Source organism: Varanus komodoensis, unplaced genomic scaffold (genome assembly GCF_004798865.1).
Source record: "Varanus komodoensis strain SLA01 unplaced genomic scaffold, ASM479886v1 scaffold8, whole genome shotgun sequence".
Lineage (NCBI taxonomy): Eukaryota > Metazoa > Chordata > Lepidosauria > Squamata > Varanidae > Varanus > Varanus komodoensis.
This window is the reverse complement of record NW_025336481.1, coordinates 709,907-777,977: the sequence shown is the minus strand read 5'-3', so window position 1 is coordinate 777,977 and position 68,071 is coordinate 709,907. Positions and strand designations below refer to the sequence as shown.

Below are 68,071 nucleotides of genomic sequence, written 5' to 3'. Positions count from 1 at the left end.
GGCAAATTTTCTATTCTGAAAAGATCTCTGTGGCTCTGTTACATATGTCAATATGTGTGTACACAACCTGAGAGTTCACAGCTTGTCCTGTTTCCCCGGTAGCTTGCCTTTCACTTTGATTGGAAATCTTCTTCCTTGACTGCTGCCTTTTATGGGTTCCTGGGCAATCTGTTGACCAGAACACCCAAATGGCAACACGCTCAGCTGTCAGATATGCAAATGTACTTTAAAAGCTACATGGGGCAAAATAACAAACTTACTTAGAATGCACATTACAGTAGTCACGTGTGATTTGAAGACTCATTTTGTCATGGCAGGATGAGGCTCATTTCTTTGTATTTAATGAAATGTGAACTTCCGCTTCCACATGTGCGTCTCTTAATATGGCCTTAAGGAATACATCTTATGTGACATGAAGTGACCGCTGAGAAGGGGGCAGTTCTGAGGGCATGGGCAACTTGGACTGGAAAAATGGGGGCAAGGGCTGTTAGCTTCTCTTAGTGCAGCATCTCTGGTCAAAATCACAGGAGCCCCCATCCACCCATTTCCCATGTCACATCTTGTTTCTCCTGACATTTAAAACGAATTTCCTTAACCTGTACTTCTACTGCCTGCCAGGGAAAGCTCATACTTTGACTTCCTTGAGTTTAACTTTCATTTTAATGCATTATGTTTCTAGAATCCTTCTCTGTGTGTGTAGGTAGTATGATGATTGGCTTTCCTCCTCTGTTGTAGCAGTGTTCCTCCTGTGTGTATTCCCTTTCTGGGTCTTTACATTTGTTGCAATCTGCTAAATTCTTTTCAGTGCCATGAACTTTGTTTCTACAAGTTCCTGCTCATGTCCAGCTCAAGTTTCAGAAGGAACCCCTTTCTGAACTTGCGTTAACAAATCCTGTGCGCTTGTCTTTGGAACATCTGTTCCTTGAGGCCTGAGTAAGAGTGTTTCTCCTTTGTGTTCATTATGTACAATCTCTCCTCAGATAATTCCTGTGGACAAATTAGTGAAAGGAAAATTCCAGGATAATTTTGAATTCGTTCAGTGGTTCAAAAAATTCTTTGACGCAAACTACGACGGGAAAGACTACGACCCTGTGGCAGCGCGGCAGGGTCAGGAGACAGCGCCAGCTCCCGCTCTTGTTGTTCCGCTGCTGAATAAGCCTAAGAAGAACCTTGGTTCTGGTGGCACAGGTGCGTGGGAGCATGTGGCGCGTGCGCTGAGGCCGGGCGGCCGGCCGTGGACGTGCGCTGGGAGTGGGGTTGTGCTGGGCCAGAGCCTGTGCCCGGCTGCGCCAGCAGTCCAGGTGAACGTGCCGGAGCAGTGGGAGGTGCAGCTCACTTTGCAGGTGCTTCCTGGCCCAGGAGGCAGAGGCATGCAGTGCTGCACATTCTCTGTGCCAGCCTAAATGGTGTGAGCCTCCGTGGGCCGTCCCTGTCCATGCCTGGCGTTCAGCTCGGCATCACAAGGGGGTGCAGGTGCCAAGAGGGGTGCACATCTGTTGCGCCTTGCGTGTTCCTTGGGGCCAGGCGCTGGCGCTGCTGCTCCGGCGGCATGTTGGGTCAGTGCATAACAGCTAGAAACACTCTCCTTTTGTAGATAACAGTAAGATGCAGGCCTCAGAACTGAAGTCTGTGAGAACAGGCTCGGTGGCTTCCTTAAAGAGAACTGTCATGATCGGTACTAAGCGCCTTGCCCGGAGAGGGCTTGCTCGGGCTGTCCTCGGACTGCGGGCACCTCCTGCTGCGGTGCACGGGGCTCCCCTCGCGGACGTCCTTCGCCGGGGCTGCTGGTGCAGGAGCACGGGCGGCCCCTGCCGCCTTGGTCACCTGCGGCTCACACCCTTCTGTGTTGCAGCTCCGGTGAGGCCCATGGTCGCACAGAGAACGGTGGCGAATAAAACTGGGCCCGGCATGGTTAAAAAGGCTCCCGCGGGGATCGGGGAAGACGAGTCTGCTGAACTGATCCAGCAGGTAGGTGCCTCGCAGGACGCGTTGCCTAGTGGAGGGGAGTGGCATGCCCCGCCCTGTGGTACCACAGGCATGTGAGAGCTGAAGCTCAGTCCTGGGGCTTCCTGGCCCATTACTCTGCGAGCGGCGGACGTGCACAGACGAGCTGTACTGGGGGCGGTCTGCATTCATGCCCTGTGATACGAAAGGTGTCTGAGTGGGAGGAGTGATCGTCCGCTGTGTTTCGCGAGAGGTCTCAAGCAGAAGAATGCGAACGCGCTGTTTCAGGACCCATGTAGCTCCTTCCTGCAGAAAGGGGGACATTCTTCCATGCTGCCAAATGAATTGGACTGAAAACCGCTGCTGCCCAGCCCTTACATGGCACCCAGAGGAACTAGGGAAGGCAGTGTTGCTTAAATTTGCCCACGTTTACTAATAATAGTACAAAGTTTTGACAGAAGTGGGACCCCAGGAGCTGTATTGAACTGGGACCCTGGGTTCTGGTCCCTACTTGCTCGTGAAGCATACCGGGTGACTTAGGGCTAGTCACGGACTCTCAGCCTGGCCTGCATCATGGGGGGGGGGGGGGGGGAGGTTGTGAGGAGAAAAACTGAGTTATGTAAGCTGCTTTGGGTTCCTCTTGAAAGGGAAACAGGTGAGAATTCAAGCAAATCTTTGTAAAGAAAGGTTGCCTGTATGCGTTGCCTTGTGAGATAAACTCAGACCTGCAGTGTCCCTGCACCGCTTGCCTAGAAAGGGCCGGAATATCCCCGGAGCTGTTTTAGTATTCATCTCTTCCTTTAAGAGACTGAGACTTGCTGGGCTGCTGCATGTAGCTGCACCGTCAAGCGTGTTGCACTGTTCGCTTCAGTCAGCCGCCAGTACCCGCACCCGAGGCCTCTTACGATTCATGTGCTTTTCTTTCAGCCTTATCAATACCCTGTATTCACAGATAATTACTGTACCATTATGTCATGTCCCCTCTGCCGTTTTATCACATTGTTTTGATCATGTACCCATTCTTTTCTCATCACTTGCCCTGTTCCTGGTACTTGGCTAGAAACCTATAAAACACTCTGTATATGTTCTGGAAACTTGTAGCTGGTTTGTGCACCTCTACCTGGCAGTGCTGTTGCAGGTTTGTCTCTGCAGAGGGGTTTTTCCTGGATGTTCTCCTATAAAACTCTTGAGGTTCATAACCTGGGGGTCTCCCTGTGGATCTGAGTATACATTCCCACAGGCTGTGAAACCGGGATTCCCTGTCACCGGAGCCTTGGTTTGCTTTGGGTGCTAGGAGAGCGGAGATGGCTCGTCTACCCCTTGAAAGGATGCGTTGCCCCCTCGCTTGAGCCTGTGCGTGCTTAGCAGAAAGTCTGAGAGGATGAAGACAGGTGTTTTATGTGAGCATGTCATCAGTTCAGATGTAAGCGGATGGTGTAGCGGTGGATTGGTCAGCACTGCTTCTTCCGTCGTTGCTTCTCATCTACTCCTACCTTGCAGTGTTGGCTCAGTGGAGGATTTGGGCGTTTTTGCAGTTCAGTCATCTTTCTTGGTGTTGGTTGTGTCTTCATCTGGGCACCAGCTGTTCTTTATGAAGGGGGAGAGAGGAAGTCCTGAATTTCTTGAGAAGATTTAGCCATTTAAATGATCCCGTGCATCTGTGTAATTGAAAGAACTGGTTAGGACTTGGTCTTAATGAGCAAGCTACCACTTCTCAGAAGGAAAAGCTGCTGTTTCTATTCCTTGGCAGTGTAAATACTCACGATTCACTTTGCATGGCAACTCGGATGCCTGTTTAGCAAATAACAAGGCAATTTGTATAGTTCCTTGACGATTATAAGAATCTCAAAAGAAATTTGCCCCTTAGCTCTTCTGCCACACGAAAGGCAGGTTGTGTGCTGTAACTGCTGTTCGCCAAGTGGTCATCTGTGCATTCCCACATGCAGCATTTTGCGCCTGTGCAGGGCCTGTTGTCAGGAAGCTTCTATAACTAAGCGTGACACACGCATTGGTCACTTCCCACTTGGATTACTGTAACGCGCGCTGCATGGGGCTGCCCTTGAAGACAGTCTGGATGCTTCAGATGGTGCAAAACAGAGCTGCCACGATGCTGTCGGAGACTGGGCGTTATTCTCACATAACCCCAGTCCTCTTATCAGCTCCACTGGCTTCCCATTGAAGTCCGGGCTCAATTCAAGGAGCTGGTTATTACCTATAAAGCCCTAAACAGCTTGGGACGAGGATACCTAAAAGAACGCCTTTTTCCATAATTGCCCTCCCGCCCCCTGAGATTGGCAACAGAAGCCCTCCTCCGGGAACCCTCTTCGAAAGAGGTCAGGAGACAGAGTACTCGGAGCAGGGCCTTCTCTGCGGTGGCACCCCAACTATGGAATGTGCTCCCCAGAGAGGTCCGCCTGGCACCGTCATTATATGTTTTTCAGCGCCAGGTCAATACTTTTTTATTTGGCCAATATTTTACTACATAATTTTAATTTTGATATGACTTATTTATATTCTAAATGATGCTCAGCGTGGAATAGTTAATTTATGTTATTTTGAAATAATGCTGTAAGCCGTCCAGAGATGACAATAATGGACGGCATACATTTTTTAAATAAATAAATAAATTTTGGATGGATGCCCCCCCTTCTTGTTCTCAGAAAGCAGGGGGAAGGGCTCCTGCCCATCCCCTCAGTTCCTCTGGAGACTGCCGTGGATCTGCAGGCTGAGGGGAAGGAGAAGAGCCAGCGTGGTGTCGTGGTTAAGAGCCTGGGACTATCTGGTTCTAGTCCCTGCTTGGCCATGGAGCCCACTGGGTGACCTTGGGCCAGTCACAGACTCTCAGCCCAACCTGCCTCACAGGGCTGTTGTTGTGGGGATAAGATGGAAGAGGAGATGTAAGCTGCCTTGAGCCCTTTGTAGGAAAAAGGCAGGAGATAAATATATACAGGGCTTTTTTTGTCATAGAATGCATCGGAACAGTGTTCCGGCACCTTTTTTTCCAATGGATTTTACAAAGTGATTTTGAATCGTAGCAGATCAGCAGCAAACGTCATGAACATAGTGCCAGCGGGGGGGCTGCTTTTGTGTCTGCTAACTGCTGTCTGATAGTGAGGGCGCTGCTCTCGGCTTGGGACGCTGCTCTGCTGCTCGGCTTGGGATTGGTGTGTGGGGTCGCGCGCTTACTGCTGGCGATGTGAGTTCTGGCGCTTTTTTTTTTTTTAAACAAAAAAAGCACTATATATATGAAGGACGGACGGACGGACGGACGGAGGTTCCAGTCTGGTCTGGCTCTGAGCGTCCATGGAGAGCAAGGGAGAATCTTTTGGAAGGGCAGCAGCAAGTGGGGCCAGGGGGTGGGTTGTGTGAGCGCGCAGATGGCCACTCGAAGAATGGCAGTTAACAGGGAAGCGACAGGCCTGTCTTCTTTGTGGTCCCTGTGCATCACACGTGTGGGCAGCTTGCTCACTCGTGGTGTGAAGGGGGGAGGGTGCCGTCTTCACCGTGGGACGGAGGAGCGGTCTGTCCTCACCTGGACACCCCGTCGGTGGCCCCAGGTGAATGTTGAGCGAGGAGACCATGTGGCAGCTTTGCTGCCATCCTGCCAGGTGATCCCGGCAAGGGCGGCTGCAGCTGTGGCTGGGGCTGGGGCGCATACGGAGTGGGCCTGGGCGGCATGGTGCGCTGAAGGGCTGCCATCGCATGTGCCAGGCTGATGGCGCTGGAGACGGGTCTTCCTTTTTCTCACTGCTGCAGCAGTAGAACAGCCAGAATGAGCAGCGGAAGGTCTCAGTCCTAGGTTTGTAGAAGGCAAGGGCCCTCTGACCCTCGAGCAGGTGCAGGGTAGTTGCCACCGGAGGAGATGGAGCTGTGAAGAAGGCAGGGAGGACAAAGCTGAGGTGGGATGGCGAAATGACCTCGACTGGGGGCACTGGGTCCCTTGGCAGGTGCTGAACTTGCTGTGGCACAAGCCAGTGTTCCGGAAGCCTCTGCGGAGGCTTGCTTGGGCCGTCCTGAGAGCCCCCGGAGAGCAACGCGTCCACCTGCGACAGTGGCGCCAGGGGTGGGGGAGGCGGGCCGGGCATCCAGCTCAGTCCCGCAGCTCCTTTCCATGATGGGCATGCGCACAAGTCTGCTGCTGCTGCTCCTGTGGGGAGGAATTGGGCCGGGTACATGTCAAAGTCGGTGTGAGGGGGAGGGGGTGGCAGCAGCCGCCTGTAGGGACCCTCAGCACCAGCACTTGGTCCCCTCTGGGTGCTCCTGTGCCTGCCTAGAGCAAGCTGGGCACTCGCGTCTTTTCTCATGAGGGCGGTCAGCATAGGGGGCGAAAGAGGTCCTGGGCCAGCCTCCAGTCCCAGGTCTGTGTGGTGCGGCCCCTCCTCCGGGGGGGGGGGGGGTGCTGGGCTCTGGCTGAGGGTCCTGATGGGCGCAATGAGACCACTGACTCTGAGATGCAGAGGTGTTCACGGCCACCTGTGCTGGGGAGTGTTGCTGGTCCAGCTCCGTGGAGCAGTGTGGGTCCAGAACCGAAGGCTGGTGTTTGCTGTCGAGGGGTTGCTTTGGCCTGGGGTCAGCTTGGCACTGAGGCCTGGCGATGGCTTGGCGCCAGAGCCCTGGATGGGCTGGTGGTTGGTTCGTCGTGTTGGCCAGACCTGGAAGGATGGCGGCCGGTGGAGGGCCAACTCTCGTGTGTCTCTGGTGCCAGGGAGGGCGGGCGGTGGGTGCAGCCCTGGCATCAGCACTGATAGTCTCAGTACTGGACCTTGGTACCAGCTTGGCATCCGGGTTCGTGGTCGTCCTCATTGGAATTGTTGGCCCTGGCTTTGGACTGGAAGGATTCTGGGATCAGTGCAGGCGACAGTCCAGGTGGTCGCGAGGAGAGCAGGGGCGGGCCTGGCGGCCGGGCTTGGCGCAGAGGCTGGTGTCATGGGGTGCTCCAGAGCTGAGCCGCTTTCCAGGGACGGCTTTGTCGGCCTCGAGGCGGTGCTTGGGGAACATCTCGGCGAGTCAGGTGCAGAGTCAGTTCTCAGGAGCATGATCCTGTCGGAGCAGAGGCTGGGGGGCTGGCAGTCTGTGCGCATGGCCGGCCAGTCTCCCGAGTCTCCTCCCTGCGCAGCAGTGGGGGCCCGTCTCTGCTCTGGTGAGCTGGAATGCTTGGCGTGGGCGCTCAGCAGGGGCTCACACAGCCTTTTCTCAAGGTGTGCGGCCATCTTTGGATTCCACACCGCAGGGTTGTCCTCTGAGCTGGAAGGGCGGTCCGGCCTTCCTCCCCAACTCCGCCTTAAGCCGATCCGCCCAGGCTTTCTTCTTTGTTTTGTGGAGACCTTGTAGCGTGTGTCCCTTGCCCGGGCAGAGAAGGCAGTGGGAGAGCCTGTTGGGTGGGGGCAACTGGCTGCCACAGGGGGCACATCTCCTAAAAGCTGTTGCTTGACACCACAGCCCAGGTGGGAAAGGTGTAGAAAAGAAGGTAGGATAATCACAGGCAGCTTGGGAAAGCACGAGGAGCAATAGATAGGAAAGCAGATAGGAATATATATTTTTGTAGGGAAGGTTTTTGAGAAAAAGAGTGAAAAGGGGTTGTCGCAGAGAGAGGAATAAAGGGGGGACTCTTTAGGAAATGAAAGAACTATAGAAAACAGGGAGTACCTAAGGTGGAAAAGAGCAGAGCGATTCATTCCCAGGCTAGGCCTGATGGTGGTTGAAAAGGAAGTCCCTCCCCGTGCCTCTTGGTAATAGGAAGGGGAGGGGTTTTCTTCCCAAAATGAACACTTAGCAATAGAAACTTCCAGGCCATAGGCTCCATGCAGGCGCTAAAGCCCATATGTGCGATGCACGGAGATCACAGAGAAGAACGAATCATCCTACAGTTTTGACTGGCTGCATGTTGTTATTTGACTAAGGGAACGGTCCTATCCAGAGGCGTTCAAGCCTGCAGACTCGGGAGCAGTGCTCATCTAGCACCGAGCAGGAGAAGTGGCACTGACTTTCTGCGGGGTCACTAAATGGCTGTTCTCAGCCTCCCAGCAGCAGTGCTGCGGGGAGTGAAGGAGGCAGAAGCTGCACTCCAGGGTACCGTGTGTGCTGGCTGTCCTGCCCCAACCCCCCCCCCCCCCCCGTAAATGCCTGCTTTAATCCATCTGCGAGGTTGCTTTTCTGACCTTGGGAAGCAGCTGGTGCGATTCTTTCCATGCCAGCTGCAGTGGGGCAGGGGAGGGGTATCTGGGATCGGATTCCCAGATTGAGGTCAGAGCACTGTCTGGCCTTGGGGAAAGGAGTCTGAGCTCTCCTGCAGCCCCTTGGACCATGTCTGGTGACTGCAGCGTCGTCATTACATAATAACACAAATCTGTGCATGCCGGTTCAGGAGCAAACCCCACTGAATGCCATCAGTCTTACTCCCAGATGTTGATAAACTGCCTTGTTGGGCCTCTTCTTTTGGGCAGAGGATCCTCCCTAGGGAAAAGTATGTTGATCAACTGTTCTGCTTGCTAGATCAACGTATTAAAGATGACTGTCGAAGATTTGGAAAAGGAAAGAGACTTCTACTTTGGGAAACTGAGAAACATTGAGCTGATTTGCCAGGAGAACGAAGGGGAAAGCGACCCGGTTCTGCAAAGGATTGTGGAGATCCTTTACGCAACGGATGTAAGTCTGCGTGCACATTCGGACACCCCGGGCAGCGCCTCGAGAGCAGGGCCCGCTGCTCGGTCCCTTGGGCAGGCCCCTTGCGGGAGCCCCCTGAAATGGGCCGCAGCTGTGCGGTGGCCTGGGAGAGCTCCTGCGGTTCCCGCAGCGTTCACGTTGGAGCTCTTCCCAGCTGGCTACCAGAGTGACTGAAGTGCGGCTACCAAATTTCAGGACCTCCCTCTCTGGCTGGTGGCAAAGTGGGATGTCAGGCAGCGGCTGCTGAATGATCCCTTCTGTGCATCTGTCACTTCAAACGGACGGCGCTTGCAGCTGCTCTGCACACGCCCCTCTGCCTGCATGTGCCGCTGCTGCCACTTGAAGAGGGCTGCCTCTTGCTGGAAGAATGTCCGCTCGCTTGATGTGCCGAGCTGGAGTGCCGCACCTCCAGTATCTCACATGACCCAGCCCCCCTCATATTGTGGGTTTTATATGCCATTTTCTTATCAAATGGTCTTCAAAGTGGCTTATAACCAACTTTGTAAACAGCTGACATAGAGAGTGTTTTCATCTACTTTGTGTTCTTGGCAAGGCCAGCAGCAAAATCCTGTGTGCGTTTACTTAGAAGCCTTACTTGGTTCCGCAGAGATGTGCATAGAATTGAAGTCTTGAGAACACTTGGAAACGTGGAGCTGCGTGTGCATTTTTCCTGAGCCCCACATCTTCAGTAGTTTTCCTAACTGGGAAGGCTGAGAGTATTGCCAAAAGAAAGCGGAGAGTTTGGATTCTCATAGGCTTCTCAAGGCCACTGCTTCCGTGTGCCAAAACAGGGATCTCTCTAGGCAGGTGGCAGGTCGCCTTGCCTGCGCTTTGGGTTAACTTGCGCTTTTAGCTGGGACCTATAAAATTCTCTGCTCTCGGCGTTCCCGTGTGTCCGTGGTGCTTGGCCCATCACGATCCCTTGCTGAAGAACTTTGATAAAAGCCATTTTGATGGAGTGCATTTCTTGTTCTCCGTATTTTACAGAAGCCAATGCAGGGCATTATCATAAGTCACTTTCTGGAAGAATTTACAGGTGGGATGTGGTGCTGTGGCAGAGAATCCAGCAGCAGCGTTGCAGCATGTCTGTTCAAGATGGGCTGGTGACAAAAAGCCACGTAGCTTTCAGCAGAAGCCACAACGTGGTTTGCTCCTGAGGGAGTGGCGAAGGAGCTCGGCGCTGGGCACCTTTCCCCCACTGCTTGACCTGCAAGTGGCTCTCTCGCCTCTTCTCTTGCAGGAAGGCTTTGTCATACCAGATGAAGGAGCACCACCGGAGGAGCAGGAGGAGTATTAACGGTCCATCAACTGTACCAGCAGAGCAGCAGCGTCAGAATTCAGAAATCAGAATTCTTTGCCCCAATCATGTGCTTATCTGTAAAATACTCCATTTTATTCCTAGAGGACTCACTGGTTTCTTTTCCTAAGTAAAACAGTACCTCTTCAAGTGCACTTTGCGTAAGTTTTACTACTTCCCCCTCCAATGGGTTTTATTTGAGAACTCTTTTTCACTTTCGTAGCAGAGCAGTATTAACATCTAGTTGGTGTAGTTTGGAAGCCAGAGGTGAGTGTTTGGGGTTTGCAGAGTCGCTCGGTTGCTGGAGGGTTTGTTGTGCTGTGTGTTTTGGGCGGCGGGGGAAAGTATGTAGTGGAGCAGTTTTGGGATTGACTTTTCTGCAAGAAGGTTGAGCAAGTATGACATGAGTTCTGCAATTATAGAGATGCCTTAAGGGGGCTTAAAATGTGCTTCCAGATGCCAAATTTAAGTAATGTGATGAGAGACGTTATGTGCTCCAAAGTGGGGTTAGAGCATCTGGCTTTCTTGTTTTGGAAGGAATTGCTCGGCACCTGGAGTCATTGAGCGCGCTGAAAAGAGCCATTGACACAGCCCGGTTGTGATACAAAATTGGCTGTGCGGTTGTTGGCTTTCGTGGGGAAAGGCCTGTCACGAGCCTAGGGTGGGTGCAGCTCGCGTGCCTGAAGTCATCTCAGTTTTATTGTACAGACTATTGGCATGCAGAATCTTCCAAAGCAACAACGCGGCCACTTTGAAACTCTTCTCCTGGCTCGCTGCCTGCATCTGCTTCTTCTTTCCTCCTCTTCTGCTTTTGTGTGTCTGTTCTATTGAATTTTGTGGGTCCTTCTGTTCCTCTCGGCACCCCTTCTTCTGTCTCTTCCTCCAAGCCCACAGACTAAACTCTGGCGCAGGGCTAGGCAGCCTGGCGCCTTCCAGATATTTTGGGTCACAAGTCTCACAATCCCTGGCCGTTGGGCAACAGGCATTGTGGTGCAAAGCATCTGGAGAGCCCCCGGCTACCTGGTTACCACCGGCTCCGGTGGCTTCGACAGTTTGTTTGCCGTGCTCCACTGAGACCATTCTCTCTCCCAGGCCGGGTCTGCTGAGTGTCCTGCTTGAGCTGGCTTTCCACACTCGGCCTTAGTCAGTGCTCCAGACTACTGGTGAAGAAAATTAATTGGTGTGCATTGAACAGGAAAGCCAATGCAAAATAATAATAATAATAAATATATATATAGTGCTAAGATGAATTTGATTGTTACAGTATTTCATGCTTGATCCTTTCCTCACGTGGAGCAAACCCTTCTCCCTGATTGCTGCTCTTTGGGAGGGCCTCTTTGAGATGTTGCCCACAGCAAAGACCAAGCTTCTAAGCTTGGTGTGCTGTTGTTTGTTTGCTTCTGGTGGTTCTGTGTCCTAAATGTGTGTAGAAAGCAAAACATTTTATGGTAAATGTTGTGTAGTGCATGAATCCCTATGAAATTACAGAGGAAGACCCAAATTCAATGAATGCCAAAAAAGCAAGCCATTATTTAAAACATCAGAGGTGCTATTTCTCTTGTGGCCTTCTAGATACTTGTTGCCCTAAACCATATTCCACCCAGACTCCTCTTGACAGGGTTTTTTCTACTTTTAAACAGTTTCTAAATAAAGTTCTGTTATTTCAAGAATGTTATGTGTGCTGGGGTGTCATGTTCTTGTGGGATTGGTACTTTGCTTGACCCCAAAAGATCCCATTTGGCTTGGGAGTTGGACAGCGCCTTTCTTCACACCCTGACTAAGTTCACAGCATCATGCCCCCTCTGAATACATCTTGGATATATGTTGTGGAAGAACCTCTTGAGGACACACCTCGTGTGGATCTTTCTTGCTAGAAATTGGGTTGGGCGGCACAGAATCGGTTGTGCTTCTTTGCACTCGTGTAGTGATGGCCCGGGTTCTGCGGAGCGGGCTGCCTGGCCACTCACGTTGCTGGGTCGGTGTTGGGAGGGGCGTGTGCCAGCGCCTGTTGTTGTCATGCCTGGCCAGGCATTGCACTGCGTGGCTGCTGAGCAAAGATGGGAAATTGTGCTGTGAGACGGCGTGTGAATTGCCACTTCTGGAAATATCTACTTGAGTGATAAGAAAAAATTAGAAGATAACAGCTTTGTTCACAAGCACAGGCTAGTGATTAATGGACTTAGCCAGCCTTTTAAATTGGTGCATAACATTTTCTTTCTATTTGGCTTGAAACAATCATTCATCACTTCTAAACTTTTGAGGTACTGCATCTCCCTCCCTGCTTGAAAGAAAATGTGTTGACGCAGGTGTGGAGCGCTGAAGGCATCGGGAAGCTCCAGCTAGCTGATAGCCTGTGAGCACAAAATTCCCCACCGGGGGTCTTCAATGAAGGAATGAAGGCATGTGGACCAAATCCCTTTGGTGCTACGAAGCGAGTTCTTTTTGGAATGCTTGTCATTCTAGAAGTGATGCCTGCTGGGCTACTTAAAAACTTGGTGTCTGTTCTGCATCGATACAGAACTGTTCTGGTGTGTGGCAACTTCAGTTGCAGAATCCCACATTCTGGTCAAAGAAGATGGACGCAAGAACCACCCTCGCCTGCCCTTCCCAAGTGACTGCAAATCTGCTGACCTGGTACAGTACCTGCTCGCTCACAGAAAGGGCCATTTCACTTGAAAACACAAATACAAGTAGCCTTTCTTAGTTCTAGCTTTCCACCCAGATACCGGGAAGGCAAGTGAGATAGAATTTAAAAAAGAGGCATGTACTTTTCTGTACTCAACAGCATATGTCTTGCAGGGGGCTTGCAGGAGCTCCTTTCTTAACTATTGTTCAGTCTTGTCAATCTTCTGACTTTCAGTGACAATTCTTACTGTAACTGTCTAAAGACTAAAAAATAAAAATGCAAGAATTTCCATTAAAAGCTTGCTTTTACAGTATCATGATTTCTCTGAATGAAGGTTGTATAAACCTTGGGTTTCCACAGATTGCCACCCCCTTACAGCAGGGAAATAGGTTCCCACTCTCCCCGCTTCTGGAACGGTGGATGGATATTTTAGGGCTGAGGGGCTTCTCTCCACCTTGGGTTTATTTTATTCATTCAATTTGTATCCTGTCTCTCTCCTCCGAATAGCACTCAGAAGTTCATGAATGAGCCACGTATTGGCAGGAAGTCGAGGGCCAGGTCAAGAACGTGCTCGCGTGGGCATCAGCTCTAAGGGCAACACGTACTAAGCCCTGCTAATCTGCACGCTTTAGACACGTTGCGAGAAACCAGTATTTGCCCGCTGAAATGCGCCCTCTGGAAAGGAGCGGGTCCGTGGCGCTTTTCCCAGGGTGATGGTGGCAACTGTGGAACTCCACTTGCTGCTAGGTTTGCTTTCTTGGCTTCACGGACTCTGCAAACTCTGCAACCATGTTCTTTCTCCCAGTCTATAAAGTTTAAAATAAAATACACGATAAATCAGAATTGGGAAACTTGACACAGCTGGATGCAACAATCTGTTTAATCAAGCAGCTTTGTGCACCTTGATCGAGTTTTGACTCCAAGGACTGGGGCTTCTCCAGCGTATGTGATGCTCCTTCAGAGTTAAGGTAGCCTAACTCTTCGTACAGACTGAAACGGGATCTGTGTCATTTCTGCTCCTTGATCATCCTTCTAAATGGCACGTTGATCTTTGCATCAAGCATTACGCTTCTCAGCCCCTCTTGCCACAAAGTAAGGGGTGGCAGAAGTCCACTTTTGCAGCTTTAATTTGCAAAATGTCATGGGTTATTTTGCAACAACATAACCTTCACACTGGCTGGGACAAAAAGGCTTTCAGAAGCAAAAATCAGTAGATTAGTGGGGATAATTTGTTGTTCCGTGGGTTGCTTTTTGTTTTCAGAAAGAAAACTGGCCAGTTGCCTCTGATTCTCTGGATCCGTTTCTGTTGGAAAAGTTTTGCCCCAACATGTTAGATTAGTTGGATGAAGAATATGCCACATCCCAGGGCTCGGTTGTTCTTGGGAGACGTGGTTTTCTGTCCAGACTGTTTCTGTGTTGGGGAAAAAAAGCCCTAAAGGGTATGAGGGGCGTTCAATGTATTCTCGGTATCAGCATGAAGAAAAAGGAATAATAAATTGAAATAATTTTTATTTTTCAGTGTAATCCCCTGTAACTTCAATACACTTATTACATCTAGAAATTAACTTTTCAATTCTCTGTAAAAAATATTCTTCCTCCTTGTCTAAAAAATGTGTGTTAATTGCCGCCTTGAGCTCTTCATCGTTGGAAAATCGCTTTCCATGCAGATCTTTGTTTAAATTCGGGAACAGGCAGTAGTCACTGGGGGCCAGGGCCGGGCTACAGGGTGGCTGGTTTATTTCTTCGAAACCACAGTCTCGCACAGCAGCCTTCCAAACACGCGCCGTGTGAACAGGCGCGTTGTGAAGAAGCAACACACCTGCGGTCAGTTTTCCCTGCCTTTTTTCTTTAATTGCTTCTCTTAAATTACATAGAGTGGTTGCATAAGATGCTGCATTTATGGTTTCACCTTTTTTTGTGTACTCGACTAATAAAATTCCCTTTGAGTCCCAAAACACTGTGGCCTTGATTTTTCTGGCCGATGGAGAGACTTTGAATTTCTCCAGAGGGTCAGCACCATTTTTTATGCCACTGCATGGACTCCTGCTTACTTTCAGGGTCATAGTGATGAACCCAAGTTTCATCTCCAGTAACAATCCAGTCGAAAATACTCGATGGATCTTCACCACAGAGCTCTAAAAACTCCCTACAGCACTCGACTTGCACTTGTTTCTGAGGCAGCATGAGCATTCGCAGCACCCTTCTTGCACAGACCTTTGAAAGGTTAAGATGGTCATGAAAAATAGTAAATATGGTACCAACGGATAGGTTTGTCATCTCTGCTAACATTTTGATTTTTATTCGGGCATCTTCCAATACAAGTTTCTCAATTTTTTTCACATTTTCTTTCGTAATGGCAGTAACCGGCCCGCCCGAGCAAGGGTCATCTTCAGTGCTTTCTCTGCCCCTTTTAAATTCACTTGACCACTTTTGAACAGCAGATAATGAAGGTGCAGAGTCCTGGTAAACGGCCTCCATCTCTTCGTGAATGATTTTTTGACTTTTTCCTTGTTTTGTAAGGAACTTGGCACGGTGCTCGATTTCTTCAACACTGTCGCGTCAGTCATCGTGATCGTCTTTCACTGAGGATTACTAGGGAACTAATGATGGCACTTATTTGAAATTTTGCATGTATACCCTCAGTGTCATTAGCTAATAAAATAATTAAATTACCTACATCAATAGCAAATCAACCTGATACTGAGAATACAGTGAACGCCCCTCGTAAAAGGCATTTTGGGAATAGCACTAATCAGTGCTGGCAACCACCTCTCTGAAGGACTGCATTGCAAGTGCTGTGCAAGATACACCGTGAAAAGCATGCCGAGGTCCCAGCTGCAGTACCTGCTTGAAGCACCTGGAGCGCGCTCTGTACCACATCAGCCTTTCTCTGCACTTACTTCCAAAGTCCCGTTCCAGTTTTACCCATTTGTAGTCCTTGGTCTTTCCCCATCCCATTCCAGCCAGTCTTAATACCGAGCCGCATATTTGACGTTCCAGCTGTGAGAGTTCGGGGCACGGACTCTTCCTGTGATTCTGTGAAATGAGGTCATTGTTCCAAAGGATGACATCACAGTGAGCCAACTGATGCGCCAGAAGCTGGCTACAGCCGGTTGAGTCGCTTGAGTCCTTGGCTGAATTACGCAGCCGGCGTTGACAGGACAAAGTGACATGTCCACTTTTGGGAAGTCCGCCCACTCCATTGGGGGCTCTTTGATGACCTCTAAGGCGAGCGTACCCCGCAAGTTCAGCATCCATCCCTCCGTGACCTGGTGAGTGCTGGCCGATGGGGCAAGTCAGCACTGCCCAGTGGTGGGGGACGGGATGGTGACCTGCGCCACAATGCAAAAGGGTTCCTTTTCCACACACGTTTCTCAGCACTGGTTAGACCTCCTCTGGAGTCCCGTGTCCAGTTCTGGGCACCGCTGTTTTAAGAAAGATGCAGACAAGCTGGGAAGGGTCCAGAGGAGGCAACAACGATGATCCAGGGACTGGCAACAGAGCCCTGTGAGGAGGGATTGAGAGAGCGGGCCATGTTTGAACTTCAAGACGACGGAGGGAGGTAGGATAGCTCTCGACAAGCGCAGGACATGGAGTAATTGACTCCCGTTACAAGAAGCCAGGTTCTGGCTGGGTATCGGGACTGTTAGCAGTGCGGTCACAGAACCCATGACCTAGGGAGGTGGTGGGCTCTCCCACCCCAGAGGCATCCAAAATGCCCCTGGACAGCCATCTGAGAGCGATGCTTTAACTGGGAATCCTGCACTGAGGGGGGGATTGGGCCTCCTGGCCCAGCTCTTACTCTCCCGTGATCTCCACTAACAGAGAAGCGGTGTAGGAAGCGCTTCCTTCCTTCTGGAATACCAGCTGATGTGCTGTGCGCATGTTGGAGATGCGGGGAGGGTTGCTAGGAAAGGACACTATTTAGTTTCGGCAAGGTGGGGCCCTCCTGGGCCTTCAAGACCTGCTGTGCCTTGTGCGGCGAGCAACTCCGGGCAGGCAGAGGGTTGCTCCAGCAGCTCCCTCGGAAGCTGTCCTGTCCCACCTTGGCCTCTGCAGCTCTCAGGCAGACCCTGCCTTGCCCCCAGCCTGGGCGTCCAGCTGGCCGTCGTGGCAACAGCGCTTGGCTGGAGGGCCTTTGGTCTGATCCGGCACACGCTCCTCTTGTGCCCTCCGAGGCGCTCTGGAGGAACTGGGGTCGCCAGTTCAAAGGCGGCTGGTTTTCTGGAAGGGGCATCTGGACCGGGGGAGAGGGAGGCGAGTCGGCGAGGCAGACCCCGCAGGTGGAATCTGGAGTGTGCTGGCTTTTCAGATACTGGCTGCCTAACAGAAAACAGTTCTACCGGCCAGAGCAGCAAAGGCCGGCTGTGCCGGCAACCCCACATACCCTTGGCTGGGAGTGAACGCCTCTAGGAAATGGGCAGTGGCCCCTTGCTGGGTGTCGGTAGCCCACTTCCAGCGTTCCAGGTTGGTGTCTGGGTGACTCCGGAGGGCCTGGCCCTGAGGAAAGGGGCTACTTCTGTCAGTTGATGCCCACCGTACACAAGCACTTGAGGCCACTGAGGAAAGCGTTTGCTTCCCCCGTCATTCTGTTCTTGCCGGGTTCCTTTCTAACCGGCCCCCAGCGCATCGGCCTTGAGCTTCAGCCTGGGCATTGCTTTTCGGGCTTGCCAAACTCTCCGTCTCCTGAAGGCCTCTGCTGCAGCAACAGCTGCTCTGCCCCCGGCCTCCTCAGGCCCATCCTCGGGGTTCCCTCCGGGGACCCCACTCTCCTCCACACCGATACCTTTAACAAAGGCTTAATCTGCGAGTGTTAGATGACGATGCGTTTTGGCCTGGTTCATGCAGCCACTGTGGCCGCATCCTGGGCTGGTTGTCCTTCCTGGACGTTCACGCTCTGACCGGCTTATGCCAAGAGTCAGCGGGGTCACAGAACAAGCCATGAGGTATGAGCGTCTCTCTTAACCATCACCCACCCCGCGACACGTCCAGCGACAGGACAAACTTGGGCTGAGCCTTCACCTTCAACGCCCCTTTGCCGTCCCTTGTCCTTTTGCTCTCCTGGGCCTTGGCAGCCCCCAGTGGAGGTGCACAGATCCTTTGGCAGAGACGGCCTTTCTTGCTCCTTTTGTCTTTTTGTCTTGGATGAAAACTGGCACTGAATTAAGGAACCGGTTTCAGGTCCCAGAGTCTTTTAATGATGTGCAGGCTCCATGAAAATCCCGCTAGCTTTCAATTTCAACCGTTTTCCAAATATCCAGGACTGTTTCGCAGTTAAAGAAACCTTCTCTGGTTAATCAAGGGACAATAGCTTGGAGCGTGTGTGGGCAGGAAATGCATTTTCTTTGTAGTTATTTATTTGCAGTGTTTCTTTCGCACCTCTCAGGCTGTGGGGCAATTCTGGGTGACGGCGCAAAGGAACTCCCCCTTTCAGTAATGGTGCTTGCCATTTCCCGTATCAAAATGCCTAGCGCATGCACCATCCTGTTCATCATCGTGGCCAGCCGCACAGTATTTCCATCTGCAGAAAGAGCTTTTAATAGATTCCTCCAGCCCCCCCCCCCCGGATGCCTCGGGTGGGAGGGGCTCCTTGCAGGCCCTGGCTTAGGAAAGGCTGCACTCACCAACGCGGAGTGGGAGCCTTGCATGTAATCGGGAGCATTCCCGTTTCACAGAGGGGAAATCAAGGCCCCCCACTGGACCCTCCGAAAGTCAAGATTGCAACCGAAATGCCAGTTCCTGTTTTCTGCTGCTGGGCCCATGTCATCCCTCATGTTACCCTTGGAGTCACTGAAGAACTGAAAAGCAGTAATTCAGATATGTACTTACACATTTACTGTTTTGGTTTCTTTCCGATGTTTTTAGGGGAGGCTTAGATGTGGACGATGACTTATTCAGGAAGCGCCAGCCTCCAGTGAGTAAATTGAGCAAGATGGGTCATAGAAACATAGAAACAGAGTGAGTCAGAAGGGATCTCAGGGCCATCTAGTCTGACCCCTGACTCCAGCCAGCTGCGCTCATGGAATCCCCGCCATGTCCTTGTCCAGGTCATATTATTCCCACAGTGGAATGCAATTTATTTTCAGGACTAAAGTGGCAATTCTTGTCATGTATTTCCCAGTTGTAGGAGGAAGTGATAGAAACAAACGGAACGAGTCAGAAGGGGTCTCCCAGGCCATCTAGTCTGACCCCCGGGTCCAGCTGGCCCCACTCACGACATGCCCACCATGTGGACGTCCAGCCTATCTTGAACACCCGCACCGATGGGGCCTCAACGACCTCTCGTGGAAGCCCATTCCACACCCTCGGGGTCCCGACTGTCAGGAAGCGCTTCCTGGCATCCAAATGGAACCTTGGCTCCCTGAGCTTTGTTCTGTTGGAGCGCGTCCTGCCTTCCTCTGCAGGGGGAAACAGGTCTCTCCCCACCTCCGTGTGACACCCCCTCACGTACCTGCATGTTGCCAACAGATCCCCTCTGAGTCTCCTCCAGGTTGAAGAGCCCAGCTCCCTCCGTCCCACCTCAGGCGGCTTGGCTTCCCCTGATATCTTGCTTCCATCCTACAAACCAGCTTGGAGAGTCACGCTTAAGAGCTTTTGATGGTTGTGATAATAGCAAGCAGCCATTAGCAGCGCTATTGACCTCCATAATGGACTTAACAAAAGTTCTGCTGCTTTCAAAAATGGCATTGAAAGTCACACAGCTGCACTTTGCCCATGAAGAAGCCAAATGCGGTGCTGCACAGAGTCGCTGGGGATTGGAGAAGGAGTTAAGCAAAACATTTAGATTCCCTGAGATGGGGTGGGAAAGCTCATGGTCAGCAAGGCTAGTAGCCCCATGGCCTCCTCCCCCATGAATCTGTCCAAGCCCCCCTTAGAACCGCCCAGGTCGGTGGCCGGCACCGCTTCCCACAGCAGCGAATTCTGTTGTTAACTCGATGCTGTGTGAAGAGGGGCGTCCTACGGTCTGTCCCGAGCCTCCCACCAGGCACCTTCATGGGGCGGCCCTGGGTCTGAGTGCCACAGGTGAGGGTGGGAACGGCCTCCATTTCCTCCAGTGCACGGGCCCTCGTTCTGGGTTAATGCAGACTTAAGCAATCGGTCCTCGACCGCAGGCATCCTGTTCGAGTGGAGAGCTGTGTGTGTCAGCAAGGAAATCTGGGAGGGGGAGGGCCTTGTCACCCCTTCCAATTCCTCCCTGTAAAAGGCCGTGCTCAATACTCCACCGCCCTCCTTTGCTGGCTCTCCTCACTTTCTGCAGCCCCCAAGTGCTGAGATGAGTCACCTGGGGCGAGCGGGTGGGCAGGCAGGCGCATCATTTTGCAGGAAGGGCTGCAGGATGCCTCGAGCCCACGGAGCCTTCTCCGTGTTTTCACAGCACGCAAATAGCCAGCTCTCCTTCGGCCGACACCTGTGGTGGGCTGAAGATGTGAAGTCAGGATTGGTGGTCTTTCCATTCCCCCCTCCCGCCACCCCAAGCAGCGGAAGCGTTGCAGGGGCTAGCGGTCGCCAGCTGAGGATGCCCACGGCTTGGGGCTGACACCGTGTTCCTTTCCAGCCCAAACTTCCGGGGCTTCTGAGCAAGGCAGGGCTCGCGTGTTCCTCTCACAAGCGTCTAATGAAGATGGCGGAGATGTGTGACGAGGCTCGTGCCAAGCAGGTGGAGGAGCAGATCAACTATGACCACCTGCAGAAACTGGAGCACATGTTCCACGAAGCGGACATCGATGGAGGAGGAGGTGAGGCCGCCCCACTTGCAGTGGCCAGCGCAAAACCTCCGCCGGATGCGCAGGCGGTGTGGATGGAAGGATCCACGGCTCACAGATCCCAGGCGTGATGACCTGGCGGCCTTGCCCTGGGTGGGAGACGGCCTGTCCCGGGACACACTTCCCCTGTCCTGGGGACGGGCCCCCAGGCTTCATGAGTTCCACGGACATTTTCTGTGGTGCGGAGGTGCCCTTTCTGTCGCTGTCTCTTAGGACTGGATATGGAGGAATTCCGGAAAGCAATGAAGAAGATCATGGGGGATATTTCCGACGAGGACATCGATGTCATCTTCATGAAGGTGGACACCAACTGTGACGGCTCCGTTGACTGGGTAACGCATCTGCTCTGGCAGGCCGCAATTCCCGCCCCCCACAGCTCAGAGCGGGGCTGTCTAGCTATTCCCTGCTCTGTAACAGAGGGAAGCATCAGAAGCTGACCCAGACTGGGCCCAGCCCTGGGTTCATGCGAGCCAGGATGGATGAAGGGCCAGCGGCAGCTCTCCAGCGACTCGGGCAGATGCTCCTCCAGCCTGGGCCTTTCCGAGTGCAAGCCACGTTTTCTGCCGCAAGCCCACGGCTCTTCCCTGCCTTTGATACCTAGGGTGTCCTCTGCAGCCGGGGAAGCTGCTCTGAGGCTTGGCCCGGAGACTCCTGGGGGGAAGCGTGTGCCGCTCGGCTCGGGGTCCTCGAGTCGGGGCTTGACAAGGGCTTCAGCGCCACCCGTGCCCTGGCAAACCTGGCTTGTTCTGACCGTGCTGGTTTGTTTCGGGGTTGTTCCCAGCCTCACTCTGTTGCCTGCCCTGCCCGGAATGATCGGCGGAAGGTCCTCAGGGCAGGGCGAGCAGCCATGGCATGGCAGCCGGACCGGACCGGACCGGACCGGACCATCCCTCTCTGCCCTCCCCGTCCCGCCTGCAGGAGGAGTATCTGAATTACATGCTCAGTGAGTACCGGGGGAAGGACAACATGCTGAAGAGCAAGATGCTCCCGGAGTTCCAACCAACCATGACATCCGTTTCAGTGTAAGGACCCACGAGGGCCGCGCTCAGAGCGGGGGGGGGGGAGGAGCAGCGGGCGGAGGCATCCCGTGGGTCGCTGTCCTGGTGGCACGGCCTCCCTTGTTGCACCCTGGAGTGGCCGCCCAGCCATGCCCGCTCAGGGGCTCTGGCGCTTTCTCTGGAGGCGGGAGGCCCGGCCTCTGGAAGGTCCCCCACGGCTGCTTTGAATGGCGCTTGGAGGACAGATTTGCTGGCCGCCACTGTGGAGCTGGTGCCCCGGGCGCATGGCGTGGTGGGGCGTGGCGGTCTGCCAGGCTTGGCCGCAGCCGTTTCCGTGCTGACGGGGACACGGCGCTCACAGCCAGTTGTCTCTGTGCCCCCCGTCCTCGCCCCTCCGGGCTCGTGCGGCTAGCTGCAGGGGCATGAGCGGCTGGGGCTGGGAACGGCCTGTGCGCCCTTGCTTGGGGGGCCCTGGGTCTGCCAGGACTCCCCCAAGGGGCTGGCCTGGGACCGGCAGCGTGTGATGACTCCGGAAAGGGCCTGGTGGCCCCTGATCCGTGGCTGGACGCCCACGTGGCCGCAGTGGTGCGGAGTGCCCCTGGGCAGGCAGCGCATGGCGGCGGTGCAGCGAGCGCTGGTCCGCTTGAGCCGGGACCACTGCAGGGCGCGTGACGCGGGGCTGCCCCAGGGCTGGTGCAGAGGCCGAAGCCAGTGCAGCCGGCCGCGGCCGGGGCCTGCCCTTCCGCCATGCAGCCCCTTTCTTTGCTGAGCCGGCCGCCTCTTCATTGGCGGGGCCAGTTTAAGATTTGGGTACTTGGCCAGAGAACACCTGAGCGAGTGCCTTCCCCTCACTGACTGCCTGGGGCCTGAGGTCACCTGCCGGCATGCTCCCGCCGGCGCCCTGTGGGGCCGGGCCTGGCTGGGAAGAGCCCTCCGGGTTGTGGCCCCTTTCTGTGGCGAGCAGCAGCACTGCTGCCCCCGGGCCCCCGCAAGGACACCCACGTGAAGAAGGCCGCTCCGATTGCCGGCCGCAGGGTCTGTTGCTTCTCCGCTTTTATCGGCCTGCGTGGGAGCCGGCGTGGTGTGGTGGGGAGAGGTCCCAGGTTCAGCCATGGCGCTCGCTGGGTGCCTTGGGCCCTTCACTCACTCCCACCCTAGCCTGCCTCACCGGGTGTTGCTGTGAGAATACAAAGGTAGAACTGTGGGAGCGGCTTTGCATTCCTGGCAAGAGGGGAAAATCCAGGCTGCAAAGGCAATAAAATCAGAATTAGCAGTATGGGATTTATTATTTGTGTCTCTTGTTGCTCACTGTTGCAGAATCTGTGTAGACATGGAGCAGAGCCTCCCTCACAGGGCTGTTGTTGTGGGGATAAGATGGAGGAGCAGAATGATGTAGGCTGCCTTGAGCCCTTTGAGGAAAAAGGCAGGATATAAATTGGAAAAAAAGGGAAAAAATATAAGTGCCAGAAATAAACAGGCTGCGCACACACGGTCACCCAGCAGAACAATTTGCCCTCTCCGTTGCCTCCGCGTATTCATTTCTCTCCCGCCCGAGCTCCCTGGGCAGTGCTGAGAGCCGGGCAGCTGCTGGGGCCGGTGGGGGGGCCCCAGCCTGAGGGCCAAAGGCACCTCTGCTGCCCCAGCTCCCCTCCGTAGCCTGCTGCTTTCTGGTGAGCCGGTGGTGGACAGAGGCTGCCGAGCTGTGGAGGAACACGGTGCCAGTTCCCCGCGAAGAGGCGAGGGGCGCTGCATCCCACGCGGGAGAAGTGATGCGAGGGATGCGCCGTGCCAGGAGGGGGGCAAGGGGGGCCAGAAGTGGGGTGACCCGGAGCAGAGCTGCGGCCGCAGCCCTCGCGCCTGGCTTCCTCTCCTGTTCCCTGCCCCCCCAGGGCCCACGCCGAGGAAATCGTCCAGATCCAGTTCTTCCCCAGCCAGAGCAGGGGCATCATGGAGAAACTCAGGAAAGGCGCCGTCCGGTCGCCCTCGGGGCGATTCCTCACCGTGAGCCGGGACGGCATCCTGCATTACTGGAGCGACACCTTCAAGATGCTCCGGACCGTTTACGTAGGTGGCCCGGCTGGGGTGCGTCTCGGGGGTCCTCTCTCTCTCGCACTCGCGGGGTGGCTGGCCGTGGGCAGAGCAGTCGGCCCCTCCCTGGGCCTGGGGGAGGAAGTGCCCTCGCCCTGTGGCTCACGGATACGTCCGAGTGGCCTTGGCCGAGGACTGAGCCGGGCTCTTTTGCTTGCTCTTCTGGGGATGTTCTGGTGATTCCTCGGTACTCGGGGGGCCCTGTTGATATTTGGCTTTGTCTGTCTGCTGAGCGTGTAATTATACCCCGAGAAATGCATGTGTGTGATTCACAGCATTATGTCATCTTTGTGCTGTCTTCTTGTTGTTCAGTTGCAAGTCATGCCCGACTCTTCACGACCCCATGGACAACCTTCCTCCAGGCCCTCCTGTCCCCCACCATCCCCCGGAGGCCACCCAAGCCCACACCCACTGCCCCAGTGACCCCATCCAGCCCCCTCATCCTCTGCCGCCCCCTTCTTCTCTTGCCATCAATTGTTCCCAGCATCAGGCTCTTCTCCAGGGAGTCCTTCCTTCTCATGAGGTGGCCAAAGCATTTGAGCTTCATCTTCAGGATCTGGCCTTCTGAAGAGCAGTCAGGGTTGTGTTCCTTTAGGGTGGACTGACTTAGCACTGTCCTGTCTTAGCTTGTGACTTTCTCCAAAGGATCCGTGGAGTTTGATCGTTATTTTTGTTGTGTATCCCAGCTTTCTCCCAAGTTGCTCAGCTGACTGTACCTGGGGAATTGCCCCTTTTCATCATGATAAAGCTCAGATGAAAAGGGGGATGGAAAGAAACTCAGGGCGAATGAGTGGCACGAGGTAGCCCAGTGAACTCAAGGACTCGGTGGGGAGCGAGTGTCTCTGTGAGCTGAGCTTTCCATAGCTGGGGCCACTGGAGGGAAGGCCAGTCAGGTAACCAGCATGAAGGGCTTTCAAAGTGAAGAGCGGGCGATGCTTAGCAGTGGGCCAGAAACGGAAGAGCTGGAGAGGCTGCGCTCGTGCATTGATAGTGCCAGGGCCCCGTCAGCAATCTTGTTTGACCTAAGTGCCCTTCTGGAATTAACCGTAATGGCGGCACGAGGCAGGACTGGACCCAGGGGAGTCCCACAGCACGTGCACCGGAGCCCGGAGCCCCCGCGGCCCCGCAGAGCAGCCGGGCAAGGCAAATACCGCAGCCTTCTCTCCTCCTCTCTCCCTGCCGCCCTTCTGGGCTTCCCACGTCAGCTGGACCAGACCAAGCGGCGCCACAGCCTGAAACTCTGGGTGATTAACATGTTGTGCTTGCCAAACATCAACTTGCTGGCCATCGCGACCACCGATCAGGACATTGGTAAGCCCACGAGGAGGCGGGAACTGGCCCTCCCCTTTCGAGGCTGGGAAGGACCGCTCTGTTTTGGCTTGCGATGGCCGGCCTCGCAGGGGCTGCTTCTGAGAGCCCTGGAGGACGGTGGCTTCTCGAAAAGGCGCTTCCTTTGCAAAGCTGCCAGCGACGCGGAAGCAAAGGGGACCCGTGTACGTGCTTCCTCGCCTCAGGTGTCCGGAGAGGGGTGCTCAGCAGCTCCGAGCGCTGCTAGAGTCCAAGGAACGCTGTCTGTGTATGGCTGCCTTTATTCCTTCAGGCGCCTGCATGCTAAGCCGCTTCCCCCACGCCCACGCACCGGCCCCCTTCTTTAAGCTGGGAGAGAGGTGTACCACCTCGCTCAAACCCTGGTGGCTCTTTTGCTGCAGAGAGAGACCCTTTGTCTCAAGAAACATAGACACAGAGCGAGTCCGAAGGGGCCTCCCGGGCCATCTAGCCTGTCCCCCGGCTCCAGCCGGCTCCGCTCACAACATGCCCACCACGTGCACATCCAGCCTATCCTTGAACATCCGCACCGATGGGGCCTCGACCACTTCCCGGGGAAGCCCATTCCACACCCTCTGGGTCCTGACTGTCAGGAAGCGCTTCCTGGCATCCGCCCTACATCTTGGCTCCCTGAGCTTTGCTCTGTTGGAACGTGTCCTGCCCTCCACTGCAGGGGGATGAAGGTCATGACCCACCCCGGCATGGCAGCCCCTCACACGCAGCATCTTGCAGCATTTAACTCCCATGGAGAGTTACAAGCTGGCCACCATGGGCCCTTGAGAAATGCAATGGTTCTTTGCATCCATAAAAATAAATCCGTGTGCCGGACCGTATTGATCTCCGAGGCATCCTCCCCCAAGCTGGTGCCCTGCAGACCTGTTCTACTGCCACGGGCAAGTTTGGGAAGAGGGAGGCTCAGCACCACTAACGACGCTTTAGGGCGAAGCTGCAGTGACGTGGAGCTGCTTGCGATAGCGGGGCAGCCGGGTTCTCCCTGGGGGGAGGGTGTGCTGCCCCCTCCTGCAGGTGCGGAAGCAGAGCCCACATCCAGGAAGACCTGGGGCCTTTTCCCGTAACCTGCAATCCCAGGTGCGGGCAGCAGCACGTGGCCTGCAGGGAGCTGAGTTGAGGGCCCTCGGCACCTGTGTAGACGAGCGCCTTCTCCGTGCAGTGAAAATTCAGGCAGTGCTCCACGGCACATGGGCCGCGGCAACGATGGCCACGCGGCTTTGTGGGAAGATAAGCCCAAACCCACAGCTGGGTGCTCTCTTCACTCGGATCAGCCAAAACGCCACACAGACGTGTGGGCTTTTGAGTTTTCCCGCATTCTTCCTCACGCCAGGTGTTACAAAGGCAGGGGCTGAGATAATAGCCAGTGGTTCCCAACAGTGGATTCCTTAAAATTAGATCGGGGAAGAAATCTCTCGTCCTTCAAACCCAGTTCCAGCCTTTCTGTGGTGACTCAGTCCCTTCCCTCGGGGGTCTCTCTCCCTGCCTCCTCTTGCCCACCGGTTAAGTGGAGCACGCGGGCAGCTTCCTGGGGCAGGTGCGGCCCTTTGCCGCCCTCTCCACCCTGCAAAGCACCGTGGGAGATGCATCGTGCTCGCCAATAATAGTGGCGCAACCGCCACACCATGTGATAGCGAATGGCCTTTGTTCTGTCGGCTTTTCCACGGGGGTTTCCAGGTGTGGCTTTTTCGGTGCAGTCACCCTGTCTCAAACGGGATTTTCTGGGCTGTGTGCCCTCTGGTCCGAGGGCTCCTGTGTTTTCCCACTGCTTTTCCTTGTCTTTTTTGTGTTCTGTCAAAAAAGAACAGATGGAATGCCTACACGGCACCTTTTGGCTCTGGAATGCCAGGGCAGCTTGCATCTTGCTTTCTTTTTCTTATGTTCCGGGGTTTACATATAATTTTATAATGGAAAGCTGAAAAGGGGAATGTATGTTTGGCTCTGGGTGCCAAAATGTGCAGCAGCCAAAGAGGCATGTGTGTGTGGGTGTGTGTGTGTGGGGGGGTCAAATTAGGGGTCCACCTGACATCCATCAGCGAAGCCGAGCTGTGGGGTGGGATGGGGTCTATCTGGCCACGAACGCGGTTTCTTCCGTGGCCAGTCAGAGGTCTATGGGATGCCCGCCAGCAGAGAGCAAAGGCGGTAGGTCTGCTGGGGTTGCTGCGAAGCGTGTCCGGCAGAGCTGGCTCCTGATGAAGCCGGGAAACCAGACGAAGCTCATATTCTGCCTGTGCTCTTTGCACCCAGAGTTCTTCGATATTGGCGGCAGCAAATGTGACCGGATATTTAGCCTCGTCGACCTGGATGGCTGCGCGACAGCCATGGATTACTGGTACGTGGACGGGAGTCTGGGGGATGTGCCAGGGGTCCTGGAGAAGGTGGAGAGAGTGGCGTGGCCGGTGGGGACTGAGGGCGGGACTCGTAGCCCGGCGGGCCTGGAACGCCACCAGGTTGGGGAGAGCTGCTGTAAGGTTTTGGAAGCTCGGAAGCAGGGCTGATGGCCCCTGCCCTCCCTCCTGGGGGCCTCCCCCGCCGGCTGGGGGTCTCCCCACAAGCAGCCCCACTGAATGCTCCTGTGAGGAGCATTAAGGGCTGCCGGCTCCTCTGTGAGTTCGTCTGATCTTCCGGGCGCCACCTCCTAGCGGAGGGCCTCCCGCGATGCTTTGCCTCCTTGCATGGGAGGGAGGCGGGCGAGGGCTTTGGCGGACCTGCCGGGAATGTGCAGAGCTCTCAAGTGCGTGGCTGCTGGGAGCCGGTGCACCTGGCCAGGTGGGAAGAACGTGGAGCGACGCGTGTCCAGGTCGTGATTGGGCTGCGAAGTTGCTGGGCAGCCCTGCTAGCTCACGGGGTCGCGGAACCTCGTGTGCTCCTTGTGGGGGGTGGGATAAAAATAAAGAATGAAGCCCGGGCGAGCGACTGCTACAGCGGCTTGGCTTCTTTGGCTCAGTGTGAGGGCAGGGGCTCCGAGCACGGTGTGGGGCAGCCGGGGGTGGGGGCTTCCCTTGTCTTCCTCCGCTGCAGCGCCTGGAGCGATTGCAGCTGTTGGCCTAGTTCCAGATGTTCCCCAGAGCAACCTGTCCTTTCCCTGACCGCCTGCTGGCTGAGGGGACTGGGAGACGAAAGGGGGCAGAGAGAGCGAGGAAGGGGTGTCCTGGCCACTCGCGGCTTCGCTCCTGCGCACCCCGATACGCTCCCCTCAACGGGGGTCGCCTGTCCGGCTGTGTGCACACCCAGCAGGGCCGTCCGGAGGCCAGCCGTGGGTTCACTGGCCCACAGACGGAGGGGATGCTCGCTGTGCCCAGCTGCTTCCCACTCCCACTCCCAGCCCACGAGCTGCTTCTGCGATGTCTGCAAAGGGGCGCTTGGCGTCGCTTGTGGATTAAGCAACCTCGGATCGGTCCCTGCAAAGCCATGGGTGGAACAGCCTGTAATGGGCTGCAGGGTGCTGCTGTTGCCCCAGAGCAGAGCCACTGAGTCGCTATACCAGGTCTCCTTGCTGTGCACCATGGGTAGGGAGATACTTCCACAGCAGGGAGGGCGCCCGGCTCCAAGCCAATTAGACTTCCTGTTATGGACAGAGTGGGAGGGGGAGGCATTAGGATCACGCAAAGCTGCCTGACTCGAAGGAGACCCATGGACCTGCCTGGTGGGGTGCAGTCTTTTCCTGCCCTCCCTGGAGGGGGCAGGCTCAGAACCTGGGGCCTCCTGCAAGCACAGGGGTGTCCCGCTTGGAGGCGCCTTTTCCCCAGGACACGGGGACCCCGGTGGTCCCGCCAGCCATCACCCAGGCTTGGGGTGTGACGGCAGGTGACTGCCACCCAGGCCTGCCACCTCCGCAGCAGCCCCTGGGCCTGTCCCCGGTTTGGGCTGCAGCATCCGAGGCAGGATCTTAACTTCCTGAGATGGCGGACGGACTGTGGACTCTTCTCCTGGGTGAAGCTTCCACTGTATCCATGATAAAGTTGGACGCATTTATGGAAAAGTTCCGTGAATCGTTTTTATTTCAAAAAGGGTAGTAGAAGGGACTTGGGGAATTACAGACCTGTTAGCCTTACGTCCATTGTAGGAAAAACAATGGAAAGGCCCATAATAGAGAGAGATCTAGCGATGCTAGATAGGGAAGGAAGGCTGGCAGCAACACAACACGGCTTCTGCAAAAACAGGTCCTGCCAGACAAACCTTGTGGGATTCTATGATAAGGTTTCACGATGGCTAGATGGCAGGGATGCAGTGGATGTGGTATACCTGGATTTCAGCAAGGCCTTTGACAAAGTGCCCCATGATATCCTGGTGGAGAAACTGAGGAGTTTTGGGATACGCCAAAGCACTGTCCGGTGGATTAGGGCATGGTTGACTGCCCGAAAGCAGAGGGTAACCATTAGCGGGGAATCATCGGGATGGCGACCAGTGACAAGCGGGGTCCCCCAGGGCTCTGTCTTTTCATAAATGACATGGAAGAAGGGGTGATCAAATTCGCAGGCGACACTAAAACTGGGGCAGTGGTCACAACTGAGGAGCAGGTACTCCAGATCCAAAAGGATCTGGACAGACTATGGAAGTGGGCAGGAGACAACAGGATGGCGTTCAATGTGGATAAGTGCAAGGTCTTGCACTTGGGGCACAGGAATGGGTGTCATAAGTGCAGGTTAGGGGACAAGTGGCTGGAGAGCAGCACTTGTGAAAGGGACCTCGGGGTGCTGGTCGACTGCAGGCTAAACATGAGGCAGCCGTGTGATGCGGTGGCCAAGAGGGCGAACACCACCCTTGGTTGCATAGCCAGAAGTGTGGCTTCTAGATCGAGAGAGGTATTACTACCACTCTATACGACTCTGGTGCGCCCGCAACTGGAGTATTGTGCTCAGTTTAGGGCCCCTCATTACAGAAAGGATATAGCCAGGTTGGAGTCAGTGCAGCGTAGGGCCACAAGGTTGGGGCCCGGTTTTCAGGGCATCTTGCCTTTCCTGGGTATGAAGCTTGGCACGCCTCCCCCGGCCACAGCGCTCTGCCCATGGCTTGCTCAGTGGGTGGGTGGCCAGTATTTCCAGCACCTAAGGAGAGCCCAAGCGTGTGCTCCCGAAGAGGCGCCGTCTGGCCCGGCCCGGCCCGGCCCCCCATTTCCCTTGGCAGCTGGCTGGCCCCTCCCTGGCCCACTTGGCCACTAGGGCTGTGGGCTGCGGCTTTGCAGCGAGCAGCTTTCCGAAGAAGCTTCCCAGAACACCGGGAAGGTGCGCAGAGGCGTCAGGGGATGTGGGTCCTGGCAGCGGCGCCCTTCTGGAGCGTGGCCCAGCCGCGCTTGCGGCCCACCAGCTTCCTGGCCGGCCTCTTCTGTCCTGGCCTGCCCCACAGGGCCTGCCACTTCCTCTCTCCTTGCCTGAACCAGGACAGATGGATGCAGAGGCGTCTTCTGTGTTGGAGACGTGAAGGGGAACATCTTGATTTTCACCTCCACGGACGTTGTGATGAACGGGCTCTTCAATATTCGTGGCTACATCGGTGAGCCTTGGGCCGGTGCGGGGCAGCCCTATGGGGAGGGGAGTTGCTGGGCTGCCCCGGGCGGACCTCTCTCTGGACACCTCCCCCAGGTGTCGGGAGGCTTGCTATGCCGGCACACCTTTACCTGCCGTGTGCCTGGGTCTGCCTCTGGCCTTGCGTTGCATTGGCGCTTGCGCTGCGGTCTTCACTCATGTACTGCTTGATGGCACTGGGAAGGAGGGGGGTCAAGGTCTCTCCCAAGCAAGCTGCAGACCCTGTGCCACCCCGTCTCCTCGGAGCCTGGAGGGAAGGGGGGCATGGCTCTCTCCTCCAGCCAGTGCCCAGCCCTCTCTCCTCCCCTGCTTGCCTCTGACACGATTTTGTCATGGCCATTTCCTGCTCAGGGCCTGGGGGCAGGGGTTGTCTGTGGGTGAAGTAGCCTTCAGAGGACGTGAGACGTGGTAAAAACCACGCGGTTAATACCCATGGCTTGCTCTGGGGTTTACCCAGGGGTTTATACCCAGGGGTTCAAAGTCCCAGGGGTTTATAAGGCACCCTGGGTTCAAAGTCAGCCTGGCCCCCCACTGTGCCCCATAAATGCTGGTGCGCACCTGGGGGGCATCTTGGAGGGCAGCGCCGGCCCCTGGGACATCGCCCGGAGGACTCCTGCCCACACGCGGCTGCCTGGCGCTCTTCCCCACAGGAGGCTTGGCGAGGGTGCCCGTGCAAATCCTCATGAAAGCGAAGACCCCGTCGTACAAGAACTTCACCGTGCCTGTGAGTCCTCCTGCCTGGCCCAGAGCCGTGACGGAGTCTTTCGGGGCCCTGCTCTGCCCCGGCACGTAAAGCCAGGGATGCAGCAGGATGGCGAGGTCCAGCTGGGCCCTGGGCGCCTCCAGTCACCTTGCGTCCCTGATTCTGGCCACCGTAAATCACGTGCACCTGTGAGGACATGGACCGAGGGGAGCAGCGGCAGAAGGGGGTTGACTTGATTCCCCGCTTAGGTCCCCACTCCCAGTTTTAAACGATTGGCATTTACTTAAATCTGGTCTTGGGCGGTCCAGGCCAAACGAAACGCAGCCTCCACAAGCTCCTCAGTCTGGAATCTAGGGCCAAAAGTCGCTGCAGGTGGGGAGTATCTCTCTTAGGACCAACCAAGGCCTGCAACGGATGGTGCGCGCTTTGGGGGCCTGCAGAGCTCTTTGGTGTAAGAGCCAAGGGGCTGCGGGAGAGACGGGAGTCCTGAAGGGTCTGGCAGCTCCTCTTGTGGCTGAGAAGGCCGTTTTGCAGGCTCTGCTTCAAGGCGGCAGCCGGAGCTGATGCGGAACCACTCTCCTGGGTAGGTTTGCTCCCTGGCCCCATAGACCACCTCATGTTTGGGCAACCCAGCATCGGCTCGGGACGGAGCGTGCCTGATATTCAGCCCGGCAGGCCTGGGCGGCTGGCTCGGGGTCAGAAGGCCGCTTCCTCGCTTCGTTTTGTGCCTTGGTGGCCCCACCGTGCAGACCAGCCGAGGAGGGGCTGGCAGAGACCGCACATGCCTGACAGCAACAGCTGGGCTTCTGGGCCTGGGAAGCCATGGCTGACCTCCTGGAGACCTGCCTTTTGCCCTGGCCAAAGCAGCCCGTCCTGGAGGAAGCAGAGCAGGGGAACGAGGAGAAACGGGGCGCTGGTCACATCTGAGACGTTCAGGGCTGATTTTAGGCAGCGATCTTGGTTTTGGTTAGAGGCGGCTGGTGCTTTTCCCCCGAGAGTCCGGAAAGAGGCTGCTGCCTCTGGAGACAGGCCCTGCAGGGGCTGGGCTTGCGCCCGAGGCCGAGTGTCAGGGGCTGAGAGCAGGCCAGCGCAAAGGATCAGGTGTGTGCGTGGCGCACGAGCCCACGCCGCTCCTGCCCACCTGCCGCGCTCCTGCCCTCGTCCCGCCACGTGTTCTTCCCCCGCACAGGCCTTGCATGGCGACTGGTGCCAGCAGATCATGTACATCCCCCAGCTCAACCTGGTCGCCTCCTGCACGCCGGCTGACAAGACTGCCATGGCGCTGACGTCGCTGCCCCTGCACAACGTCGGCAAGACCCAGTAAGAGCCCTGTCCGCACGCCGCCGGAGGGAGGGAGCGCCCGGCGGGGGGGCTCAGGCGTCCCGGCTGCTCCGCAAGAGGGTTGGGTGCGGGGGCAAATTGGTCGGGAGGATCCATGCGGGTCAAACTGGGGAAGGTCCGGCGAGGCCGTTGGCACAGGCCAGGAGCGCACAACGGTTTCCCGGCCCGTTCGGCAGCTTCTGCGAAGTCCGGTGCCTGCGCAGGAGGCGTGTGCCGCGCTCCTTCTGTGGCAGCCGGAAAGCGGGAGACCTTGCCTGGGCCGTGCGTGGGAAGGAGCTGGCTCCCAGCGCCAGGCATAAACGCCGCTCCTCCCGCCGCACTCGGGGCGCTAATTGCGCGGTGCAGCAGCCGGGGTGCACGGCGGCCACGGCTCGGCCCGGGTTCTCTGTGCAGCTGTGCTGCGTTCACACAAGAGGCCCCGGACGGGTCGGCCAGTGGCCTCCTCCGTCCTGCACCCGGCCCGTCTCTGCCGGAGAGCTGATGCCGAGCACGGCAGGCAGGAGCGGGGGGAAGGGGGCTCCCAGGGTGCCCTTGCCTGGGCTTGACCCGCAGCAAGTTGCCTGGAGGACGGACGGGGGCTTTATTTTCACCCCCCGCCCGTGCAGCCAGAGGATCGGTTTCTCGCTCCCTCCGTGCCTTTCCTTGCCCTCCAGCTGTCACTGCCCGTTGCCTCCCCCCCCCCCCCCCTTCCCCCCCTCCCGGCCCCTGGGGCGAGGGGGGGGGGGGCTCTCTCGTCCCCTCTTCAGAGCCAGCCGGCAGCTGTCCCGGCATCCTGCAGTGAGCGCGGGGGCGCACGGAGAGCATGTGGCGCCGGGCCAACCACTGGCCTTTTCGCCACGGTGGCCAGGCTCTCGCAGAAACGCCTGGAAGAGGCCCGGAGGCGTGAGATGTGCCACCCCTGCCCTGGCCTGCCCCGGCACCCCCCCCCCGAGTTATGGGCAGGGCGCCAGCCTGGCCCTTTGCCCTTCGCCTGGCAGCATGAGCTCTCCCACCAGCACAGCCGCCTGCGGGGCGTTGTGCACCATCTGGGAGCCACGTCCCCGTGAGGAAGGCCAGGACGTGCGTCCTGCGCCCACTGCTGGCTCGTGGCAACTGGCACGTGCGCTGCCCCCGAATGCGGACCCTCCAGGAAGGAGCGGGAAGCGACTTCTCCCGGCCCGGAGGAGGTGGCTTGGGCGCCCCTTCCAAGAGCCCCTCCCTGCCCCCCGTTGCAGCCTCGCACACCTTTACCTGTGCAAAAGTGGAGGGGACGCACGGCCGGCCTCTCTCGGTTTTCGCCTCCAGTTTTAGAAAGCGCCTTTGGCGCCTGCAAGCCCTCAGCTCGGCCCGTGTTGCTCCTTGCTTGAGGAGCATCCAGCTTCCGCTCCATTCCAGTTTTGGCCAGGGAAGGGAAACAGTGGAAACTCTTCCTGGACTTCCCCAGACAGCGAGCCATAAGCAGAACAAAACCTTGTCCAGGCAAGCGGGAATAAATCCGCCTCCCAGACGGGGGCAGCACCTCCCAGCTCCACTGACACCCGGGCCTTCTCACTGGTGCCACTCTGGGCAGCAGCCGGGGAGGGCTTCCTCTGCATCGGCCCCTCGTCCATGCAATCGCCTCCTCACAGATGCCTGCCGGCTGTTGATCTTGTCATCCTTTCGACCCCAGTTCAGGCAGCCTGCAATCTGAGTCTCACCTCATGGCCCTTGGCAAGCTTCAGCCCTCCCTGCATGCGCAGTAGGGGAATCATGCGGCCGTCCTACTTTGCAAGGGTGTCGTAAAGACCGTAGGCACTTGCCCTGGCCCTTTGACCCCTTCTCTGAGGGTTTAGTAACTACAAATCGTCACAAAGCAAGCTTGCTGCCTCGAGGGGGTCGTCAGATTCGAGAGCTGCGGGTTCTCTCAACACAGGGACCCACACGGTGCCTCAGGCCAAGCCACATGGGCCGGCTGTCCTGGGCCTGGTGCCTCGCGGCGCTGCGACCGCCTCCTCCGGCGCGTCCTCCCGTGGGAGCCGAGGGGGCTTGCCGGAGCGGAATGGCTCTGCTCCCTCCCTGCCCTCGTGCCGCCCGGTTTTTGGCTCCCTGCGGCCAGATTTTGCATGATAGTTTTTGCAAAAATCAGTGCCTAAAAGAGGGATATTGCTAACTTTGTGCACAGTGGGCGATTGCAGTTACACGAGAGCAAGAATGGGTTGCACAGGGTGGGGGGGGTGCTGGGGGGCCCAGTCTACCCGCACCCTCTCCCCTTCCCTCGCCCTTCCTCTGAAGCATTTCACACCTTTCAAATGGGGGGGGGCAGGTGTTTCGAAAGCCACTTCCTGTGGAATCACAGCTTGCGGGAAGGGGCTCGAGACCCTGCTTTTTGCAGCAATATCCCTGGGATTTGGGGGGGGGTCTCAAGCACACCCAGCACAAACTCACAGGTCCCTGTTGCTAAGGACTCTTGAGCCCCCACCCCGTTTTTGACCCTGCACCGTCGAGTGGATTTGAAGGCGCCATTTCCTTGCATGCGCTTCATTCAATGCCACCAAATAGCCAGAAGCAGTTCAAAAAGAGGACAAAGCAAAAATGTATAAAATTACACAGGGTATAATTACAAAAAAACCTGTTCAAGAACAATGACAGTAAGACACGCTGAAATGGATTTCCTGACTGCTTCTGCAGGTCCGCCGGGCTTTCTGGGGGTGCGTCAGCGGGAACAAAAATAGTGTAGATCAAGCACTCCGGGGTCCGTTGTGTAACCTGAATCTTATTTGTGGAGAATTCACGCTGGCAGTTCAGCGTGTGGGCAGCAGAGGGCAGCGTTGGGCTACATTCCGTTTAAAATATTTTTTCTGCTGCCTTGTCTAGAAAGGTTCCCAGGACGTTCTTGCAACAAATTAAAACAATAAAATACGACCAAAAATGCAGCAAACGAAATTGACCCAGTCCATTTCCTTAGATCGAATAAACGTCTCGGCACACATTACCGGCAGAGTGCGCTAAAAAACCAGCCCAGGGTGGAGCATAAATTAAATAGGCCCTCCGTGTGCTTCCATCCGTGCATTTTAGATGGCACATTGCACAGGACATGGGATGCAATGCATCGCTAGCTGCAAACCACAAGCTCCTGCAACTAGCTGCTTGCACAGATGCCGGGACTCGCGGCTCTGGCGCTTCTGCTTGCTCGGTGCTAAGTAATTCGGCATGTTGGGTGCTCTTCAGTCTTTTGAATTTTGGACGGATCTTTCCAAGCATGCCAGTCATCATGTGCGCGTGCCTGAAAGTGCAGCTGCGGGCTTGCAGCATTGATGCTCAGAGGGGCCTTTTAAAGGTGGAGCATGGACGTGTCCCGGAGCTTGGCGTCTTCAGGCTTTTCCCCATGAGGGGGCCGAACCTGCGGCTCCGCTGAGGCCGCTTCCGTTCTGTTTGAGGCAGGAAAGCGTCTCCTCGGACTGTTTGCATTTCTCAGCCTTTCTGCAGGTGCTCTTGACCAAGCACAAGGCCACAGGGTGCTGTCGCTGCGTCGTGGCCGTGCGCGGGGCTTGCGTTCTGTTTGCTGCAGCTTAAAAGGCAGAACGCGGCTGGCCTTGCTTTAAAATCCTCCGCAAAAATGGAGGAAGACCTGGGGAAGGCTTTGGGGAGAGGCCCTCTGCAGTGCGTGCCCGGTCTAGAGAGGGCGGGGGGCTGGTAGGCCAAAGACAGGGGCGGCTGGCGGAGGCGCGCGAGACCGTTGCCGCCGGCCCCTAACCTCTCCTGGTGACTCTGCATGGGGAAGCTGGAAGGGGCTCGGGGAGGTCCAGACTGGATCCCCAGGGGCCCACGGGGCCGGCAATGCTGGCCAGGCACACCAGGGGCCGGCCCCATACATGGCAGCTTCCGCCCTCCCTGTGCTCTTCCCGCTTCCCACGCCCCAGTCCACACAGACTCTTGGCACACGGGGGAAGAACGGAGCCAGGGAGCTGGGGGGGGGGCACTGCAGAAAAGTGGGGGTCCCAAAGGGGACAAAGGGGCCGCTGAATGGAAGGCTCTCGAAGCAGGGGCTTGGCAGGGGTCCCGCTTAGCTGTGCCGCTCTGAGGGGGGCGACGGTGGAGGCAGCAGAAAGGGGGTGATTTCCAGAAAGTTCCGCTGGTGGAGGGTGAGGCTTCTCCCCACGCCTGCTGTGGATGCTGCTGGTGCCGCCCAAGCCCAGTGAAGCCATTCGCACTCCGGCAGCAAAGACCTGTGGGCGCAGCGGGCTTTTCCTCCCAGGGGTCAGGAAGGAGACCGAACCGGCAGGCCCCTGAGGCCCAGCCCCAGATGGCCTCCTGAGAAGTGGCAGAACGCGGGAGTCTGGTCACGGGCACCACGGGAGGACTCGGCGTGAACTTGGGGTGGCCGGAGTTCCCTGGGCAAAAGGTGGCCCCATGAGGCGCATGGCGTTGGGCGCACACGCCGCCCGCCCGTGCCTTCCTGCCGGGATTCGGATCGGGTGCTGTGACGCCGAGATGCTCACCGACTTTTCCGGGGGTGGCTCTGCAAGAGGTGACGCTTTTTGCAAATGCCACAAAGTCTGCTCGCTGCTTGCTTTGTTAAAGAGAAAGAGAATGGAGCGCTCAGGAGGAAACGGGCATTTTGTGGGGTGCGAGTTAACTGCCGGGCTTTGCTGCTTCTCCTCACCCCAAAATGGCTTTGATTCGATGAGTGAAGGACTGAATGGGTTTAGTGCAGGAGCAAAGTGCCCGGCAGCTGCCGCCAATGCCCCGGGGGCTTCTCTCCCCTCTGCCCGTCTGTCTGTCTGTCTGTCCCAGGTCAGCTCAGATTGTCCTGCGGAAAGGCATCCTCTGCTTCGACTACTCCTCGGAACTGAACATCCTCGGTACGTGTTCTGGGGCTGCGCAGGTGGGAGGTCTGTGGGGAAGGAGGGCAGCGATGTTCCCGGAACGGGCTGGGCAGTGCCCGGCGCTGCCCGTGTGGCATCTGGCAGAAGCGTCTCTCCGCCCCGCTGCGCTCAGGCCCGGCTGCTGCTCCCGGGGGCCGGGCCTGGGGCTGATGAGCGCTGCCTGGGCCGGACGGGCTGGCGCTCGGTCTGGAGGGTATGGAGCTGCGGCCGCGGCCGGCTCAGCCGTGCCAGGCGGAGAGGTGCGGCCTGCATGGGAAAGGCTGCCCCTTCCGCCAGTGGCCGGGCTGGTTGGACCTGCCCGTCCGTGGGAGCCCAGGGCCCCTGATGGCACGATGCCCCTTCCAGTGGCTGCGGCCTCTCCTGGACGGAAAGGGCTTGACATGAAGAGATCTCCCTGCTCCGTGACATCCCGGCTTGGATTTTTGCAGCTGGGACAGGGCGTGAAAAAGAGCCGCGCTTGCTCCCAGCCTGCTTTTGGGCCCAATCCAAGGTGTGTCGACCTTGAAGCCCTACAGAGCTTGGGACTTCCAGGGCACCTCCAGGCAGCACCCCCCCACACACACCTGGGGCCTTCTGTCCGCATGTTTGGAACCCTTCGGCCCCAGTCAGGCTGGCCGAACGGCCCGCATCTGGAATACCCTTCCCAGGGAGCCTCACCGGGCGCTGGGTCTGGTGCTAGTTGTGGCTGTGGTGTGCTGTCGCACTGCCTCTGGCTTACGGGGGCCCTGTGAATGAGGGTCTCAGGCTGAGCCTCCTCGGTGGAGCCCACCCATCTCGGGTTTGGCCTGCGTCAGCCCCGCTGGCTTCTCCCGCTGCTGGGCCGGCCATGCCGAGGGGATTTGCGGAGCAGCGGAACGCGGATGCCCAAGCGAATGTGCACGCGGGCGGAGGCTGCGCCAGTGGCGCGGAGGCGCGCTTCCTCGGCGGTCATCATCCTGGCCGCCTCCCCTCTTTCCCACCAGTGACGGGGGGATACGAGCCGCTGATCCGCGTGTGGAACCCGTACGTCACCAGCAGCCCCATCACGCACATGAAGGGCCACGCCACCGCCGTCACCCACATCATGATCAACGAGCAGAGGAACACGATCGTCAGCATCTCGAAGGACAAAGTAGGGAGCGGCGGGGCGGGGGGGGCGGGGCCTGGCTGGCGGGGGTCCCTCCTGGCTCGGAGCTGCTGGCCCACCGGCGAGCGCAGGCTTCCCGTCCGCCCCGAGCACGGCTGGGTTCTGGCCGCACGCGCCCAGGGCTGGGTACACGCCTGCTTGCTTTGCTGCCGGGCTGGTGCCAGCAAGGGAGAGGGCCGTGCCGGCTGCTGGTCCCGGGGGCCACCGACGCGGCAGGCCCTCAGCTCCCTCGCCGCCCCCCTGCCGCCCCCAGAACATCCGCGTCTGGGACCTGCTGGACCACTTCTGCGTGCAGTCGATTCACGGCAGGAACGTCCCGCTGGGCAACTTCCCCATCTCGGCGGCCTTCTACCACCAGGCCAGCAACCTCCTGGTCTGCGCCACGTACACGGTGAGCGGGGCTTGGGGACGGGGGGCGTCGCACTCGTGTGCACGGGGCAGGAGAAGCCCCCTCGCGCTCGGCGCATGCCGGCCTCGTGGCACGCTGTTTGTGGCCCGTTCGCTGAAATGGGCCGCCGCAGAGCCGTTCCACCGAGCGGATCAAAATGCGTTTTGAAAGGATGGGCTTCCCAACAGATCTGTCCTGTACGTGCAATCATGTCAACGCAACGTAATATCCCTCTTCAGGGAGCTTTTGCGGCTTGCGTAGTTTGTGTATGAAGGACTTAAGATGCTGCCCTTTGGCTGTAGGTCTTAAGTTAATTAAAAGAGAATCAAAAGAATAGCACAGCATTAAGTATGCAGAAGCCAGTACTATACAAGGCATCGCAGAACAGGGAGGAATATAGCAGGGCCAGCAAGCTCGGGAAAAGCACCAGAGGGAGGGGTATCAGGCCACGAAGGCCACACACAGGTGGCTGCGTGTGGATGTTTTGGGTCCTGAGCACTGACGGCCCACGGGTCTGCCAAGGAATGGTGCTGGGAGCAGCTGGCCAGCTGCAATAGCAACAGGATGCCGTCTTCTCAGCCCCACCCCGTTCTTCCGCCGTCGCACCGTGCCGGGCCTACAAAAATATGTAGGGAACAATTAGTACGGCCACACAGAAGCATGAAATCACAAGTCTGGCGAAGGATGACTTATCGGCACCATCTTGGGGTGGAGTTTTGGGAGTTTCGGCCCTGATTCCTGCAGCACGCGCGTTGCTCAGCACATGCTTGCTGAGGAGGCGTCGAGGGCTGTTGGCCGAGGCGGTCCCTTCCCCGCTCTGCCCAGAAGTCCTGCGATGCCTTTCGGTGCGTGATCGGTTCCTTTGTGAGGAGTTCACCTCCGCCTCCTGTGCTCTTCGGTGTCGTTTTTCCGCAGCTCGGTTTGTTTTTCGGAGCAGAACTTTCCGAAGCAGAAATCAAGTCCCACGAGCAGCCGGTGTGCTGTGCTCTGTACAACAAGAACTTCAAGCAGGTGAGGCGAAGGACCAGCTCGCGCGCAGCTGGGTGGACTCCAGGGCGGGCGCTGCTGTGCAGGCCGGTCAGTGTTTCAAAGCATCAAGCGCAGGAATGTTTGGAAATGGCCAGCTGGTGTTCGATATCCCATGAAGCATCCTGCTAGCTCACTGGCACCCGGTGAGTCCGAGTCCCGCTTTGCGGATTTGAGGGGATCCATGAGCACGTGGACAGGGCGACCTGGTCGGCATGGTTGTTTACACAGTCTTCCCAAAGGCTTTGGCAAAGTCTGCCAAGGTCTCTCAGAGCCGTCTTTGAAAGCGCCCAGAAGGGTGGCTGCCCAGGGAAGGGCCTTCTCGGTGGTGGCACCGCAGCTGTGGAACCTGGTCCTATTCATGGTTTCTTCCCTCTCCTGTAATTCTAGAACCCAAATGACTCCCATGATGCTGATGGGCGAGAGGTGAAAGGAAGGCCTTCTTTACACAGGACCGAGTCTCACTGTGGAATTCACCTTCTGCAAGGCGAAACAAGGGCCCCCCATTTCAATGGCTTAACATGGGGGGTGGGCAAATTCCCAGTTTCCTTACTTGTTCTGATGGCTCTATGCTACCTCCAGTAAGCCAGCTACATAGGAACACAGAAACAGAGCAAGTCAGAAGGGGTCTCCCAGGCCATCTAGTCTGACCTCTGGCACCAGCCGGCTCCTCTCACACCAGCTGCTGGGGAGCATAGGCCAGCGATGACTGGCTCTTCCTCTGAAAGAGGTTGTGGACCCCGATTCTGAGGGCCGGGGCCGGAATCTGCAGCTGGACTGCCCAGACGGAAGGGCTCAGAGATGAACCAGAGGATCCGGCAGTTCTAAATTCTGGGGGAAAAATTAGTCGTCAAACTGGGATGGAGGTGTGTGGACCGAAGGTCAGGAATCCCAGGCTACTAAGGTGCACTGGCTGAGACATCAGGTGCGGCAGGTAATTGGCCCTGGAACTGGGAGGACACACCTGGAAAATGCGGCCTGCTTGCGCCGTGTCCTTTGGAAGCGGGAGTGGCGTTCGCTTGGCATCCGCTGCTTTTCATGAAGCTGCATTCCCTTAAGGCGGTTCTTCTGATGGTTTTCCTTTTGTTCTCTCCCGCTGCAACGCTCTTCCTTTGTACTGTGAAGCCAGGCGCGCTTGTCCAGCTTAATCACAATAAATCCCCTCAGCTTGGTGTCCTTGCAGCTTTGTCCTGGCCTGTTTGGAAGGAGCAAAATGGCCACACTGCTTCGGGCTCCCCAGCGGGGCAGCCGGTCAACCGCTGGGCAAGTGGAAAGCTGGGCTGGAAGGCTGCAGCTTAACGGCTCCCAGTCCTGCTGCCTGGGCATCGTGCAGGGCGAGCACCTTGCAAAGCAGCTTCTCGGGGCAGGGCGCGTCTCCATGGGAGGCAGGACCCGGAGGAGCCCTTGCCTTGCCGAGCCCCTGCAGAGGAACGAAGGATTCCACAGGCCGGGTCTCGGTCTGACTGCTGAGCAGCTCCCGGGAAGGGAGAATTCCAACTACTCACGATTAGCCGGGTGAATTCTCCTGTAGCTTCTTTTGCTTCAGCTGAGAGAGCCCGGAAGGGGTAGAGAAATGCAGATTTTGGGGTCTGCAGCAGGCTGGCCCTGCTTGCAGGAGGGAGGGGGGAGGGGGTTGGTCTGACCCAGGAAACTGCCCCAGAAAGCTGGGGGAGGAGGCACGCGCCCCGTGGGGCGACCCCAGGGATGCACTGGTGCCCGATGCTCGTTTTCCCTGCTGCTTCCCCACAGGCCGTGAGTGGCTGCTACAGTGGCATCATCAGTGTCTGGGACATCATGACCGGGCAGAAGATGATGGAGTTCTTCACCTCCCGTGAGAACCCGGTGGAGATCACGGCCATGGCCTTCGATACGCCGGAGAGGCGGCTGATCACGGCCCTGAAGAACGAGTCCATCAAGCTGTGGAACTTCAACAATGGCGCCTGCCTGATGGAGCTGCCCTTTGAGGGGAGGAACGAGGTCGGCCCAGCGGGGGGCCAGGGCGCGGGCAGGGCAGCCCTCCGCCGCGGGGAGGGGGCTCCGTGGGGGCGCTGGGACTCCGGGAGCGTTGCACGCCTTTCCACGTGGCTCAGTGGAGAGCCTGCGCCCCACAGTCTCCCCAGCCTCTCCAGGTGGGAGAAGCCCCCAGGGGGCTCGGCTGCCAGTCCGTGCCTGACCGGCCGTGGCGAAAGTCCTCTTTGGGTCAGAAAATGCTTCCGACCCAGCCCTCCAAAATTCTGCAGAGTACCCCGTGGACCCCAGCCTGCCTCGCAGCTTGGGTGTGCGTTTCTGGTCGCCGCTGGATCGTCGCCATGAGTAACGCACACACTTTCTGCACTGATGCTTTGGTGTCTTTGGACAGATCAGCTGCATCCTGTACCTGAACCACAAAATTTATGTCTCCGGGTGGAGCAAGCGAGTGACATGTTACCTGTAAGTAGGAAGCACCGGGCTCAGTTCGCCCTGCTCAGCCCTGCCCCTTGCAAATCTTTCCATTCCATGGGGGGGGGCGGCGGTGGGAGAGACACAGTTTAGGTGAGGGGGGGCTTCCGCTTGGTAGCAGATCACTGGCCTTGCATGCGCGCGGTCCGAGCTTCAGCCCAGTTCAAAGGACCAGAGAACGGCTTTGAAAAAAGACCAAGGATTTGCTGATCGGAATGGAGAAGGGGGCTTGTTTCCACTCCCATCTGGCACAGGAGTGCGCGCATGTGCAATTCGGGGCCACGATGCGCAAGGGAGGCGGTTCCGTGGCTGGGCGTCCTGGTGCCTTCTTTATTCCGGAAGCGGCCCCTCGTTTCCCAGTGACGGATCCACTGGGAAGTTCTCGCATGCGAGCCGAAGCGACCCTCGCAGGGTGCGCTTCCGATGGATTCTGCCCTGTGGGCGGCTTTACCTGGCCTTTTGAGACAGGGGATCCAACGTGCCAAAGAGATCTGGAAAAGAGAGTCCTACGGGAAGGGACGGGCTGTGCTTCCGCCCCCCACGCCGTCTGGGGGGCAGGGGGCGGCACCTCGCGGTCCTCACCGCTCCTCTCGCGGCCGGGCACTGACGGGCAGCCTCGCCTGCTCCCAGGGACACCAAGGACGAGCACAAGCTGGTGGACTGCAAGCACTGGAAGACCTACCACTCGGACGACATCCTGAGCATGGACAGCTACCGTGGCAAGCTGTTGGTGACCGCGTCCTGCAACGGGGACATCGTGCTCTGGAACGTCAGCTCCGGGCAGGCCTTCTGCCGCTTCAACGCCTCTGAGAGCCCGCTGGTGCTCCTTCCCAAGCGGGTACGCTCGGCCTCGCTCCGTGCGGCCCTCCCCCGGAAGCGGCCCGGGGTGCAGCGCCGCCGGGCGAGGCCAGAGCAGGGCCGAGCCTCTCTGTGGAGCAGCGCATCGCCCGCCCTGCCGGGCACTTCCCCTCACGGGCTGCTCCCGGAGTGGCGGGGAGATCCACTGGCCGTGGCGTCCCTTGAGGCAGCGCACCGGTGCGAGGGACCCCCTGCTGCCCGCTAAATGCATCGTTCCACTTGTCCTTCCAGATTTTGCTATAAAAACTGGGAAACAGTCAACATTTCCTCTCACCAGGCAAGCTTTGTTACCCTGCCTGAATCCCTAAGCACTGGCCAGCTCTCGTTAAACCGATTATACCCCAGGGTGGCTTCTTTGGTCTTACGTAGTGCGCAAATTTAGCCGTATTGGCCTATTCTCACTCTATTGCACGTCCCTCTTTCACGTGCTGAGAGTTAGCAGAAATAATCTTTGCCAGATTTGTCACCCCAGTTTATCCTTTCCAATATGCAATTCGTATTCCCTCCAAGTAGTCTGTGAATTGCCCTGTTTCTGTCTGCTCTCCACTCCAGCCTCATCCTCTGACCTTTGTGCCTCTTCTTATGGCAAACTAATTCCCCTCTCCTGTTGCTCGGATCGTGTGACCCCTTCCTTAAACCCCCGCACCGGTTTGCGGCCACTCCTGGGTCCCGTCCCCCCGCCAGCCGTATTGCCAAAGCACACACTGCCCCCTTCCTCCCCCCACCCCGTGCCCCAGCGTCCCTGCCCTGGTGGCTCAGACCGGGGCCCCTCTGGTCCAGCATTCTGCCCCAGGGTGGCCAAAGCTGCCCCAGGGTAGAGCCCACAGGGGGGGTGGGAGTGCAGCAGCCTGTTCCGCCCCTGGGGGATGCAGGCACACCCTGGGGACGTGGGACGGGGGGCCACTGGCCGCTCTTTCCTCCAGGAATTCACCCAGCCCTTTTAAGCCCATCCAAGATGGCGGCCACCACTGCCCCTGGGCATGAAGAGCGGGTCGGAGACCTTCCTTCCGCCCGTCCATCCTCTGTGGCACCCCCACGAGCCCCACCCTCCGACTCGCCCGCCCTCAGCCCCCGAAGCGCTCTTCCTCCCCCAGGAGACTGTCCTCATGCGCGTGAAGCCCCGTGTGGGCGTCTCTCGGTCAGATCCCCCACCAAGGCCCGTGTCCCCCGAAGGCTCAGCCACCGCCCCGAGGCCCCCTCCCCAGCGGAGCTCAGCTGTTTGCACGGGGCTCTGAAGTGAGACCCCCTCCTTGGCGGTCCTTACGTGCCACCCAGTCGTTGGCAGGCTGTGGTGGCCCCCCCGCGAGCGATGGCCCCAGGTGCCCCGTCCGGGGCAGCCCTGCTCAGCTCTTGCCAGCCACCCTCTCCCACCCCCTTGCCTGCTGCCCCCTGAGAGGTCGCACACTGCTCCAGATGTTCTCCGTGGTGGGCAAGCTGCCACACAGGTGGTGCTCCAGCAGGTACGACCTTGCGCAGGTGTTGGGGCAGGCTGGATGGTTTGCTCTGCTGGGCTGCCTGAGTGAATGCTCTGAGCGCCACCGCTGGGAGGGAGGGGGGGAGGGATGGGGAGGATGCTGTGGACCGGGCTGCTGCAGACGGAGGTGTCCCCTTTCCCAGGTGTTCTCTGTGGAGGTGGAAGGCCCCGCACCGAACGAGGATCTCAAGAAGGGAGCTGACGCGCAGGGCGAGGGCGGGAAGAAGCGCTGGGCCTTCTCGAGGACGGCGCTGCCCTCGGGGTGCCCGCCCCTGCCCAGGCCCGCCAGTGCGGCCTCGTCGCACGGCAGGAGGCCGGAGGCTGCCTTGCCCGGGAGCCGGGACATGCCGCCCCAGGTACAGTGTGCGCCGCCGCGCGGAGGCCAGGGAGCCTGAGCTCGGGTTCCGGGGACATGAGAGCCCTGCTGGATCTGGGCAGCTGCCCCGGAGCCCTCCAGCGGGAGGGGGCCAGACCCCTCCTGCCCAGCCCCAAAGCAACTGGAGCACGCAGGGATGCCGCCTCTGGGGAAGCCCGTGGCCAGCCAGGCTCGTAGCCACGGAGGCCCCTCCTGCGTGAATAGGCTCAGCCTTTGCTCTGCGCCGGCGTGTGGCATGGGCTGCGGGCCGCTTGTTTCGTGCCGATTTGCATGGATTGTGCGTCCACTCGGGGTCGCCTCGTGGGGGAACCGACCCTTCGTGCACCCCGAGCGAAACAGGCAAAGGCAAGCCCGGCAACCTCCCACCCCTCGGCTTGGCAGGGCGCCCGCTGCCTCCGCCCCCTCGCAGGAGCCCTGAAGTGGGGCCAGCCGAGGGGGCTGCTCCTCGAAGGGGACGGCGGCAGAGCAGGGGGCCGCTCTGCCCTTGCACTCCCAGCGCACCAGGCGGAGGCGGGACGTGGGGCCAAGTTCCCTTTCCCAGAAGGCCCTGGCAAAGCGTGCCAAGGCAGCGAGGGGGGTGGGGACTCCAGCCCGGCCAGCTGCCGGCTCTTCCCGCTGGGATCGCTGCCTCAGGACCCTCGTGCAGGGGGCGAACGCCACAGAGGAGGGAAACCGCCCAGCGCTGGCCTGCAGGGGGAGGGGGTGCACCCCGGTTGTCGGGCCCCGGAGGACTGGGTTAGGCTGGTGGGTGAGGCGGCCCACCCTGGTGAGCAGAAGAGCCCTGGGGGCCCAAGTGGGGGTCCATCCAGCCCGGCACCCATTGCCCCCGGTGGCTAGATGGCCTGGACCCCGAGAAGTCTTCCTCTGCTCGCGCTCCCTCCGTTATCTGCGACCCTAAATGCCTTGCGGGTGGAGGTCCCGGTGCTTTCGTTGAGTTTGGCCCCAGCGCCCCTGCTCCATCCAGCCGAAGACCGCGGTGTGTAGGGGGGGAGGGCACGGGGGCACGGTTCAACCCTGCCATCCAGCCGCTTTTTCATTTCAAGTGCCCCCTCCCTCGTTGACCACAGAGAGCAAAAGGGGGGACCGGTTTCTCCCGAGGCTCCAGAGAAAGGCGGACCTCCTCCGCGGGTGGCCGGGTTGGGCCGCCCAGGTGAGATAGGCAGCCTGCAGGACCGCCTGTGGCCAGACGGGGAGCGGCCACGTTTCTCGTGACTTCGCAGGTGGGGTGGAGCTCCGAAGGGGGCAGCAAGAGCAGCACCTTCTCCCACGGCCTCGGTGTTGCTGAGAGCCACGTGTCAAGGAAAGAGGCACCCAGCTGGCAAGAGGAAGTCCGTGCCTGCCAGGTGGCCGTCGAGAAGGTCAGTGGCGCCGGTCTCTCTGCCCTGCGCCCGGGCCTCAGTCCCAGGGAGGGACAAGGTCCGGCCTCTGAGCACGTGGGCCAGGGAGCTGCGCCGCTCTCATTTGTTCCTGTGTTTGGCGACGTTAGATCTGCTTGGAAGCAGCACGGGAAAGCCGGACTCGTGGCACCCGCCGGTCCCTCGCTCCGCGGGCCGCACTCTGCCCGAGGCAAAGAACGAGGAGCCCTGCGGGGCCGGGAAAGCCGAATCTCGCCCGCCTTCGCAGGAGGTCCCCTTTTTCGGCTTCTGCACAAGTAGCGAACCGTACCCTGGCCGCAGAGTGCCTGCTTTGCCTTCAGCACGAGGGAAATCCGGCTGCTTTAGGCTGCCGGAGAAGTTCGTTGTCCGTTTTGGCAGCAAACTGGCCGTGCCCACGCGACCTTTTGCAGCGTGGCGCTGAACGGGGCGAGGTGGTCAGGTGAAAATGCTGCTGCCTCCGTCATTCAAGCCTTGTCTCTGAAAGGGAGGAGAAGCCAATCACCTTTTAACCGCTTTCTTTCTCAGGCAAAAGCCAATTAAGCACCACCTTGCAAGGCAGTAAAAACAGCAGCCCCCCCCCCCCCAGCTTTTTCTTAGAGTGGACCCTACCCTGAGGCAGAGCAGAGCCGTTGCCTCGGGCGGCAGATTCTGGGGGGGGGGCGGCGAAGGCTTGGGGGCGGTGCTGCGGAGGGGGTCCCATGGTGGGGGCAGTCCTGGGCTCGCCCTGCGGTCCCCTCGGCTTCTCCGGCAGTGGACCAGAAAAGTGTTCATAGGCCCCCATTCTCTAAAGCAGAGTGTCCACCCAGGAAGAAAAATGCCCGTCTCCTTGTGATTCAGTCTGGTAAATGAAAGCGCAACATTTCCCCTACGTCTCTGAAAGGGAATATTCAGTTCGCAGAGAGATACAAGCCTGCACTGGGAATAGAAATCACAGATTTTGAAGATCCACTTTTTTGTTGAAGTTACTGCAAAGGGCTCAGTCTGCAGCTGAGCCCTTATCCATTCTCACTCAGCTCTGGAGCTGCCCTTTATAGTCCTATCTAAACCAGAACATCTGGATGTAAATGTCTTTTGCATGGGTTTCAAAGCCCAAGTTCAAGACAGCACAGTTTTCTTTCCAGTCTTTGGACCGTCACTCCCTTAATAATGAATGAATTACAAAGACTTTTGCTATCAACGTTCTTCTCTGCTCAATCAATTGACTAGTGAGCACCTCACCCGGGGGGCCTTTGACAGCGGGAGCTTCCTCTCCCCAGCCTTGACGGGAGACCTCGCAGGCAAACGGGCAGCTGATGGCCTTTGGGAAAGGGTTTCTGGAGTCCGTGGCAGGAACAGGACACTTGTGGTGTGTGGTTAGCAGCCTCTTTTCCGGAATCTGCACTGGGTTCGAAGAGTGAACTGGATCGTACATTTCCCATAAGCTGCAACCGTGTTCAGCTGCTTTTGCGTTGCTTCCCCGTATTTAGCTTCATGCTAGATGTGCTGTGAATCTTTGCTTTTTTCACGGCCTCCCCACCCCGCCATCCAATGCCTTTGCTCGGCATACATGCATTTTTTACAGTTACATTTCCATTGCTCTTCCGCCTTGGAAGCCCTCTGCGTAGGGCCATCTTTGCTGAGAATTAGGACAGGTGAGAAATGTGTCAGGTTTGCATTTCTATGCAAGAACACCCAGTTTCCAGCTCCTGGAAGCAAACCCTGACCTGGATGCATAAACGGCCCCAGTGGTGAGAAATTCATGCATTTCTGATGTATTTTTAACCCCCAACTCCTCCCCCAACCCTCCAAGCATTTGAATACATGTTTAAAATTTAAAATACGGGGGGGGGGGGAATGCACATCTCTGAAAAATGTGCCAAAGCGTGCATGTGGCAATGGATACGGCAATGGATACGCAAGCGCAAGCACAAGGGATGCATCCTGGAAAGCGCTGAGGCGGGTGGGCATTTCTGTGTGTGGGAAAACATGGGGCTGGAGGAGAGCAAACCTTGGCTGGGAAAGGGAGAGCCTGAATGAGACCACGCCTGGCCCATTCGTCCATCAGATAGGCCTCAGCAGAGCCCTGGTTAATTCCTTCTGGGAGGGGCTGCGTTTGCCATTCAATCCACAGGCAATGTCAGAATCTGCTCTCCTACCCAGCCCTTCCTAGGAGCCTTTGGTCAGCCTGTGCAAATGGCCAGGCCAGCAACCTTCCTCCTGGCCCCTTCTCTTCCCGGGGGTGGGCAACAGGTCTTCAGGGGCCCCTGGCTCTTCTGGCTGGCTGGTTCCCGGGCGATGTGTCGCTGGCCCTGGGACCAGCTGTCTGGCCTACTGGGCGTTTCTCTCGGCCTGCCCGGGACAGGTTCTTCTTGGCTTTTCCAGGTCCTCTTCCTGAGCACGTGCGAGCGCGGTCCCCACACCGCCATTCTGCTGACCAGCTGTGCCGACGGGTACATCTACGCCTGGGCGGTCGGCAGCAAAGGCGGAATGATGGGCAAGTTCCACGGGGCCCACGGGAGAGCCCGGGACGCGGTGGTCGTCTGCACCATGTCCACGGACGACAGCGAGTTGGTCCTCTTCACTGGAGATTCCTTAGGCTACATCAAGGTCGGTGCCCCGTTCCGCCTTGCGCTGGCTTCCGCGCAGCGGCTGGCTGGGCGTTCTGGCCTCGCCTGGCCCCACTCCGGGTTTGCGCGCAGAGAAAGGGAAGGGGCTGCGAGCCAAGGGTGGCGTCGATCGCTCGATCCGCTGCCCTTCTCAGCACCGTTCTGTCTTCAGCGCTAAGATCAAGCATTAAGGGTTGAAAGGTTGGGGGCGGCCTGGGCCAGTGGCTGTAACTGGCCATCCTGAGGCTTTCTGGGAGAAGGCAGTGGCGACAGCATCAACAGAAAGGCAGGCGGGCTCCTCTGAGTGCTCTCCCCGCCCCCCCCCCCCCCCCCCCCCCCCAGATCTGGGACATCATGAATTACTGCACAACAGCGGAGGAAAAGGATTCTGTGTTGGATGTCAGCAGCGAAGCCCCTCGTGAGCGGAGCTACTTCTATGACTTGATCCCCGAGTACTGCAGAGTTCCGGCAAAATTCCAGGACCATGGAATCACTAGGCAGGTCAGTAGTGCTGCGGGCACCCCGCCTTTGGGCGGCTTCCAGGCGAGATGAGCGGACTTCCAGAAGAGGCGAGCGGCCGCCTGGGCGCCTGCTGGCTGCGTTCACACAACACGGCAAGCAGCCCCGCGTGCTTTCCGCAGTTTCCAGCTTCTCATTCTCACCGCGATCCACCTGTCACACCATCAAGTGGCCTCCCTCCTCCCACTGTTGGCATGTGTCCCATCAGCCACTGCACCTGAACTCCAGTCCCATGGTGCACCACTCTTTCCTGTGTTGTCTGCCTCGTCCTCATTGTTCCATGCATACAGGCTGGATGGCTGGAGTGGCTCCTGCGCACCGGGACCTTGGAAAACATGATCCTGGGTTCAGGCCACACAGCTAGCCACGGTTGCACAGAGAAGCCATGGAATAAACCATTGTTTCTTATCGTGGATTCCAAAGACCAAGGTGTCCATGGTGAAGTGCCAAGACTGGGCTGAGACAGCGCCCCAAACCCACCATGGCGTGCCGCTTTGTCTGGTCCCAGCCATCGGCTCAGCAGCTGCTTGGAAAACGCTTGCGCTAGTATTGCCGCACGGATGCTAATTTGGAATCTGGGCAGAGTCGCCCTGGGCCTGGCCATAAATTTGGCCCTGGTGCAGAAATCATGCCCTTGCATCTCCATGTCCTTCTGGGAGCCCTGGAGGGCTGGACTTGGCCCTTGAGGCTGAGGCGCTCTAGAAAGCGAGCCAAGCCGAGAGGAAGCCGCCAGCCTTCGTCCGTGTCCGCGCAGCAGCACACACAGAGGCCGCGAGCGTGTGCGCTTGCGTGGCGGTCTCGGTTCTGGTGAGTGCCATGGAAATGCTCAGCACGCTCACCTGGCCGTCAGGCTCACGACCCCAGGAAGGTGGGCCAGGGCCCGGGAACCTGACGCCGTCCCACCCCCAGGACGCTGCCGCGGCCGCGCACTCCAGCTGCAAGGGAGGGGCGCAGCGCCCCCTCCAGGGCCCCCGTTTCTGTGCCCGCCGGCGACCTTCCGCCCTGAGTGGGATGGGCTGCTGCTTCTGCAGGTGCACGGCGGCCGGGTGACCTCCCTGGTTCCCCCCGTCTGCCTGAGCTCGTGGAGGGGACACCTGAAGAACGTGGTCAGCATCAAATATGTGGAGAGGTTCCGCGTGATCCTCACTTCCAGCCACGACTGCACCATCAAGCTCTGGATGCTGTCCGGAAGGCACGTAGGTCAGTCTCACGCGGTAGGGCGAGGCAGTGTGGTGAAGTGGGTAGAGTGTCAGCCTGGGACTCGGGAGAGCCGGGTTCGGCTCGCTGGGTGACTGGGCCAGTCACAGGCCTCTAGCCTAGCCTAGCCTAGCCTGCCCCACAGGGTTGTTGTGCGGATAAGCTGGAGAGGAGCAGCAGTGCCTGAGCTCCCTTGGATTCTGGGGAGCCCGCGCTCGTTCTCTTCGCTTCGGGCAGTTTTTGCTAGCCTGGAAATGGCCCAGTGCGCAAGGGGAGCACTGGGGCCCCGCTCCCTCATCACAGGAAGTCCCGCCAGGCCATGGCTGGCCTTCCGTGTGGGCGCCCCATGGACTTCGCAGCCTCCCCTGAAAGAATGGCCATTGTTGTGGCCTGTGGGAGGGCCAGTCCTGCTTTTAAAGGGGGCGCTGAGTCCAGGGAGAGCTGAGCTCTACAGCTGGGGCAAACTGGCAGCCCCCTCCCCTGGCGTGGGGTGCCCAAAGCGCGGGTGAAGCTCAGCCTTGTGCGCGGGGCCGGGCCAGCGACAAGCCGAGGGGCAGATTCTGCCCACGGGGCGGGGGGGGGGCCGCTGCAGCTCGGGGCTGGAGGTCTGCTTCCGGCTCGCCCCACAGGGACGTTCGGGCACTCGCTGTGGAGGCTGGGGGTGCCGCCCCCGGAGCCTCCGGAGCCGCCGGAGGAGATCCGCCGGGTGGGCTCGCTGCACACCCTGAAGGTCCTGAACGAGGGCCGGCAGCCGCACTGGGAGTGAGTACGGGAGGGGGCAGGGGCGGCGGGGAGGCCCTCCCCCTGGGCTCGAGGGGCGCTCGGGCGGGAGCACCGCCGCCGTGGGGCCCGTGGGCTCCCAGTCCCGGGCCGGGAGCCTGCCGCCGCGTTCCCACGTCCTGCCGCCGCCACGGTGCTGAGCCCTGCCACCGAAGCCCCCGTGGCGAGCCCGCCGGATCGGGGCTCGCCACTGTCCAGACCCTCTGTCTCTCCCCTTGCTCTCCGCTGCTGCCCCTGCGGAGGGGCCGGGCTGCCCCTGCCTGCTCGGCCCCCCCTCTCCCGGCGAGGCAATTCGTGGCAGGGCGGCCCCGTGGCTGCGGGAGACACCCGTCCCCGGCGTGTGGAAGGGGCATGTCCCCTCCTGACCGGCGGCGGCAGAAGAGGCCTGGCCTTGTACCCCCAGCCCCAGAGGGCCGGCCGGCCCGCCCGCCCGTTGTTTCATGGCCGTGCCGGCGCTCCCTCTTCCGGCCGAGCGAGCAAGTGCGGGGCTGGGCCGGGCAGGGGGCCGGTGGCCGCCTCCTGGGCCCTCTGGGGGCTCCTGCCCCGCTGCCAAGGCCTGCAATGGGGCTGGAGAGGAAGGTGGCCGTGTCCGGGCAGCAGGGCCTGCGGGTGCGGAAGGGCGCGGAGTGTGTGACCCTCGAGCACGAGGGCGACCCGTGAATGGCGGTGGGCCCCCCCAGTCGTGGCCCTCTTGAGGGGGGCTTGCCGGCCCGCTGACGCCCCCGCTGCCCCCCTCCCCAGGAGCACCCGCAGCATCGTCCAGACGCTGAGCCAGCAGAAGCGGCAGCAGTCCCTGCTGATGGACTTCCTGCACGTGGGCTCGTCCCTCAGCAGCGACGCCGCCAGCCGCATGCAGGAGATGATCCAGAAGGAGACGCGCATGGCCCAGTTCTCCGAGGAGCAGGTGGAGGCCGCCTTCCAGAAGTGGGAGGAGTCGGGGAAGCAGGTGAGCGGCGGGGGCCCTGAGCACCTGCGCCCCCCAACTTTGCCATCGGGAGGCGGAGCGGAGCGGCAGGTGGGCCCGGAAGCCCCGGCCCCCGCAGCCCGGGGTGGGGGGTGTCTCCGCAGAGGCCCCTTCCGGCACGGCGGCTCTGGCGCGTGCCCTGAGCTTCCTCCGGGGCTAGGCCAGGAGGGCTTCCGAGGCTGCAGCCTTCCGCCGTTAACCCCCCCACGCATTCCCACTGCTTTTTGCATGGGGGGAGGTGGGAGTTACTGCCAACAAAATCTGCTGGAGGAAAAGGTCCTTGGAGCCTCTGTCTGGAGGCACTTCCACGGTTCGGGACGGGGCCTTTGAGGAGCACAACTGCCCCTCTGACCACGGAGCGATCCTCGTGCGCCTTCCTCCGCCCGCCACGCTTCCCAGTGAGGCCAGCAAAGGGTGGGCTTGGCCCCGAGGGTCTTGCGTCCCGGCCGAGCCTGCGCTTGCCAGGAGGCCGAGCAGAGGCCCCAGGGGCCAGACGACGCGGCCAGTAAACCGAAGGGCCGAAGCCCGCTTTTGGTCCCCGGCCAGGTCCAGGCTGTTGCCAGAGCACGCCAGGGTCAGCCGGGGACCACAGGGAAGTGTGGCCCAGGTGGCAGAGCCGGAGGTCAGGAGCCAGGAGGAGCGCGCGAGGGCAGGGGTCCCCCTGGAGCAGGGGCAGGGCCAGGGCCAGCGGCAGGCAGGATCCGGGCGCCCCGGAGAGCTCCAGCACGCGTCTGCAGGGGCTCTTCCCCGGGGCTCCCAGGTGGTGCTCTTGCAGGGCTGGCAGTGGCAGCCGAGTCTGGGGCCAGTCCTGCAACCACCGGGGCCTATTCTGGCATTAGGCCAGCAGGGGGAGCCCTGCAGCCGCCCAGGTCCTGGCAGGGATGAAAATGCAGAGAGCCAGCGGGCCTCTCTCAGGCACGGGGGCCGCTTTTCGGTGGGGGGGCGGCAAAGCCGCGTGGGATGGGCTGAGCGGCAAAGGTGCAAAGGTGCCGGTTTTGCCGAGTGCACCTCCTGCAGCAGCGGTGCCTGAGAAGAGGCTCTGCGCCCCTTTGGATGGGGGGGGGGGGGGGAAGGCCGCTGGCCCCCCGCGGAGGGAAAGGGGGGGGGGGGCCCCGGGGGGGGGGAGCAATTTGGCTCTGGGGCGGAGGCTCCCCGCCTCTGCGCTCACGCTTGGCAAGGCCCCTCCAGGCAGCGGGGAGGGGCAGACCGGGAGGGCATGACCACGGAGATCCCCGGCGCCCCGACCCGCCTCCTCGTTCTGTGTCCCGGCGCGTCCAGGCGAGCGAGATCCTGGGCCACTCCTACAAGCCGAAGGTGCCGCGGCCCTTGCTGAAGCAGCTCCCGGAGATGAAGGCCTACGTGGGCTGCAGGGATCAGGTAAGCGAGCCCAGCCGGCTCCCCAGCAAGGCAGAGCCGGGGGTGCGGCTCTTCCACCCTTCTGCGGGAGCGCTGGCTCCCCGGAGGCCGCAGCGGCACAGGGCCTCGCCCACCCGCGTCCGGCGTTCGGCTGCTCCCTGAGGGCTCCGGGCCTCACCTGCTTTGCCCTCGCCCCTGCGCCAACTAGCCACCTGGAAGCTGACCAGGCCGTGCGTGGCATTAGCCTGGCCTTGCATGCGGCTGGACTCGGTCGTCGGGGAGCAGAGCCACAGCCGGCGGCGTCCGGGAAGAGGCATGCGCTGCTCCTTCCAGGCGCGGCTGTGCCTGGCTGGCGGGCTTTGCCATCACGCCTACCAAAGAAAAGGGAAATGGAAAACCTGCCCCATTGCTCTGGGGGACTCCCTGCTGCAGGCTCACGCTCCGTGCCGCCTCGCACTGAACCGGGGGGGGGGCATGGCCTGTGGGGCTGTAAAGCGGCTCTTTACCCGGCTTTCCCTGGAGCGTGACCCGGCCGGCCGCGGTTTGCTCGGCCTGCCACTTACCGCTTGGTCGTTTGGATGCCAGCGGCTTCCTTGTTAGTCCGTCCAACGTCGCCTTCGCCTCGGGCTGCCGTGGCTCTGCTGCGAGACCTTAGTGCAAAGTGCATTTATAGGTACGAATGGCGAGGCACGGAAAGTGGCCCCTCCGGGTGGTACCAGGACAGCTGGCGGCCCTGCTTGCACCTGCCCTGTTGAGGGCGAGGGGCCAGCAGGCAGTGCTGCCCGTGTTATTGATTGATTGATTGATTGAAAGCTTTTGCAAGCCGTCCTGTTCTACAAGATCCCCGGACGGCTTGCAGCTTGCGCCTCCGTCGCTCCTGCTTCTGCTGGCTTCCCAGCGTTTCTCAGCGAGGTCCACCGTGAGGCGTGGCCCGGAGTGGGTGGGCCTGGAGTCCGAGCCTGCGGGGGTCTGCTGAACAAGCTTCCTGTGCCGCCCCCTCCCCGCCAGCCCCGCATCTATCACTGCATCCAGTACACGGACTTGCAGCCGATGGTCCAGCCCCACGTTCCGGACATCCTGGCCGAGTCGCAGCAGGTGCCGGCCCCGGCGGAGCAGCGGACGGCCAAGCGGACGCGGCGGTGGTCGGCGTTCACGGGCCTCATCATCAAGCCCACCCTGAAAAGCTACATGATGCGCAAGCACGCGCTGTACATCAAGGAGTGAGCGGGCAGCCCGGCGAGGGGCCGGGGGCCGGCGGGGGGGGGGGCCAGCACGGGCGCGCAGGCGGAGGCTCGGGGCTCTTCCGGCCTTCCCGCTCTGGGGTTCCCTTTCCCACGTGGGGGGCAGGCACCGGGGCCTGTCTGGAGAGGGAGAATAAACATGCTTCCGAAAGTGTATCGCAAGCCTGAATTCCCTGGCGGAGAGTTTGGAGGAGCTCTTGGGCCACGTTCTGGGCGGGGGGTGGTGGTGGAAGCTATGGGGGCTGGAGCCCAAGTGCCGGTCCATTTCAGCGGGGCGGGGGCTGCATCGGTCCCCAAGCCTGCGCAGGTGCATGGTGTGGGGTCGTCCCCCCACCAGGAGAGAGCAGGAAGCACCAGTGCGCGGAAGACCATTGACTTCAGTGGAAACGGTGACGGCTGCAGGTAGAGAGGTGCTGGCGGGCAGGTGCGCTGCCCCACCGCCTGTGCAAATGGGAGCACGCCCAGGGCACGCTCCAGATTTCCCTGCACTCGCACAGCGCAGCCGTGCCCGGGAAGGGCCTTCGGCACGGCTGTCGTGAGCCGAGGTGTGTTTGTTTAATGTTTTTATTTAACGTCATTCGTTAAAGCCCCGATGGCTCCACCTTGGCACATTCAAAGCCACAGACCTTTTCCTGGCACTGCGTTCTTTATTGCCCAACGCACAGAACACCCGGAACAGATCTGAGCACGTGGAGTGGTTTGCTGAGCCCGGTCGAGTATGCGCCTCCGGGGGCTTCTTATGGGCATGCCTGCCTGACCTCCGTCCCTCCGGTCATTTTGGCAGAGCGGTGAGCTGGGGTTTTCCCTTTGCACATTCAGAGCCGCAGACCCTTCTTGCAAAATGTTCTTCCTTGGCCAAAGCATTTCCCAGATGCACAAAGGTCCAGAATGAATCTCTGAGCATGCACAGAGTGGTTTTTGCACCCGGTCTAGTATGCGCCTCCGGGGGCTCTCCTTATGGGCAGGCCTGCCTGACCTCCGTCCCTCCGGTCATTTTGGCAGAGCGGTGAGCTGGGGTTTTCCCTTTGCACATTCAGAGCCGCAGACCCTTCTTGCAAAATGTTCTTCCTTGGCCAAAGCATTTCCCAGATGCACAAAGGTCCAGAATGAATCTCTGAGCATGCACAGAGTGGTTTTTGCACCCGGTCTAGTATGCGCCTCCGGGGGCTCTCCTTATGGGCAGGCCTGACCTCCGTCCCTCTGGGCGGGCCTTCTGGAAAACCGGCACGCCGCCTCCCCGCAGGCAGGCCTTTCTTCTCATTGGCCCACCTCCTTCTGCTGATGCCACACGGTGGGTCAAGAGTCACGCCCAGCCCATCGGAGAAGCCCCCTGCTCCAAGTCCCCTCCGGCCAACCGGGCCTCGTGGTTGTTCCAGGGACCGCCTGCCCACCTGGGGGGCCTGGCCATGGGATCAGCATCTCCGTGTCTGGGGATGGCCCACATTCCCTGCCCTGAGCCCCCCTCACTCCTCCTCCCTGGGCATGTGCTCCCAAAGCAGCCGCCTTTCTCCGTCCCAGCAATGGCCAAGATGAAGACCCCTTTGGGAGAACCGTGTCCACCACCACCACCAGGCTGGTCCATGAGGAGCTGCCAAGGAGACCTCCCCGAGCCATGGGCCCAGGACTAAGGCTGCTGGCCGCCAGGCTGGATCACCCTTGGTCAGCCCTGCAGATGGCTCAGGCCAAGGCCCGTTGCGTCCGGTGGGTCCACCCGCTCCCCGCAGTGGCCGGCACCTGCCACGGGAACCCTGGCAGAACCTGGGGCAGCTGCCACCTTCACCGAACGCGGGGAATTCTCTGCGCCACCGCTCTGGGCGAAGGCGGCCACCCAAGCCTTTGCCGGAGGCCCTGCAGCAAAGACGTGTCGGCCATGGCCCTCCAAGGCAGGCAGGCCGGCCATCCTCCTCTGGAAGAGCCCCCATGACCAGGGAGTTCTTCCTCACGTTTGTCAACATCCACCTCCTGGCCCCCCGGACCTCTCGGCTAAGCTTCCGACCCTCTCCTGGAGCCCCCGGCTTCCCGGGATGACCATCCTGGGCTCTAACAGCCACGAGAGAATGGTCAGGGAGCATCACTCTCTCCGCACTCTGCGCACCGTTCCATGCATCTTGGTTGCGCCGCCTCCTTTGCCCAGTCGCCCGTTTCCCTAAGCTAAATAGCCGCCGACTTGGCACCTCTGTGCATTCTGTGTGCTTGTTTCTGCAAGGCCCTTTTTGAGATGTGGGGCCCAGAACTAATGCCCCAAAGCAAGTATGGGTCGCACAGGCACTCTGGAGAAGACTGCCTTGGTGGCAGCAGCCCAGTTTTCAGTCCTTAGTTACGTCCAACCCGGGGCTTGCTTTTTTCACTGTGGCTGCACGGGGGGGTGGGGGGGTGGGGGGGTCATGATTTTTGCTGAGCTCTCCAAGCCACTTTCCTGCCTAGTCACTTTGCATTCCTCAGAAGCCTGCTTTGCATTCCCTGCCATCCGCCTCCATTTCCTTTGCAGGCCTGTGTCCTTCCTTGCTCTAATGGGGGCAAGCTGTCTGTTTGCTGAAGGATGTTTTCTTGTCCCTGAAAACCCGCTTGACACTTGCTGGGACCCCCTGAACGTGGCGGCAGGACCTTTCCTGGCCTTGTTTCACAACTGGGGGGCCTCACTGGAAAAGCTCTCCTCCTTGTTGCCCCCCCCCAAGCCGCCCTTGGAGGTGGCAGCCAGAGGCAGGCCCCCGAGGGCGCTCGCAGCAGTGCTGGCTGGGAGAGGGGCTCCACCAGGCATCGTGGCCCCAGGCTGTGTGGCGAAAAGCGGCGCCTTGAACCGTGCCTGGACGCATACGGGCTGCCGGTGTGCACGGGCCAGAATTGGCCTGGCATGCGCAGACCCTCCGGTCCCTGTTGTTCGTCTGGCTGCCGCGTTTAGTGCTAGCTGCAGCTGCTGCACAGTCTTCAGGGGCAGCCCCACAGGCTGTGCCTTGCAGCAATCTAGTCAGAGAGTTAGAGAGCATCAGAGCGTAGATCACTGCAGCAGGCCATCTCCGCCCAGACCGGGGAGCAGCTGGGCCGCAAGCCAAAGTGGGTGGAAGGCACTCTGAGCCACTGACGCCACCTGGGCGCCAGGTGACCGAGGTGGCTCCGGGTGCGTCCCCTCCTTCGGGGAGAGCGGCCTGTTTCAAACTGGCCGAACGCCCTCCTTCTGGTCAGACGAACCACCCGTTGGCAGCATCTCAGTCTTGCAGGGAGGGAGTGTCGGTTTGTTGGCCCCTATCCAGCCCCTTGTTGCAGCCAGACGCCAGCTCAGCACATCCGCAGGCTCAGCTGCGGAGGAGGAAAAGGAGAATTCCAGGGCTGGCTAATATTCCCCAGGCACCGCCCTGTCCAGGTGGCCCTCCAGATAGGAGAGGAACCACTGCGACGTGGGGCCCCCCATGCCCAGCCCACCCGGCTGCTCCGGAAGGATCCCTTGGTCAACGGCATCGGGAGCTGCCGAGAGGTCCAGCAGAACCGGCAGGGGCCGGCCTCCCCTGCCTCTCTCCCAGGATGGGTCACCAGACAGGGCGCCCGAGGCGGTTTCCATGCCAAAACCAAGCCTGAGCCCCGAACCGAAGAGGCCCAGAGAATCAGTCTTGCCCAGAGCTGGTTGGCCACCACCCACTCAGGCACCTTGAGCTGAGCAGCTGAAATTCACTCGTGCTGCCTCAGCCGCCTGCTGCTCTGCACCGATTGTGTCTGTGTCTGCCCCATCATCCATCATCCAGTGGCCCGGCCGGTGTGCTGGTGAAGAGCGTGGGCCTGGGACTCGGGCAGCCCGGGTTCTCGTCCCCACTCAGCCGTGCAGCCCGCTGGGTGACTCGGGGCCATGCACGGCCTCTCAGCCCAACCCGCCTTGCAGGGTTGTGGTTGTGGTTGTGTGAGTCTTTCTCCGACTGAGAGCCGGAGGAGGAGAATGAGGTAAGCCGCTCTGAGTTCTTTAGAAGAAAAAAGGCAGGATATCAATCCAACAAATACATAAAGCAAATAAACTGCCGCCTCCTTCTGCCTCAGCGTGTCAAGGGACGAAGCAGGAATCGCTGCCGTGGGACCAGCCCCCCGGCCCCTCTCCTCTCGCAAATGTCCGAGCTGCTGTGGGACGTTCCGGTTCCGTGTGGTGCTTGTCTCGGGGGGCACCCACGTTCCAGGCCATCCCCGCAGAGTACTGTGGACCCACTGGGAGATGTGCAGCGGCACACGTGAACCCACAGGCATCATGCAGGCACCGAAGGGTTAACCCCCCCCCCAGCACTGCCCAGCCCCACCCGGCTGCTTGAGCACTCAATTGATCGGGGCCTCCTGCGTCACGCCTGCTTTGGCACCGGCGGGGGCGGCCTGGATGGCGTGGGAACGAGCGGGGAAGAAGTGACGCCTTCACGCCCGGCGTGGCGCATGCCGGCTTGGCAGGAGTCGCAGCAGCGCCCCTCCGCGCAGGCGGGCCTTTGATCCCGGGAGCTCGGCCCTGCCAGGGAGCCGCCGCCTGACGGATATCGCCCTGGCTGCCAGGACGTCCTGCGTCCGAGCTGGGGCTGGCTGGCAGCGGAGTACGTCAGCGGCTCAGCTGCGCAAGGCGGGCCGGGCCGGGCTCAGATGGATGGCCAGCTGGCGGGCCAGCGGGCTGCCATGGAGGGGGACTCCTCTGCTGCCCCCCCCGGAAGGGCAGCAGAGAGACTGTGCACGGAGGGGCTTTCCCCCGGGAGAAGAGCAAGGAATCATGCCAATCCCTGGGGGGAGGGGTTGCTGTAGCTTGGGGCAGGGGATGCCAGGCCCAGCTCCTTGCCCGGAACCACCAGTTCTCAGCTGGCAGGCTTCCTTCCCAGAGGAAAGCAAAGACTGGGCTTCTGCAGCTTTGCATAATGCAGGGAAGGGAACTGGCCAGGCCACTGGACTCGGAGAGCAAGGTCCATGGCCGCCGCTGAACCGGCCTCTCCTCTCCCTCTCTCTCTCCCTCTCTCTCTGCCCGGCCGTTTTACCTGTGTCTTCCTGCAAACAGCAGTGAGCAGCACAGGGTGCCTCAAGCTGGCGACGACTTAACGGCAACCTCACGCAAAGGGAACCCTCCCTGTGCCCCGTGCGGTTGCTCCCTCTTGCCCAGCTCTGACCTTGCGCCTCCGGAAGAAGCTCCGGGGTGCTTTGCCAGCAGAGCCCAGCCAGCCTCATCCAGCGCTTGCCTCCCCTACAGACCAGCTGGAGGACCGGGGGCCACATCTGAGCAGCTCACCCTCCATGCTGCCTGTTCCGCCCCCGTCCCTCCCGCGAGACCGTGGGTTCTCTGCTTGTGGGGGCACGGTGGCCTGCTTCTTGCACGGACATTTCACTAAATGTCAGGGCCCGGCTGGATTAGCGACCGCCGTGTTTTGCAATCCGAAGGGTGGGCACGGAGGGTTGGCTCGACTGGAAGGGAGAATCTGTGGTCCGGGGAAGGGAAAGGAGCCGCAGAGGCTGCTGTCTGGATGAGCTGGGATCGCCCTAGAAGAGCTGAGCCCTATTGTGTGAGCAGCAGCATCTCCTGCCTAGATGAGATGATAGGACAAAGGGAAGGCGAAGACGCAGGGCCCACGTTCCATTGCACAAGCGGCCTGGCCTGGTCGCTGGAGCTGCAGCCTTCCTCAGTCAGCTTTGCTGGCTGCTGGCTGGCCGGCTGGGCTGCTGGCCCGGAAGAGCGAGCCCCGGGGAGGTGGGCTCAGGAGAGAAGCACGGAATACCTGATCTCTCTTTCCAACGCAGAAGCTCCCAATTTGCAGCGACAGGGGCTGCCCTGAGATCCGCAGCTCTCCTTCGTTTTCCAAGGGGCTCTGCGTTGCACAATGCGGGTGGGGTGCTGGTGCGCCTTTGGGTGCTGAGGACCGCATCGCAGGGGGGGCAGAGATCTTGGTGGACGAGGAGGCCTGTTGCGCCTGCAGGCTTGCCATGTGCCAGGACCGGAGCTGCCTGAAGGTGGGTGAATTGTGATGCGGTTGGGAGAGTGCCACCGGGAGTTCCCTTCCGGGTCTGTCCTGGATTGCACCTCGTGCGGTCTGTAATGCTGGTGCTTCTGGGAAGAAGATGGTGAAACTGGGCATGGCTTTCTGTGCTGATGCATACTGGAAAGCTGGGAGTGTTTTCTTCTCATGCCTCTTCCTCCCGCAGTAATCATTGAGGACTAGCAGCTTACTGCCTTCAGGATGAATGGCTTTTGAGGGCTCCCAGGAGCCTGTCAGCTGGGGGAGGTCATGACATGGGCCAAGAGGTGTCAACTCATCGGAACTGTGTTTTGTTTTACTCTTAGAGCAAACACTCTTAGAGTAAGGAGTTTTGAAAAAGCTGTTTGGCTTAAGGGTGTTGTTGAAGATAACTGTAAGATTCCCCCCACCCCATTTTTGAAAGATTAGAAAGAAAGAAAGAAAGAAAGAAAGAAAGAAAGAAAGAAAGAAAGAAAGACAGACAGACAGACAGACAGACAGACAAGTTAAGGGTGGCATGTGACTCCTCCATGAAATTCCATGAATGAGTCAGGCAATTTGACGACCGAAGTTTCATCTGGAAGCGTCCTTGGCTGGAAGGATTTTCAAAGGCCTCCCGGGCACACCTGGAATGTGCTGGTGTGCCAGATTTACCAGGAACAGCCTCCCTCCCTCACACTGGGTCAACCCCCCCCCCCATTTTGTTATTTTGGGATGCCTCTTTATAAACTTCCTACGGTGCACCCTGTGCCATGGAGTTGCCATTGATGTTTTATTCACAGTAAGTTTCCTTTGCTTTTTAAAATCTATGTAAGAAATTTAGGTTGAACACAACAATACACAGAGAAAGAAGTGCTCGTTTCTAAGCATCCCCCCAAAAAAGAAATCCAGGACTGATGTGGTTTTCCACTTCAGCAGCTCAGTTACGGAATCCCTTGGAGGCTCACTAGTTGGAAAGTGAACACCCCCGATACTGGCATTAGCTTTGGGGAACCTTGGAATTCCCTTTGAAGTGGATGAAAAATGCAAGAGAATGGATGTGACGCCGTTATATGATTTCGGAATGCAAATTTGCAGACGGATTGACAAACCAGAGAAAATCCACAATGAGGTCAGAAGGCTTCACAGCCTTTTCCTCAACCTGATGCAGGTCCCCCTGCTTGCCAGAGAAGCCCGACCTGTTTCTTCTTCCTGGCCATCAATCAGCCTTTCAATCTCCCCATTGTCGCATCTATCGAAGGGGGTGCCATGGACCCGCTCCGCCAAAGAGGCAAGGAGATGCTGGCAGTGTTGTTCGGCGGTCGGTGCGGGGCTTCCCTCTGCCCAAAGGTCTCCGGGCACCGTCCTGCAGGAACGGCGGGACGTGGGCTTGGGCCTCTGCGGCGAAGGCTTCCAGCACCACCTGCTTTGTTTCCTTGGACACGCCTTCTAATTTCTGGCTCCATTAGCCTTGCTTACCGGCCTATATAATGACGCTTCGTTCCCAGCCGGGGCAGGCTGCGCAAAGACAGCCGCCAAATATACCACCTGGACTGAACGGCGGCCCCAGGTAAGGAGGCGTAGGGAGCGGGTGGCAGGAGAGGATGCGGGGGGGGGGCAGTGGAGGAGCTGGACAAGGCTCACGCCCGGGGGATGAGGGGGCCGCTTGATCCCGAACCGAGAAGGGCAGGGCCCCCCAGCCTCAGCCGCAGGCCCACGACTACGAGAGGAGCCCAAGCCCTGAGGGGGCAGGATGCGAACCAGCCCGCCGCTCGGTGTTCGGTGGACTGGCTGCTTCCAGCCTCCACTTTCCGGCTCGCAGAGCCTCTGCCCTGGCTCTTCCCCCGTCACCTCCTTTCATCAGCTGCACTAGTTTAATCCCCGCTTCCTGCTGTCGTCTTCTTCCGTCTCCGTTCCTTTGGCCGGGCTGCTCCAGGAGCCGCTACCGTCCCCACACTCTGTTCTGACCCTCCGAGAGGTGATGTGGGGCAGCAGGCCTGCGACTGAACCAAGACGGGGGACGTGGGCTCATGGATTTGCCTTCTCTCGCTGTCTCCAGGTTGCCGTGAAGCCGCCATGGCCAAGACCCTCATCCTGGGAGCTTTCCTGAGCGCGCTGCTCTCGTCCCATGGAGTCTGGGGAACCAGCGGGTGCAAGGTTCCTGCAGAGGGGCTGCAAGCCTGTAAGGGAACCTCTGCACCCCCCCCCCAGTGCCACACACACTCTCGATTCAGCTGCGGACCCTCGCGTGCCGCTCAGCTGTGCCGTGCCCTCTGCCCGGCTCTCAGTGTGGGTCGGGTAGGGCCCTGGTCCAGCCAGCCCGTGTTTGATGGAGCCTGGAGATGTGCTGCCGGCTGGAATAGATCAGGGTCCCCGTTTTGGGGTACTTGGAAACTGCTGTGGCTGCCACCACAAAGTCAGTGGGTCGTCAGGTTGGCCCTACTAGCTGCGCCTCCAGGTCTTGGGTTGGGGTCTTACACAGCGCAACCCTTTTTCAGCCCCGCCAGACACTCCAGCACCTCTCGGTGGCCTAATTCGGCTCATTGCAATACAGTCCACTTCTAAATGCTGCTTTTTGGCTTGGCAATGTCCTTTTGGGGGGAGGGTGGCCACAGATCAGTTCTCTCCTGGCGCAGTCCTCAATATTCCCTGATGCTCTTTAAAATTATTTATCTGCTTTATGGACATGAACGAAGAGCCTCAATGCATTTTCCTTTTTTCTGCCGAAATTGAAATTGCCAAACTGGATGGATAAAGACTTCCCTCCTAGAGTGGCCTTGATCAGAAACCCCCAAGGGTGTTCAGTCCCCCAACAGGTGACGTAGAGACAACTCCCATCAACATCTACTTATTTGGATAGTTGGCCCATCTTTGCTGGTCCATGAATAATTGCTAGGAAATTATATGCATTTCACACAGAGCCATATAAACATATTTTTAAACAGGGGAAATAAATAAGGAAATGATGGAATGCAAAGACTGGGGATGAGCTGCAGGTGGCCCTGGCTGCAAAGCTCTGGAATAGCGGCCCCGGAGCTGGTCTGATCAAGGGATGCTTCAGCTTCGCACAGGGACTTCCGGCCACAGGGGGTGGGGGTGGCTCGGCAGAGGCCCGGCTCTCCATGCGGAGGGGCCCCGCTCGATCCGGCCTGTCTAGACAGAGCTGAGAAAACGGCTGCCTCCAGCTAGAATGACCGAGCGCCATTGGAGCCGCGCTCACTCAAGTCTGGCGCCTTCCTCCACTCTCGCCCAACACACGTCTCCATCTCGTTTCCACACTGCCAGCAGCCAAGACTCGCTGGGGGTTATATTTATTTAAATGAATGTACCTGAGTCACGTCTGAGCTGAGCTCAGGCCTGTGCCACGGCCACGGGGCTCCTAGAGAAAGCCCTCGGCACTGGAGCGGTGCGCTCCCGCTCGGTGCGCGTGGTGACCCCCCGCCCGCGAGCCCCCGCCCAGGACCTGCTTCCCAGGGCCCCTGCCTGCACGCAAGCCCCCTGAATCCGGGTGATGGGCGCGGGGGCCGCTCGCCCATCCAGCGGCAGCCGCCTCAGCAGCGGCTGCTCGCCCGGGCCCTCCGCGAGCCGGCCCTAACCGCTGCCTTTGCCTCGCAGTCTGCCTCGGCACGAAGGACCACTGGGTTCCGGGCCTGCAGAGCGCCTTGGGGCAGGTGCCCATCTCCGTTTTGTCTGGAGGCCTCCTAAAGTGAGTAGCTGCCTTTCCAGTGTGAGGTCACCCCGGGCTCTTCGGAGGGACCGACTTTTCCCTCTCGCCCAGAGTGCTTGGCAGGTCTCAGCAGGGAGAGTTTGCCCTTCCTTATTTGAAAACGAGGGCTTTCGTCCACTTAGAGAAATCTCTGCCAGGGCAGCCTAGGAGTTTCAGTTACTGATGGAAGGATCAACCTGCTTCTGTTCTCAGAATGTGTTAGTCTGTGATTCTACCAATTCGGTAACATTCACTTATGTATGTTTGAATGCATTTGCTCTAAAAATGCATTCTAATACACATTTTATACTTTTTAGTTTGAGCCAAGGAATGCATTGCAAAATCTGGGGTATCATGGAATCACAGAATCATAGATTAGTAGAGTTGGAAGGGGCCATGAAGGCCATCTAGTCCAGCCCCCTGCTGGTGCAGGACACCAAGTCCCACCATCCCGCTCAGAGGGCTGCCCAGTTTCTAGCAGTTATCCAAAGGATAACTATTTTTGAATCCTCATGCTGGTCCAAGAGGTCCATTGATACTGGAATATGCAAAACAAGGTCTGGTTTCTGTCAATTAACACATTTGCATATGCATAAATACTGATTTTGATGGATTGCAGTCCTGAACTTGGCTCATGGCACCTGCTAGTTTTTGATTTTTTGCAGCACTGGGAATAAAATTGGCTGCCTGATTAATTGGGGCACGGTTTTGGCTGATGAGGGAGCAATCCTGATATTGCCCCGGGGGCCGCAGAATTACTTGGAGATGCAGCTCAGAGATGCTGCTGCCTCAGAACGGGGGCTCTGGCTGGGGCAGAAGGGTTCTCGTGTCCGGTCCTGGCATCAGGCCAGCCGGGCCTTTACCAGCGTGCCTTGGATCGCCACGGCCAACGGCCCCTGCACGGGGTGCCCAGAGCTGGCAAGCCCCCCCATTTGGAAGGGAGCGCTCCTTGCCGTGCAGGGGCATCCTCAAGCCACACATCTTGGGGATTAAATGTGGCAGCCCTGAAACTATACAGCTTTCTCAGTGTTAGTCAGAAAGACCCTGGGTTTTGTTGCGACGAAACCCATGCCGAGACCCCAAATACTGCGGTGGTCGGGGATGCATCTCTTGCAGAAGGTGTTCCGGGTGCCGGGGCGGCGGGGCCGGCCAGCCTTCTGCACCCAGCTCTCTCTCCTCCATTCCCACAGCTGCCGGATTGTGCTCCTCACCTTTGAGAGCATAAAGGTGTCCCTGGTTCCAGGTTTTGGCTTGCACGTGCTGGTTTGCCTGAAGATCCAGGTGCGGTGTGTGGCGTGAGTATGAGGCTTCCGGGGCCCTCACAGGTGCAGCGGGAGCCCCTGCCTTCATCCCCTGCAGCAGCCCCTCCACCCCGTGCCGGGACCCGCGGGCCGCTCGCTGAGGCAGCCTGACCCCCTGGCAAGTGGGCACTGACCGCTTGGCGCCCCGTCCCTCACCCGCAAAGCACCCCTCCTTGGCTGGGTGGCTGTCGGAGGAGTCGCTCCAGCCACGCTGGACAGGCAGGATTGAACCGTCTGGTCCAGTGCAGAGCGGCCTCTCCCCGCCTGGCCCTCTGCAGCACGGGGCCCCTGGCCCCATCACCCTCCGCTGGCCCTGCTGGCCCGGCTCCTGTGACTCGCAGCCCCAGCACCTGTGGCGGGAGGCAGGCTGCGAAGTGCATCCTCTTATATCATACGGGTGCTCTATCCTTTTATGTAACCCTGCGGGGAGGATTCAGCCACTTAGAAATATAGACACAGAGCGAGCCAGAAGGGGCTCCCGGGCCATCTAGCCTGACCCCCGGCTCTAGCTGGCTCCACTCACGACATGCCCGCCATGTGCACGTCCAGCCTGTCCTTGAACACCCGCACCGATGGGGCCTCAATGACCCCCCGTGGAAGCCCATTCCACACCCTCGGGGTCCTAACCGTCAGGAAGGACTTCCAGGCATCCAACCTGAACCTTGGTGCCCTGAGCTTGGCTCCATTGGACTGCTTAGACAGGAGCTGGGTAACGGCTGCTCTCCCTCCCTATCCCCGTGTCTCAGGGCGTTGCTGCTGGAGGTGCGTGTGACTGTGAAGCTGTGTGGCACGCTCAGGCTGAAGATCGGGCCCCACGGGCTCGTCGTGGACGGCTGCAGCGTCGGGTATTCCGAGCTGAGAGTGGATCCGCTGATCAGGTCAGTGCCGTGGAGCGTGTTCCTTGCTGGGGAGCAGGAAGGATCGGTCCCCCCGCCCTGAGGCTCTCCTGGCAGTCCCCAGAAGGCCGCCGAGCGTGCCAGGCTCGGGCCACGCTCGCACCCCACGTGGCGAAGCCTCACGGAGGAGGGGGGAGCCCGACGGACTCGCAGGAACTTCCTGTTCTGTGCTGGCCACCTCAGACAACCTCTTGCTTGGGAGCAAAGAGCAGGCGAAGGGGCGGCTGCCTCGCGTCCAAGGGGAAGGAGTGCCCCGTGTCAGCGTCTCAGTCGCACCCTCCAGTGGGAGAAGGGTCCCGCCTGGGGCTGGAAGGGCTGCGCCCTGTGCATAGGGCAGCTTCTGGGGCTCCTCCGTTCCCGGAAGGGAAGCCGCCTCGCCTCTCGATGGCACCCCAGGCGGCTTCCTTCCCACTTCTTTCCTTCCCTTTGCAGCCTGCAGCTGTCCCTGCTCGTGAACGCCTTGGACGGCCTTCTGAGTGGGCCGGTGAGTCTTCGGAGCAGCACTGCGTCCTGCAGGGATCCTGCCCAAGCCAGCGGGCCGGCCGCTCAGGCCCGGGGCCGGCCCTTGCAGCGGGCCCCTCTGCAGCCCGCCTCGGTAGGGCGGAAGGGGAGGTTGGCAAGCGTCAACCTGTCGTGGCGTGGATGCCGCTGTCGACCGGAGGGTGGCCTTCACAAGGGGCCCTCGCGTGGCCGGCCGGCCAGCCGTATCCCACCGGCCCGCTCTGGGAATGACAGAAAGAGGTGAGGCCCGGCACGGGGGCAGGAGAGCAAGACCCTGCGCGGCCTCCGCCCAACCGGCCCTTTCGCTTTTCCTCCGGCAGTTTTGCAAGCGAGCTCTGGAGATTTGTGTTCAGCTGAATTACTTGCTTGACTTCGACGACGGTGAGCGGACACCGGAGGGAAGGCTCAGCAGTGCCCCCCCCCCCCCGGAGGCACCCAGGTTCCTCTGGGTGGGGGGCCCCCTTGCAGGCTGGCCGGGTGGGGGCGCTGTCCCTGCACCCGCACCTCTGCTGCCTGGCCCTGCCCGGTTCACCCGGGTGTGATGCTGAAGGGCCCTCGACTGCCTGGCTGCCACGGTCCTGATCCGCATCCAGGAGAGGAGACCCCACCCGTGGGGCTGAGAGGCACATCTCACCCAGAGAGCAAAGGTGCGGGGCAGCGTTCCTCTTGTCGAGACGTTTCCCACGATCACCCGGATGCCGCCAGTGGGCACTGCACTTTGCAAGATCCAAGGGGACGGGTTGCGGCCCCAGGAGACCCCCCCTCGAAGTCTGGGCGCTTGGGAGAGAGCAGAGGAGGGGCTGGAACTTCACGCGGGGGCAAACTGGGCGGAGAAGGTGCTCGGGCCTCGTTCCTGCTGGGCACAGAGGGTCGGGGTGGTAGCGAAGGCTTCACGGGGAAGACGGCGT

At 59.1% G+C, this 68,071-nt stretch overlaps 2 protein-coding genes across 4 annotated transcripts in view; both read left to right on the top strand.

The window, feature by feature from the left end:
- MAPRE1 (microtubule associated protein RP/EB family member 1) overlaps positions 1-10,059 on the top strand; it is a 15,195-nt gene extending 5,136 nt beyond the window's left edge. For all 3 annotated transcript variants that reach the window (XM_044455348.1, XM_044455346.1, XM_044455349.1), the window contains exons 4-7: positions 981-1,188; positions 1,853-1,968; positions 8,437-8,589; positions 9,848-10,059. In XM_044455348.1, coding sequence (XP_044311283.1) covers positions 981-1,188; positions 1,853-1,968; positions 8,437-8,589; positions 9,848-9,904 — 534 coding nt within the window. In that variant the 3' untranslated portion in view covers positions 9,905-10,059. The remainder of the gene's footprint in view (positions 1-980; positions 1,189-1,852; positions 1,969-8,436; positions 8,590-9,847) is intronic.
- Positions 10,060-18,094: 8,035 nt separating this feature from the next.
- Positions 18,095-54,968, top strand: EFCAB8 (EF-hand calcium binding domain 8). The gene is made up of 26 exons (XM_044455114.1): positions 18,095-18,444; positions 20,086-20,266; positions 20,507-20,625; positions 21,212-21,315; positions 23,181-23,355; positions 24,585-24,690; positions 26,962-27,046; positions 30,095-30,207; positions 30,890-30,963; positions 32,132-32,262; positions 37,036-37,103; positions 38,090-38,238; positions 38,507-38,644; positions 39,557-39,652; positions 41,417-41,644; positions 42,027-42,097; positions 42,737-43,160; positions 44,582-44,794; positions 46,035-46,172; positions 48,270-48,776; positions 49,118-49,276; positions 50,326-50,494; positions 51,121-51,253; positions 52,013-52,217; positions 53,514-53,612; positions 54,600-54,968. Exons 2-26 carry the CDS (start codon positions 20,146-20,148, stop codon positions 54,813-54,815), a joined length of 4,041 nt encoding a protein of 1,346 aa, XP_044311049.1. The 5' UTR covers positions 18,095-18,444; positions 20,086-20,145; the 3' UTR covers positions 54,816-54,968.
- The last annotated feature ends 13,103 nt before the right edge of the window (positions 54,969-68,071 follow it).

What these genes read in the sequence shown, in the direction of transcription:
- EFCAB8 (XM_044455114.1), top strand. Translation starts at nt 20,146, where the DNA reads ATGAAGATGGCGGAGATGTGTGACGAGGCTCGTGCCAAGCAGGTGGAG. An exon ending in ACCATGACATCCGTTTCAGT is followed by an intron (nt 21,316 to 23,180) that starts GTAAGGACCCAC and finishes CTGCCCCCCCAG; the next exon opens with GGCCCACGCCGAGGAAATCG. An exon ending in TCAGCATCTCGAAGGACAAA is followed by an intron (nt 38,239 to 38,506) that starts GTAGGGAGCGGC and finishes TGCCGCCCCCAG; the next exon opens with AACATCCGCGTCTGGGACCT.